The following is a 72089-nucleotide window of genomic DNA, read 5'->3' on the forward strand; positions in this document are numbered from 1 at the left end:
GAAAAGATGCCTTTAAAAAAAAAGCCGTAAGATTTGTGGTTAACTCACCAACACTTCACCAGAGCGTGCTACCCAGCTACTGAGGTAAAAATCAAAGTGAGATTTATTTCCAAGGAATAAAGACCAAAAGACTGCCTTCAAAGCTCTAAACCTAGTCACTTACTTTGGGTTTAACTCCAGAAAGGACCGGAGGACTAACACCTAAAACGCTGGAAACAAAGACACATACACTTCCAGGTGTGGATTTTTATTTTCACAAAGAGACAACAATGCCTTCCCACATACAAGTATTTACAAAACCCAACTGATTCACCAAGCTAGAACCTGGGTTTTTTCCAGTTCTCAACATAGTTGGGAACATGGAAACATTAGTACCCACACAATTCCCAGAGATGGAATTTATCCACCAAACAGTGTAGATTACCTAATGAAAGTGCACTTACCTGCACAACTCAGTCTAAAAACCTCTGTGATACAAACCTCATGGCCAAGGTTTCATTAATCTATTTGGTTTAATACCATGCAAACCCGAACAAGTGTGCTGCTACACTAACCTGAAAATCGGCTCTCATTTTACAATTAAAAAGGTTCTCAACGCTTTAGCAACTATACAGAATATGAAGGTTTATTTCAAAAAAGAGTACATTTTTTTTAAACCAGGATACACAGATGCACTTAATGTAACAGTACCTTCTGCAAAAATAGGTTACATAATACTCAGAAATGCAAGGAACAATCTTATTCTCTAAAAATTAGACAGCAGACTTTTTTTAAGCTTAGACAGCCTTCAAAATGGAGGCTGAAAACGCTTGGTGACAAGAAACTCTAGAGCCTGACACCACAGAGCTAATGCTGCAAATGAAACTACTACCACACAGCTGCAAACTACTCTTTATATTCACACAGCGTTAAACAAAATGGTTTTGATTTCATCTTTTCAAATGTGTCTCGGTGCTGCAAGAAAAAAAGTTGAATGATACACAAAACTATTAAAAGTTACAACGGAACTATTTAAACATCTTCTCCAAAATTGAGAAAAGCAATCATGTTAAATTTTAAAAAAAGAGAAAAAAAGAAAAGTCTGACAGAACTCTCAAGCAAGTCAGAGGTCCTCTTCATAAAGTAGTCAAGTAAAGTTTACAGGAGATTTCAATAAATTATCTTGAAACCATGGCAGAGAGCTAATTTTCAGAATCGTCGTGGAGGTCCACCCTTAAATGGCTTAAATCCGGAGCCACTTCCTCTTGGCATGGAATTGCCACTGATTTGTACAATTCTATTAATTGGGGATGCATTACTGAAAAAGGTTTAAAAGAAAAAATTGTCAAGAACAAAAGAATAAATTACAGCTACTACCTATTAAGCATTTATCATTTATCAGGCACTGTTCTTTGTACTTTACCCATATTAAATAACTGACTTTTTCCAACAGTTTTGTGAGGTATGGACCATTACTAACCCCACTTTCTTGATGAAGAAACTGGGATCTGGAGGTTAAGTAACTTGCCCAAGATCACGGCTAATAAATGGTGGAACAAGGATGTGAACTTGGGCACTCTCACTTCAAAGTCTCTGCCTCATAGTAAGCCAATTAATGGGATGCACATGAATGGATTGGAGCAGTGGCTCTGAGTGTGATCCCCAGATGAGCAGCATCGGCATCACCTAGGAACTTGAACCTCCGAGCTAGAGGACATCATCACAGAATTATCTGTGGATTTCTTTTAGAGGAGGATGGATTTTTTTTTTTATACGTGTAATGGCAATGTAGTGGGTACTAATGAGCGACACGGGAAAAAAGACCCACCAAAACACCCTACAACCAATTTGGGAGACAAAAACCCATGGTGAAACAGTTTAAGTAGAATAAGATCAGATTACATAAAGGTTCGAATGCCTGACTGAGGATGGCAGGTTAGATCTGTGACCAGAGAGGCGGCTCATGGCTTTGGAGCAAATAATGGTCTAACAAAACAGTTCTAAGAGTTAAATTTATAAATAGTGTGAGTAACAGAGAAGGTGAAAGACTAATCGGAGAAGCTGAAATGTGGAAGAAGGCATAGCTATTACAATTATTTTTTAAAAATGGAACCACATTTAGAAATTTATGCTAGGGGTGGAAGGAGATAAAAGATGAGGCCCAGTCTGGGTGAACAAGACGCACAGTGGCACTGGCAAACTGAAAGAAGCTGGAGGCAACACGTGGAACACGAAGGTTTGAAACGGGAGAGGAATGAGTTTGCCTGTGACCCTGAATTTATGGAGACGGCAAAACATTTACATAAAGATCCCAATATAGAGCTAAATATCAAGAGCAGTGTCTGAAGTTCAACCATCTGAAGGAGCCAGCAAAGGAAATCAAAAGGGCAGAAAGAAAAGTCAGACGCATTAGAAAACAGAGGAGTATTCCCCCCGAAAAAGAAAAGCCACAGTGAGCAATAGTGCTTAACCACCAAGGACACTGAGAGCTCAGAAAATAAAGGAATATAAATGTGGCTAGAAAAAAGGCATTGGTGACCTCTGAAACCAAAGGCTGAATGAGTGCCAAGGCGGTGCAGACACAGATACAGTAAACACTCGCTCACTCCAGTCTGATGGTGGGGCTGACCAGCGCAGCAGGGAGTGGGGTCAGCGGGCCCGCCCCCCCTCCAAGACAGGGGAATGGGAAAGAGAAAGGCATGGAACAGAGGGGGAGACCAGACCCGCCAGCTGAGGGGCCACGATGGACGCTGGTGCACAAGAGAAAGCTCGCCTCTGAGGATACGAACAGGCTCTGGGTTAGTTAAATGTCCAACAGTTTTGCTAGAGCTACTGGAAAAGGGAGGGAGCAGAACGTACTTTCAGTCTCCTCTTCCTTTCTAGGACTCCTTTCTAGGACTTTTAGGAGTGACAGGTGGTGAACAAGATGACGGTTCAGACATGAAGTTAGTGCTCCTTATCTACTGGATTATGACACACACACATACCTGTATCTCAGTCCATGTGGCAGAATGCCAATCAGTGAACTTACAATGAGGAGTATAAACTAACAAATTAACATCTGCTGCCCGGCGTATAATCTCCGGGAGATCTGGAGTTAACATGGGGAAATGTTTAGGCAAAGTTAGGACTGTGACCACTAGCTGCCATTCAATATCTCAGAAACTATACTGCCCTTCAAGGAAAGGACAAAGGTTTGGATGAATGCTGGCAGAAAAGTCTTAACCAAGTACTTACCTTGCGTGCTGGGTTATCATGCCTGCTCCTGTCCGGCCATCACCCATCCGCCTTGCATCATGATAGCCAGGCCCTTGAGAAGGTGGACCGTGCCACTCTTTCCGTGGTCCACTTGTGTCCCGTCCATGGCGTTCAACCACGTGTCGTTCCTCAGGGTAGTGCTAAAGAGTCACAGATTAAAAGAAAAGTCACAACACCTGCAGCCTCATGCCGATTCCCTTAGGCTGGTGTGCTCTGAAGTGTCCGAAACACATCAATAAGGTGTCTGAGAAGAAAAGGGGGTGAATAATAGCAGAGCACATGCAAAGAATTTCCAGCTATTTTGTACTGAGAAGCTGCTCAGGCTTCAGGGCAGGGTGTGGGGGCAATGTAATTTCTATTTCCGTAGCTTTCAGCACGCACATACTTTTTGACCCTCGGGTATTTCTAGATCCATATATGATGCATGGATGGACAGGTGTATAAGAAGGCAGAGTGAGGGGTCAAAACAGTACAATGAATCAGGGTAGGGGGTAGGATCAACAGGCAAACAGCACACAGACACGGTGGTTGTTGTCCTATTTCACACAGTACTCATTATTGCTATGATTCTTACAAGGTCTTACATACATGACTATGAAAAACAGAGTGAATGAACCTAAGGAAACAACCGCCATAGAACTAAAGATCCAAGGAAAGCAGAGTCAGAAGTGATGACACTTAGTCTACAGAAAATAAAGCTGAAGATACTATACAAAGATATAATATTGGCAAAACAATTTATATTAGGAAAAACAGCATTTTCAAGGGAGGAACAGGATCTCCTCCTGGGGATACCTTTTCTAAGTGGGTATCGGAATACGGGGGCCAGTCTAGGAGTTTTTACTCTAAGGCAGAATGTCTGGATTACAAACCCCATCTTAAAAGTTCTGCTCATGGGGCGCCTGGCTGGCTCAGATGGTTAAGCGTCTGCCTTCGGCTCAGGGCATGATCCCAGGGTCCTGGGATCGAGTCCTGCATTGGGCTCCCTGCTCCGCGGGAGCCTGCTTCTCTCTCTGCTTCTCTCTCTCTCCTCCTCTGTCTCTCATGAGTAAATAAAATCTTAAAAAAAAAAAAAAAGTTCTGCTCATGGGGGGGCGCCTGGGTGGCTCAGTCGTTGAGCGCTTGCCTTCAGCTCAGGTCATGATCCCGGGGTCCTGGGATCGAGCCCCGCATCGGGCTCCCTGCTCATGGCGAGCCTCCTTCTCCCTCTCCCACTCCCCCTGCTTGTGTTCCCTCTCTCACTGCATCTCTGTCAAGTAAGTAAATAAAATCTTAAAAAAAAAAAAAAATTTCAGGGCTAGCATCCTACTTCTTTCGACCATTAATGTTTTTGTTTTTAAGATTTATTTGTTTGTTTGACAGAGAGAGACACAGCGAGAGAGGGAACACAAGCAGGCTGAGTGGGAGAGGGAGAAGCAGGCTTCCTGCTGAGCAGGGAGCCTGATGCGGGGCTCGATCCCAGGACCCGGGGATCATGACCTGAGCCGAAGGCAGACGCTTAACGACTGAGCCACCCAGGCGCCCCTGGACTATTAATGCTCAATTGTTGACAGTAAAATATGAAAAACATTAAAATCTTTGATGAGAACCTCATCTCCCAATCGTTCCACTCTAACTAATCAAGGCCACATCAAAATGGCAAATCCTCGGAATTTATTCCCAAAGAGGTGACAATACATTCTCAAGCACTTACCTGTGTTCCACTTCCTCGGTCCGTGATCACACCTCTGTCTCCCTCTCTGTTCCCGTAGCCCGAAGCATTACTGCGACTGCCAGGGGGAGCCCCTCTCACGCTGTGTCCTGATACTTCCCTCCCAGATCGTTCCGGCCTTTCAACTCTGTTAAACAAAACCCAAAGACATCTATGATCAAAACTTTATTACACCTTTTTTTCCTTAAACCCAAATGAGTTCTATACCATTGGCTGGGCCCTGGCAACTACTCAAAATACCTTGTTTCCCGTTTGTCGGAGGACATGCTGCTGTCACTTTTCCAAGTGGTTGGTCTGGATGGATTGGGCCCTGCTTCCCGAGGATGTCTAGGGTGAGTGATATCAGGCCTGTCATGGATGATCACGGTTCTCCTCTCATCTCGTTCTCCCCGGACTTCTCGCCTGTCCGTTTCTCTAAGTTCATTTCTTGGTGGTGGAGGTTCATTTCTTCTGGAATCACTGAAATTTTTGGGATACCTTTCAAAACCCGGATCTTCTCTTCGTGCAGTAGGACGTGTTTTTTTCCCTTCACTTTGACCAACAAAGCGTTCTCGCCTATTGATTATTGAGAGCAAAGAACAGAGGTCCTGAAATGTACTTACTTGGCCTTATTCTTAATTGTATTTGCATAACTTACAAAAATCACAGCTTGTTTAAAAATTAACTTAAGGCAAAGCCACTAAAAAAGCCACAACTTTGATTATAACAACTTATACTCTAAATGTCTGGCATGAAGATTGTTGTTTAGCATCTGGGAGGAATTCACATCAAACACTCAAATGACTACCGACCTGAAGGATATTCTAGTGTTCTAAACAGTTGAAGCACATCCAAAGCTAACAGCATTGCTACCGAGTTTTAAACAAGGTTAAGAAGATAAAGCCAATCTACTTAACCTTGTTACGGTGGCCTATTAAACTAATTTTTTTCCAAAGTCTATTTACTTAAGCAATCTCTACACCTGACATGGGGCTCCAACTCATGACCCCAAAATTAAGAGTCTCATGCTCTACTGACTGAGCCAGCCAGGAGCCCCAAACTAATTTTGAATACTGAATCACATTTACATTAATAAAATCAAAAACCAAACATACGATTTGTTCTGAACAGTCAGATCTGAGCTGTAGTACTTAAGATTTTACTAGCGAACCAAAGTTATCATTAGCAAGGCTCATGTACCAAATATAACAACTTTTTTTTTAAAGATTTTATTTATTTGAGAGCGAGCGAGCAAGGGAGAGCATGAGCTGGGGGAGAGGCAGATGGAGAGGGAGAAACAGACTCCCGGCTGAGAAGGGAGCCCAACGTGGGGCTCGATCCCAAGACCCTGGGATCAGGACCTGAGCCAAAGGCAGATGCTTAACCTACTGAGCCACCCAGGCACTCCCCAAATACAACAACTTTCAAGGTATCTATCTACCTTTCAAAAGACGAAGACTGTACTGTTGAACTCTCAGGAAACCTGCCCCTCTCTCGGTGATCAAAGTCATTAAATCTGTTTTGCTGGCGAGAATAGTCAGATCCATGGCTGAATCGTGCATCTGTATCTAGAGACAACTTTTTATTCTCGCTCCAGTAAGGATCATCTCGCCTTGAAGAGAAATATTTGCTCATTTATATAAATTAGTTTTATAATACTCCAACAACACTTACTTGGAGTCATACATACCACATGCTAGGAACTGTGGATACTGAGGGCTAATAAACTCAAGACATAAAACATTCTGTTACAAGAACAAGCTAGCAAAGAATTAATTATCAGATTGCATAAAGTCATATAGTGTTAGAGGAATTTCACAGAGAGAAAATAGTTGAAAAATGGTCTGTTTTAAAATTCGTAAATGGAAAAGACAGCTACCATTTTATAATAAAATTCTAACAGTCCACAACTTTTTCAGTCACACTAACTTTGGAAAGGTTAGGTAAGTCCCAAGCACAATTCATTCATTCCATCTATTTCTCAACACAATCAACTAAATCTCACAGAACTTATATTAAGAAAATTAAATGACTGCATTTGGATATCTATTAAGCAGCATGAACACAAACACACAATGCACTCTTTCCAAGTCTGTCACTTCCAAGTTTATCTGCACTACCCTGTCAGAATTTTCACAATGGGTCTGAGTTTGAGAACCACCATGGGAGCCTACTATGGTGATGTATTTCCAGTCATAATGGAAAAACATTTGGCAACAGGAAGGGAAAGGGAAAAAAGAGCAGACTCTTCCTACTTGACAATGCACTGGATCCACTCCAGTCCTGCAATCATTCCCATCCCTACTGGATCATGACCTGTATTCCAGTGATGGTTGCCTGTACGTGCTAATCCTCCAATCAGTCTTAGTTTGAAAGGCATAAGATAGCAAGTGTTAACTGTTAAAGAAGAAAGCAGGCAACTACCTATGATCTACATCACGTGGGCGTTTCAAAGAATTCCTTTTCTCTTGTTCGTAACGAAGCTGTTGCTGTTGCCTTCTCAGCTCCTCTCGTTCTCGAGCAATACGTTCGGCTTCCTTACGGCGTTCCTTCAGACAACACAGAAGGAAGAACCAACCAATGCAAAATGAAAACACAAGGTAAGTACATGCACAACCTTGTTTCATCCTGTCATTAAGAAACCACCATAGGCAAGCACCGGGCAAAACACATACCTGGGACAAATATATAAACAAAATTGACTTCAGAAATCAGTAAGCTAGGCTACGGCTATTGTTCTGCAACATTAAAAATAACAAGAGAGTGGGTGGTGGAAGTTGGCAGGTAATTGGGAAGGTCAGATTTAGTTTCATCATTTGACTGAAACAAAAGCACCTAAAGGGAATTAGATATAAAGTTCTTAATATGTCTGCAAACTAAAGTGCCTTAAAACCCTGGATGCAATTCTGCAAAGAGAGGCATTATTTCCTTCCAGCCTTGGGAAATCATTCCCACTCTACTATGTAAGGAAATAAGTTATTATTTGCTGAGACTGGGATAGTGACAGAGCCTGGATTATAACTACTCTGGACTCATAGTCCTATGCTCAGACTATTAGGCTGCCATGATATTGCAGAGCTTGAGTTATTACCAATTGGCTAGAACAAAGTCACTACTAAATGTATTTTGAACTAGCACCTAAGTGATTGTTATCTTTCAGGGACACCTTAATAAATGCTCATTAGCTGAACTCATTCTATAGAAGCTTTACAGCAAGTAAAGCAAATTTTAGGGCAAAAATCACAGGGTTTGAAAAAGGTCAGTTATTTAAGATGAAAAGATTTTCTGACTGCACCTGTTCAATACGAATGCGTTCCCTTTCCAAGCGTTCGCGTTCCATTCTCTCTCTCTCTAGTTTTTGCCTTTCAATTTCTAGGCGCTCTCTCTCTCTCTGTAAGCGTTCCCGTTCTTCCCGTTCACGAATTATTCTAATGCGTTCTCGCTCTCGACGCTCTCTTTCTGCAATCTCTCTTCGTCTAACAAAAATCAGTATTTAGAAATACTTAAATTATGCTAGCACTGTGTGAAAGAGAATAGCTTTTGAGTTTGAATTTTTCCTTGAGGTTGGCAATTTTAAACTTCAACTCAACCTAAGTAGTTTTAATGTAATTGGAAAGAGAACTCAAAATAAAACTTTAAACAGATTCCAATGCTATCACTTATTTATTAAGACTGTCAACTGAGGAGCTGAATTTTATAGAGTAGTTGCCTCTTAGAGGATTCCTGTTTAAATAAAAATCCCATAATAATAGCCCATTAGTGAATCGACATTTTAAAAAGGAGATGTTCTACATATATGAATTTCCAAAACTACAACTTCTACTGTTTTTGAGAGGAAAATTTCCAGTATCTAGTATATGGTCTACCTCCTTAAGCAAGGTATACCTTATTTTGATGACTTGGGATCATACCCATCAACGTGAATTACAGCAAATGCTACATATAATAAAATGTGGCCTTACGTTAAGGGCCTTTTTGGTGTTCACTGGCCCATGCTTCTCTGAATCAGGACAGAGTTCAAACGTTTGCTGAACTGAATGAAGTTACTGTATTGGGATTTCTAATCACGTTTTTGTCATCCCCTCACTCTAAGGCCCTCCATGCACTCTATCACCATGTCTTCTAGCAACCCAGTGGTTCTCAGTGGCTCAGTGCTGCCCCCATGGAAATCTGAGGGCCATTTTAAATTATCGCAACGACCATGGGGGCTGTTAGCAGCATTTAGTGAGTGGGGACTACGGATTCTAAATATCTTATGATGCATGGAATAATCAGTATAGTTCTGCATAACAAAAAACTGTCCAACACTTACACCTTTCAAATGCCATAATGGACATTCATGTCATTAAAACAAACAAAATCACCTTAAAAAAAAATTGGAGCCTAGAACTTGACTCGCTTTTAATAAATGCTAGGTCGGTTTGTTTGCTTTGGCATGGTTTTATATACACTAAAATTTCTAGAAATGCAACTCCATGTAAATTAGAGGAAAAATGATACTTTCTTAAGACCTTCACCAAGAGCTGTTCACCATTTCAGAAATCATGTAGTAATGTCAACACCACTCCTGGTATTTGACTTACCAAAATGACACACCAATATCAGTCTGCATTTGTAGCTGTCACATTTTCATTGAGTCTAAAGAGGGTTGTAAACATCTGACTACTTCATTAGGTCTTCTAGAGTCGTGCCTAAACATTCATATCTGGAATATATGCTTCATTATAATTTACTTTTATTTCTTCTTTATATTAGAGTTAAGGCATTATATTGTTTTTTTGGAAATTATTTATATAGGCATATTATGCATTTGTAGGCCTATTATGCATCAATTACATTTCAGCAGAGTAAAGAGAATGCTGTGACTATGTGTGTGTGTGTGTGTGTGTGTGTGTGTGTGTGTATACACACACATACATAAAAAAAGGAGTGCTGGTCTGACAGACCTGAGAATCACTGCTCTAGTGGCTCCCACTCTCTCATTCTGATTTATCGTCTACATAGGAATCTCAGTATATTGGGACTTCATCAAAAAGAGGAAAAAAAATGGGTTCTGAGTAATGCAAGGATTATTTCCTTCTAATAAAGTATGTGACATACTACTATTTAAGTTGTCAAATGTGTCTGGTTGTTCCTAATACTCCTCTGAATGAATAGATGAAATCCCATGATAAAAGACCTCTCAATGAGATAGGTTAATATTTGGAAACTTATATTACAAAACATTTTCACGAGAATATTTTAAGTGGCATCAAAAACCTGACATAGGAAAGCAATGGTGGCATTCATGGTGAACTGCTGAGATATTGCCACTAAAAATAGAAATGTTTTGTTTTGTTCTCTATTTTAAAGAGAATGCTTGCTTCGAGATAGAGCTTCAACACAATAAGGTTCACAAGGCGAATCTTCCTTCACTTGGGCTCTAATCCAAAGTACAATCAATTTTTCCTAAAATGTCAACATGCTACTTGAACACTGTAGCTTACACTATCTTATCTCAACATCATTTTTTCCTTTAAAGTCACGTTTTTCATTGCGGCAGCTTTGGAGTAGAGGAAAGAGCATTGGACTTGGAGTCAGAAGACTTGGGTCTGAGTCCCGACTCTGCCACTCATTAGCCATGTGGCATTGGAAGAGTCATTTAGCCTCTCTGGGCCTCCATTTTTTCAATTAAGTAACGGGCGCACCTAATCTTACAGAACAGTTGAGACAGAGATAACAGATGGAAAGGTACTTTGTAAATTATGAAATGCTATGCAAACTTAAGAAATCATTAGGTCTTACTGCACTTCTTAAAAGTGGCCAATAGCTTTCTGTGGGAATACAATTTCCAGAAATCTGGTTTGTAACTGGCGTTAAAGATGTACGTCTAGTTAAAGACAGGTATAAAACAGACTCTTTTCCTACCTTCGAAGTTCCATTGCTCGTCGCAATCTTTCAAAGCGAACTAAATGCTCTCTTAGTCTTTGTTCCTTCATCTTTTCAAAAGGCAAGATGTCTTTCCTTCTATAGTCTTTGTCCCTTTTTTTATCTAGGCTAGCTCTCTCCTTTTCCTTGCTTCTCCCATGAATCTACAGAAAAAAAAAGTGGTAACAAGACTAGAAGTTAAAATAATTCGGGGTTTTGGTTTTCAAGTTCAGCTGGTCATTTAAAAAGGTTAAATGAGTAATGACATTCTATTTTTCTTAGATTTTCAAGCACAAAAGTATGCAAAAAATGGTTACAGAGATACTAAATTGTCTTCTTTTAGAAACAGGGAGAATAGGATACAGCATCCATCCAGAGACTTACTTTCTCATATCTTCCTCTTCTTGATGGCCTACAATGATCTCCTTTAGTTTGGTCTAGTATTACCATATGTCCTGGACTCTTGGAACCTAAGAGAAAAAAAAAGTAGATAAACAAATGCCTAAAAAACATTTCATTAAAAAAGACAATCAAGATAATGTAAAAATGCTGAATTCTCAAATAGCCAGATATTCAGAAACCAGTGCATGAAATAAAAAAAACCTACTTATTTTAGGAGAACTTAGTTGCACATAGTTTTTAAAAATAACTCAATCCACAAACATAAATACTTTCTGTGATACCAAAAGATCCCAACTCAGTTACACAACTACGAATCAATGGCCATTTACAGCCAGCCCAGGTCTTCCAGTAAAGGGGCTCAGCTGGAAGAACACCTTTGTTTCCCAAGAGTAGAAAAGACGACAACTAGTGCTACTGGACCTCCACCTCCCCTTCTACCACAGTGACATCTAACAAAATTTAAATATTTATCTGGACTGTAATCTCAGGTTTTCCCTTCCACTGTAAAAATGAAGTTGTAAAAAGCATTAGAAAAGGGATCAAGAAGAAAGATACATATAGCATACTTATTCGCTTCTTTTCTTCACTTTTTTTAATCGAGTCTGAAGTTTGGCCACTTGATCCATTATCATTCTTCTCGTCTTTACCTTCTATTTTCTTAGTCTCCTTGCCTTCCTTTTTTTCACACTTCTCAGACGACCTTTTCTCTTCTTTTTTGACAGAGGCTTGTGTCCTGACCATACCACCCAAGAAAACAACAAAATGAGAACTACCTCATCAATTTCCCAAAAGTCTATGTGCTTATCAAAAAAATAAATCCTTACTTGCTACTTCTATCACTCATATTTTTTTTGTCTCCAGAACTTCTTGAACTACTCTTTTCATCATTTTCTTTCTTCAGTTCTTTCTTAGAAGGATCACCTTTAACCTGAAAGGTTTAAATAGAAAAACAAAAGAAAACAAAAAAACTGTAAGTTACACTTATGATCATAACAAGTATGTTGCTGGGACAAAATCTGGAAAACAGGAAGTAAAAAATCTGGAAAATCTGGAAGTAAAAAACTAAAAATAAATACTTAAAAATTATACCAAATTCTACTCCCTACTGGTATAACATCTTTAAATTGAGCATTACTGGCCCTCAAAGTAACCTCCCTCTTATATACATTTAGGCAAGCTTACTTTTTCCACAGAAATCAGCTGTCCATGCAGCTCAGTGCGATGAAGATGGGCAATACATCTGGACACCTCTGTGCTTGAAGACATGGTTACAATGCCATAGCACTTTGCCCCAGGACTTCGAGCATTTGTAACTACCTTTGCACTCAGAACCTATAACATAAGATAACACTTTACAAAGTTTTGCAACTACATACATTTCTGAGTAAGTCAAACTTCACAAGTAAGACTATTCAAATAAAACGATATGTTCAGGATACAGAAATTCATGATGAAGGATAAATTTAGGATATATATTATTCTGTTTTATATTCTTGTGATCACTATCTACTTGGCTTGTAAGTACTTAGTAAATATTCAGGGGAACAATTTAAAGTGTCAAAAAGCAATTTAACCTACCTTTATTTTTTTCTTTTTTTTTTAAAGATTTAATTTATTTATTTGCAGAAAGAGACAAAGTGAGAGAAGGAACACAGGCAGGGGGAGTGGGAGAGGGAGAAGCAGGCCTCCCGCTGAGCAGAGAGCTCAATGCGGGGCTCGATCCCAGGACCCCGGGACCATGACCAGAGCTGAAGGCAGTTGCCCAACAACTGAGCCACCCAGGTGCCCCTATTTTTTTATTAATTTTTTTAAATATATAGCCAAAACACAGTCACATCAATGAAATAACGGCACAATTAATGAAAGCAAAGAAATAATATTCTCAGTTAGATTTGGGCCAAACTTCCCCTACCGTAAGTCCACCCTGACTCTCTTAGAGGGGGGAAAAAAAAAAAAAAAAAAAGGTAACTTTCTAGAAAGTTTCTAAATGAGTGTTAACAATTTTCTGTAACAAGTAACTACAAAAAATTTCAAAAAAATGAATAAAGAATCATCCACATATAAAAAAATCAGTCTTTAAAACACACCCTACAAAAATACACTCTAAAGAGACACACTTTCTGTTCTGTGCTTTTAAAATTTATACCAATATCAAAGTGACAAATAATTTCAACTCTATAAAATCGTTAAGAGAGACAAGGGATGGGTGAGTAAGAAGAAAAGTGAGAGAACAGTCTAGTGCTGAACAAAGAGAAAGACAGACATAATGCCATGAAAAGGTAAACAGGGAATTTAGGAGGCTGTGTGGTGTGAATGGCTGGAAACTATCAGCTTTTACCTCAACTCTGGGAAAGGCAGACTTGCCCCAACAGCAACTTGATTTTTAAGCCCAACATCTTGTTATAACGGTGTCCTTTATATAGTTTTAGTCCCAGGAAATGCCAGCATTAAAATATTGGTTTTGGATCTCTAACAATAAATTACCAAGGCTAGTCATGTGACTACAATTCTCAGTGTTCTGTATCTGACACCTACAAGAATCCTTAACACTCAGGAAACTCTCTATATTAAAAGGAAAAAAAAGACTCCTGAAAGCAACAGGATAGATTTTTGTAACATTCATTACTGGTTATTTACCGATACTAGTCATAAATAAATATTCCAAAGCCTACTGTGTGCACACAAAGTACAGCAGATAAAGTCTCTGGTTTCAAAGAGCTTACACTGGTGTAGATTACATACAATGTATTAATGAAAACCAAAAATATAAGGTAGAAAGTGGTGAGTACCTTAAGGGATACAGATCGACTATAATTCAATTCAACAACTATTAACTATTTAATTCATTTAATTATTCATTTAATTATTGACTATTCTTCTCTTCTATTAGGTCTTCCCCTTATATGCCAGGGAAACCTTTCCTGATGAACCAACTATAGTAAACCTTCCCCTTTTTGCTTTCTTAGCAACTCTTTCCATCATAGCACATATCACGACTTCTGATTAAGTATATTTTTACCAGTTTTACATTTTTCTCCACTACTGTACGAGAATCTGTATGATGACAGGGACATCAGCTCCCACCCCACCCCCAAACTCTATATCCCATCGTCTAATACTAGTCTACCTATATTTTCCAAATGACCAGATCAGCCTCAGATACTCTAGTTTCTAGAAAAATCATGACAAATGTGAAAAACAAAATGCAGTCCTTGGCTGAGATGGGCTCAAAATACGAGCTTTTAATAAAAAGATCCCCAGGGTTCAGGGTGAGATTTTATGTTGCAATTCACCAATACCACAGAACTCAATAATTATGCCTATACCAGTCCTAAGAAAAACAAGAAACTGGAAGGTTTTATGTAATACCGTTTTGAACATAATCCCCATTTCAAATGGAGATACCAGAAAGACAGATAAAAATTGTACCTTTCCATATTTGCCAAAGAGGTTCTTCAAGTCAGCAGCTTTGGTATTAGAAGAAAGTCCACTAACCCAGATATTTTTAGTTGAGCTTCCACTGCTACCACTAGTACTACTTGTACTTCCTAGAATAGATTTAACATCAGACATTTTAGTGTCTTAATTGGAAATTTTATTTTTTAACAAAATTATTGTCCATACGCTTTCAAAATTATAAAATCCTCCTTTAATTTAAATTATGGTAGTACAACCCTGCTGTATCCAAAGCCTATGAATCTGCTATTATTAAAATCAAACACAATAGACAATACAGCTAGTGAGGAAACAAATCTGAACATCTGTATACTTCCTACCACGTGAGTTTAAAATCAAAATGTGTGAAACATCAACCACAGGTCTTGGACTTTCACTGTTAAGTTTAATCATTTATACTGTACCACTGCACTTATAAACAACCAGAAAGCAGTCATCAACAAACATACAGACTGCTTAATTACCCTCATCTGTTTGGGCTTTAGATCCTGAGAAACTGGGAGTGCGAGAGGGAACAGTCAAAGCAAGGGATAAACTATTTCCAAGAATTTAAATGTTTAATAACAAAGACTAACCAACAGCTCATCTTCATTCTCTAGTAGAGAAAGAATAAAAAAGAAATTATACGCAGCTAGTTAACTCTGGATTTAATAAAAGACAATCTTCTAAGACAAATTAATTACAAGAATAAAATCAGAAACCTCAAAATCCTTTAGAATAGGTAAATATAATGTTATATGAATCATTTTTGCACTAATTTCAACACAAATTATGGTTTCATACACAGAGATGCCATTTCTTAGAATACAGGCCTACTCAGTCACCCTCCAGTGTTTTTCCTCAAACGTGCTGTACTAAAAGGGGAGCTTTCATTCATTTGACTTTACTTGGAAAACAATTCTTACCCCACTTTAAGAAAAACAGTAATAATTAAAAAGTAACAATTTTTGTAACTTCAGGTTGTTATATGTGGAAAGAGTAAAACTTTCAATGCTTTCGAATATTACATGCCACAAATTTTAGTTGAAAAATTACTGTCAGTGTAGACTTATACGAGGAGATAACATCTACCTGACTCAAATATTTTAAATATTAATGGTTGCTGCATTTCTACTCTTAAAAAATACATTTATCAAAGGATCGATTTTATTCTATGAAATGCTAACAAGAAGCGCATTTGTCTTTTTTATATTACCAGTAACATTTGGGCCCAGGTACTTCTCTTACAGAAAAAAAATTTTTAGTTAATAGAAAAAAGTTACCATTTAACCAAGACCACTAAGTTTCTAAATTTAAAGGATAACACTTAATAAAGTTATTGTATTTTGTCCATTAACCAAAACTGTAAGGGATCTAAGTATCGCAATTAATTGTCAATTAGTAAGTCAATCACTAAGATTTCCAGCAATAAAACATACCAACAAAGTAACACTAAATGCACCACAAAACAGATTAACATTCACTGAAGAGGCATTTTAGGACTCTACAGTACCTGAATGGTGTTATTTTTCTCTTAAAATGCTTTTTTTTAGAAAACAAGAAATGTTTTCAAGTAGATGGCATATGTACAAGAGGAGACCATAGTGCACAGCCATGAGATAACCAGACATCCCAACATCAAATATTGCATCTTTAAGCTTACAAGAATTTCAAATAAAACTAATTTCCAACACAAGACTCCCATCAACCCAAAATAAGTCAAATTAAGAAGTAAATCTTCAAGAATCAAACTATTATATATTGGCTTCGTTACTAGAAGTGTGCCCTGGCTTAAACAATGAAAGAAGTAAAACCAAATGTTAGAGACTGATTTTCTTTTAAATGCTAGACTCCACAAATAGAGGCAAATACTATTTACAGTACATTTCCTACTAGACAAGAACAGGGGAAAAGTTGTGCTGGTGCATAAGGGTTGCAAATGACTACAATTAAAGATAAAATACTTCTAAAATTATAATGTAAGAAAATGAAATATCCATTAACACTCAGTACAGCTGCATAGAACACAATGTGAAAAACACATACTTTTAGCATACTCAAACCAGTTTACAAATTAAGTAATTAAAGCGTAACGCTTCAATCACACCCAGAGTTTGTAGAAGTCTGTTTAACTCAATAGTCTACACCGAGGCCCACCCAACATTTTTAGTATGTCAATTTTTAATGACTAAAGGTCAAAGGAAACCCCAATTACTACTTTTTAACGGAAGTACGCCATTTACCACTGAAACAAACTGGAAAAAAATTCATTACCTTTGTCATCTTTGGATGATGTCTTGCTGTCCTTAGATTCCTTTGAAGAGCTAAAGAAGCAAATCACCAGAAGAAAATTGAAAACAAAAAAAAAAAAACAAAAGAAAACAAAAATCGAACAGCTTGATATTGACTATATTTCACACTAGTACTATTTGTACAAATTAACAATTCCAAAGGCCTAGATTAGGTTATTTGAGCAAATGATTCCCTTAGGATTCTTGCACTGATTTTCCCCAAGATGCCTGAAGAGCTAGATTTTCTGACAATTCTATTCAGTGGATATATGGCCATCTTCTCCAGATTTGAGGACTGGGACTTGACTTCACTTTGTGTTCTTAGGACTGATAGTTGTTCATTAACCATCATCACAAGGATTTTTAAAAATAAAACACAAAAAAATTGTCAATTTGAAAAAAAAACCAAAAAACAAAAAACAACCAAAAAAAAAACCAAATATATGCTGACAATGCAACAATGCAATCAGTAGGACACACTGCATATTACGAAGATCTTGAAATTTTTTTAAAAGTAACTTATGACGGTCAAAAATATTATAGGCAGGATCATAAGTACTAATTACTGTACATGGTCTTGAAGCCACCCCCTTAATGTAGAGTGATCTTATTGAATGCTGGAATTCAGTATCGTAAAGAACTGACATAGAAAAACAAACCTCTTTGCTTGACCAGAGGCCCCAGTAGACGAGGGCCCTTTCTTCAAAGTATCCTTTTCTTTGTCTCCAGATTCTGCTTTCTTAGAACTTTCTCTGGCTTCCTTCTCGACAGGATCACCCTTCACGCAGTCTTCCTTCTTACCATCTTTATGGTTCGCATTCATCTCATAATCCTTGCTTTCCTTCTCCGGGCTCTGTGCAATGGCGTCCTGCCCATCTTTTGGCTTACTTGCTTCAGAATCTGTAATTTTCACATTTTTACCTGTTTCTAGGAGGTCATCACCATCAAAATCCAGAGTGATGGCATCTTCAGCCTGGATTGTGACCGAGATGTTGTCATCCTCAGCTTCTTTCACAGGTGCATTAGCTTCCATCTCTTCGTGAGCTGTGTGATCAGCCTCAGCTAGGTTCCCTTCTGAAGGAAGAGGTTTAGATACTTCTTGTGTACCATCACCAGAACCTGCTATATCTAAGAGGATTTAACAGGAATAAATATGGCAAAACAAGAAGTTTAAACAATTTCATATTCATAAGCTAGAATAGGACCTAGAAAATATAAAGCCAGTTATTAGCACTGATGGAAGGTTAGGGGAAAAAAAAACACAAGGGTATTAACTAACATAAACAATCCTTTACCCAGGATCACTTATTCTTCATGGAAAAAATGATCTCTACATACAAATACCAAACAACAAAAGTGAGGAAGTGGTTCCATCCTGAGGATACCAGCTCTTCGTTTGTGGTTATAAGTTAATGGCAAATGGAAGATTTTGTTTCCCTCGATGAGATAGTGACAGATGTGCAGATTTGTTATTCAGTGTTCAAATCATCTTGGGTTTAACCCTTGTGACCTTCAGAACTCCCATGGTGACGTCTTGAAAGGTCACAGTCTGAGGATATCAATCAGTCTTCAAAGTTTTTCAGGGCCCCATCCTTTTCACTCTTCTGATTCAATTCTTGGGTAGTCCAGAATCGTATGGAAAACTGCTACAGAAGGCTCCAAAGATGTCCTGCTCCATAATGTTCAGGAAATTGGTTATTTCCAGTCTTCATCCTGTCCAGCCAGTCCCGAAATTACCATTTTCGAAGATGTCTTGCATTTCCCCAAAATGGAAAGGCTTCCGGCATGTGAGATTTTCAGTCAGTAGCTTTACTTCGTCATCGCTTTTGGGCTTTTTATTCTGCCTTGTCCTGCTCCATGTCCTTTCTAGTCCAAAGGAGGATCCTTTGACTTCCATCCAAGAACTCTTCCATAACCTCGTACTGATCAATGCATTACTACTGATGTCCCTGTAATTGTATTGAATGAGACAGTTCTCCTAAACTACGAAAACTGTCGGAAGACTGTATGAAAGTTTCTCTACGCAGCAAACAAAAAGTCAGTCTCCTGGTCACCCATTTTTAGGACTGGTTGTACAATTCATTATCTGTTACACTCTAGAACCCCAATAAGCACGTATGAGTTACTGCAGTGCCAGTCGTAAAGGACATTATCGACTTACCGTATGCTAGAAGTTATTTTAAAACATAAAATTAAAATTAGGTTAAATAAAATATGGCAATGTCCACTACAGTAACTGATATGTACCATTAAGTTAGAACATAGCTTAAACGTTAAAAAGAAAATTAAAACCAATTGAAAAATAAAATCAAGATGCTAACTTAATTCACTAAATTGATAAATTTGAAAATAAACTCATTTCAAAAATAAGATTTCAAATAAGGAATGTTTTATTTTCACATAATTTACTATTTTTCTAAATGTCAGCAATTTTTAAACTCTACTTGGCATCAAACATACCTTTCTCATTTTCTTCTTCCTCACCATCCTGAAATTCAAAGAATAATCAAATGTAAAATGAATTCACTTAAAACTAGATTTTAGTAATAGCACAAAAGCAGTGAGGTTAAACTAGTATATAATTTAATAATATTAATTAGGGACACCTATCACTAACAAATATAGGCTATTCCGATCAGAACCAGAGCCCATTTAGAGAAATGTGGCACATTATCTGGTGGATGTGGTCTCAGACAAAACAGATAAATCTATCAGTAATTATATCAACAATCAAATGGATTAGTTTCAGTATTCAAAACTAGTTTATAGAATCTGAATCCTACTCACATCAAAGAGTTGCCAAAAGACTGACCTGATTATCTTATGTGACTCAGGTCAAAAGCACTTTTAGGGCGTGCTATTCGAAACAGTATGAGAAAGTACACTGTGAAGACATACACTTTCAAGGGCTTAAATGCACATTAATAAAACAAACAAAAACCCTTTCCAGGCATCTCAGAAGTAAGAGGAGTGACTACAAGAGTAGTTATTTTCAAATTACTCATTCCTTTTTTCGGTTGAAAATGAATTCACAGTGGTCACATATACCCTGATGGTCAGACGCTTTAAAAATGGTATTTGCACTACAGGTAATCAAAATAGTAACTCACACTGTTTTAAAAATATGACTGATTTTAATTTTAAAATATGTGATCTCTCCGCTTAATCTAAAATTAAGCATGTGCTAGCCTGAAAACAGGAATACTGCAAAGGGATTTTCCCTTTTTCTCTACCCAGCAAATACTACAAAAAACCCCCGAAGGTAGTCAAAGTCACACCAAGAAAAAAAACCAACATTTTCCCCAAATTAAAGATCAGAACAAATAAGCAAATACCCATTTAATCTCGGGAAAGGGAAAAAAAACTTAAGGGATGTTTTAATTTATAACTTTTAAAATAAAAGCTGAGTTGAAGTAGATCATTTTCAGTCAAGGTGGTGTGAAGCTACCACATACAAAGCCTTAGAGTAGTGGGTCTCAAACTTTGAGTCTGTATCAGAATCCCCTGGAAGGCTTGTTAAAACAGTTTGCTGAGCACCAACCCAGAGTTTCTAATTCAGGTCTGGAGGCAGGACTTGAGAATCTGCATCTCTAACAAGTTTCCAGGTGATGCTGATGCTACTGGTCCAAGGACTACACTTTAAGAACTACCACCTTAAAGTGACAGCCTAGCAGTGAATGACGACTTTAAAAATTGAACTGTACACAAAACTTTAAATGGTGTATTTATCTTATAACACAATTTTAGATTCCAGAAAAGCATGCATTCCTTAAAAATGTCAAATATTTTACCGTATGCTCAAAATTACATCTGATAACCACCATTATTTCTAAGAAATCATTTTAAAGGATTTTTCGACTTTAAGCTAACATGTAAGTGCCCCCAAATTATGGAATGCCCAATTGCTTTACACACTAAACATGAAGGAAACTTAAAAACACTGAAACAACTAAGCCACAAGCTTAGGAAGTAAGAGTCCAAAAACAAGTAGATTATTGATTGATAGCAAAGTGAATTGTATTATCACATAAGTCCATTATATTACGCTCTAATAACCTCTTTACTGTCGTTCTGTTGAACCAGAATTTAGTTTTAGTCATTGTTTCTAATCTGCAACATCTGGAAAGGAAAGAAAAATGCTTTCACTTGGGTGGAGTGACAGGCAATGGCAGCAAAGAAAGGATGAACTGTTGATTTATCTTTTTCTTCCAGATTCTTTTAGCCCAGTAATTTGTTGTGGAGGGATAAACAAACTGGAATATCTTAACTTTTATTCAGGAGAACAAATGAACTTAAAGAATGCAACTTGCCGTTTCTTTATCTACCAACAGCACACCACTTCCCAGTTATTCTCTTAGAGTTGCGATATTGACAGATTCAAAAAAAATGCCCAAATTATCACGTTTTAAAAAGTAAAAAAATTTAAATACTGTAATGTAAAAAACAAAATCCTTTCTGCTGTAATTCTACCAATTAAAAATGTTATTTCTTGCTGCTAAAATAACTGGTAAGGTTTGCCTTACTTTGCTGAAGAGCTTTGAGATATTTATCCTAATTACTCAAAATGTCTTCTGAAGAGGCTCATAACATTAGTTTCTCAAATTAGAGGTAACACTAGCTTTACTACATATACTTAAATGCCCCTAGAAGAGTCTGACCCGGCTTCTAGAATACAAAACCGACTACAGTTGGGGGTGAAGCACAGAAACCACGAGGGTTAGTAGGAAAGACGAGCCACAGTTCAGTGCAGACTTTGCTGTGCAGTATGTGCAGTAAACAAAGCACTACTGAAGTCAAACCTTTGGCCCTATGTAAGCCTGAAGTCCTCATAATAAGGAAACAAAACAAGAAATGCAAGAAAGATAATGGGAAATTTTTCCTGTCTAAATGATACAAATGATAAATCATGCACCTTATCTGAAAATAATTTTCCTCCACTGAAAACAGGTTTTTTTCAAATGAAAAATATACTAAATCAGTAACAACAATGTAAAGCATCCTCTTACATTAACTACTTTTTGAGTTTATCTTGAAAACAATGTAACATTTCACATAAGAAAATGAAGCAAATGCCCCCTGTAAGATAGGAATTCGTGTTATCTTTGTAGCAGGACCTACAATCCTTAGTCAAATGCCAAAAGTCATATACGAAGCTTCTCTATTTTTATTTCATTCTAGGAGCAGCAATGATAAGAGACAAAGACAAGCGAAGGACTTATTTTTCAGTTAAGAAAGTGCTTATTACATATATAGTAAGGATACACATACTCACATGTGTATATATATGTATATACACACACTCATTCTACCTTCCCCCTAGCTTAATCTCGTGAGATGTGTAACATATAAGTGCTACGTAAGAAGACCTCTTCTGGAAAGTCTCCTTTCCCCTGACTTGTATATAAACAGTATATTCAGCCTGATTTAAAATAAACCTTCAAAATAACCTTAAACCACCAACTGCCTGCTATTAACCTTAAACCACCAAATGCCTGCTATCTATCTGGCAATATGCTAAAGGTCATAGGAAATACAAAATACCCCGCACATGGTAAGTACTCAATAAATATTTGTTGAATGATTTTACTGAATAAATGTGGTGTGAGACACTACTATTTTTAGATGGAAGGAATGAACTGCTCATTTCCATGTATGTAACGAGCTTAACTGCAGCACTGTGTAAGTACAATGAAATTCAGAAAACATTTACTAGTGTGCAGTTATTTAGTGAAAACAATACCAAACTAGACATCTTAAGACCTGGGTATTTATCCTATCTTTACCACTGAAACAGTTTTACTCTGTGGTACTGTTATCCACCTAGCTGAATTTACCCATAAAATAGAGATAACATATGACCTAAACAGAACACAAATAATTAAATAAGATAATGGATATAAAAAGTTCTCTGTAAACCGTAAACCACTACATAAGAGATATTAAAGAAAGTTTTATGGAGGAGATATAGATAAATCTGGCTTTTGAGGTACACAGGCTTCATATGACAAAAAAACGGTATTAAATTAGCGAAACATTAAGGGCAAGGGCAAATAGAAAAAGGAATATACATGGTGTGATCACAGAAGACTGAAGAGACTGAGGTTAGAGGAAATTTCTAAGAATTACAGCACTAGCAAACATAAACATTGAGAAAAATTTCCCCAAATTTCTCAAGTAACGGGTATCTTCAAGCTAATAAAACAGTATTACAACCAGACTGCACAGGTACTAAGTGCCAGGATCTATGATCAATCCTAACATCAATCCAGCAGGTAGGAATTACAATGTTCATTTTACAGACATAGAAACTGACTAACAGAATCTGCCCAAAGTCATAATATTATAGGTAACTAATAGAAGCACAATTTGAACCAAATTCTATGTAGTATAACAGAGGCTAACACTTAAAGGCCAAATATTTAAAATCCAAGTAAGCCTGAAAATTGGCTTGAGTGAAGGGACTGTTTTGAATGCATTTTTCTCATAGCTTTGATTTTGAAACCACGTAAATATTATAAATTATAAAATCAGATTAAATTTTCTCGCTATTTTGAATTATATACTCACAAGAAGTTACAGATTCAAATTTTTTAAAAGCAATACTTTAATTATTGAAAATAAAATAAAACACATCAACCTAAATCTGTATGAGCTGGGGTGATATAACCATATAGAGCAGAACTAGTCTAATATGCAGTAACTGTTCATTCCTAGAAGGGTACATCTTTAGGACAGATATAATGGGGAAAAAATCTTAAATTATTTTCAGTAATCTTTTTGATAGTGGTGTTGGGATTAAGTTTCTAAGACTGTTGTAGGCATACTGTAAGACAAAGAAAATGATTAACTTAGAAGTATCCCTATGACCTCAAAATCTATTTAACTTAAAAGCAAAAACAAACCAAAAAACCACACACATTCACTAGCACTGTACATTGAAAGAAAAGACCTAGAAAGCATGAAAACCCAGTAGCAATGAACACCCCTACCACCAAGACCAGGTTCTTGAAAACCACTTACCACCAAAAGGAAACAATGGCTAATTAAGGTCTAGAGAAGAAAAAGGAACATCATTACATACCAGAAAGCAATCAAAGACTACCAGGATCATGTTGAAAGGAAGAGGCTCTCACCAGCTACAGATGGGGCAATTTAACATTGAACAATGATAACTACAATGGACTTAAATACATTAAATATATTTAAACCCATGAATTCAAAATGAAACTAAGGGAGGAAAAATAAAAAACTCATTAGTCACTGTTAAAGATAGTAATGAACTGGCTCCTCATTCCAAAAATTGGTAAATAAAAGGAAAAGCATCAGAAATAAATACATATGCTGGCTTTCCTTTGTAAATGGTACCACTGAGTAACCAAATAGTAGGAGATATTTCTACTTCTAGGACCATTCCAGCTAATAAATAAGGAAGAAATGACAGAATTAGAGTATCACTACTTTGATCCAAGGGGTATGGATCAATGATTGGTACCATCATCGAGAAGATATAACCAGAAATTAGGTGCAGCCAAATGGAAGAACACACCACTATCTATGAAGTAGTTGGGTGTGTTGGGGTGGGGGTGGGGGTGGGGTGCCCTGAATTGGACAGCAAGCCTCTAGATCCCATAGCCAACTTACCAATTTACAAAGAATACAGTAAACAGAGAATCATGTTGAATGACTCCACAGAAATGTAATCAGCAATATCTAGACTCTGGAAACCCTACAAGCAGGGATTGGCAAACTATGCTAGATGCCTCTTTTTGTAAATATTTTTACTGAAACAGCCATATCCATTTATTTACCCACTGTCTATGGATGCTTTTACACAACAATGGCAGAGCTGAATAGTTATAACATAGATCGTATGGCCCACAACAGCTAAAATATTTTCTACCTAGTCCCATTAAGAAAAACTCTACCAACCACCTTTGCTCTACAGAATACACAACTCAATTTCTTCAGCAAATAAAATAGTGGAGGGGAAACCTTTAAGAGACCTAATAAACATTTCAATCAACCAGAACGGGAACATATTTGTACAAAACCTGTAAAAACAAAAAGCAAAACAAAAACAAAACAAAAACTATACACAATTGAACATTTGAATACTAATTGTATCTTTAATGATAATAAAAACACGATGAAACATAGATACATTTATATATGTCGCTAGATGTTCCACTGTACATTACTTAGAAGGAGAAAAAAGGTCATTTTACTTAAAGAAAACTTCTCTGAAGATGTAACCTCCCTATCTTTTGATACAATAAGGCAATACTTGCCCCTTGATGAGAAATAACTGTTCTTTCATTATCAGGATAGAAGGGGAGCAAGGCCCTCTCCAGGCCATATTGTGAAAATTAGAAAAAGGCATCCATTCCTTAAGATACTTTACTTCCATCTGTTAAATTTTTATAAAAAATATATAGTTTATTATGTGAATGGGGCCCCTTAGATACGATTGATGCCTTTACACAACTTACAACCTGCACAACTTCAGGAGTGGCCCTTAGTGGAAATGAACAAGCTAGCTGCTAAAGAATATGACGAGCTCAACTCTACCTTTTTGCAAATTAGTAATGTAAAAAAGGTACCCCGCCCAATTTGAAAGTTAATTTTCCTCAACTAATCTTTATCACTCAGAAAGGAACTTATTTATAGCTAGTACGGGGAACAAATCTACAGACTTTCTTTCGCAGTCCTAACATTTCCTTCCTGAATATTCTAAATTATCAGACCCATTTCTCCCAGAAATCCAGTTTCTCCCCCACTGCGATAAATGCAGAAAGCCAAGATACAACCTCCCCAGCATGTGTGGCTCACCATCATTTCAAAGGCAAGAGAGCTGCAGGAGAGAAGGTGTGTGTGACCAGAGGCAATCCGCTAAGCAGTGCATAAATATGAGCCCCACTACGTACTCTTCTGGCAAACATTAACTAAGGAAATAACAGACCTGAGCACTATTTTTTTCTAAATCTGGGAAACAGAGGAAAGTCCTATCTCTACTTCAAAGCATACCATTTAAAGAAGGTACATAAACAAGGCTTCTTGAATATAGGTATGGAAAAAAACAAAACAAAAAACAAAGGATAAAAAAGAAAACATTGTAGCAACTGAGTTATATAAATGTGTTTATAGCCCCTGTAAACCACGCTTTAAAGTGTACATTATATAAATCATATATACCAAAAAAACACAACACGCAATAGAAGAGCACTCATTTTCTACACACATACACACACACAAACACACACCTGAGTAAATCTCTAGAACAGAGATTTTTATCATTTTTACACTATGCCCACCCTAGGTGTGTTAAATTAACAAAATCTTAAATAAAGCTTCGGAAAGGATATTAGTACTTCTAAATGATTTACTTCTTAACAAAGTGACAGGAAAAAAAAATTCAAGGAGAGTGTAGACTTCTCAAAAGACTGGTAACCAGAGTTTTGTTTTGTTTTTTTTAACAGAAAGGATGGACTATTTTTATTTTTCTTCTGAAAAGGGTAGGAACCTTGTAATAATTCAATTACCCTTGTGGCAACAGAAATTTCAGCTGCCAATTTTAAGTATCTCGTATATACCACATAAATAATTCAGTATTAAGTTTAAGGCAGTTTTATGAATTAGAGGATTTTGAAGTCAAAATAAGATTCCTTTTCCAAGCCCTTCCACCCACAATATCATATTCATAGGACTAAATATAAACTTACTTGGGCTGTTAGAAAGGTATCATCTTCACCTTCTTGAGCTTCAATTTCCTAAGTAAAAGGGTATACAATAGCTTTGCTTTACAAAATATCTGGGTAACATGAGAATGCTTTTATGCTCTAATTATCACTTGCCTTGTGTTCTGTACAGTGTCTATGATACCATGGGTACTAAGTCAATGCTTAATAATGCAGACTATATTTTTTATGCCAACATAAAAGTAGTCACACTGATAGAGAATTAGAAAAATCTCTTGAGCCCTTCATTTATTAAGCTAGGTAGAATGAAAGTATTCTAAGCATGATCATTAACTGTACTGACTCCCTCCCTAATCCACTGGTTTTCTTAAGACATACTAACATATTTCAAAGCAGGACAAATGGTCTCTTTCAGTCAAAGAAAGTCTCTTTTAAATTATAGGTGTTTAAATTAAACTTTCCTAAGTAATTCCCCACCCTTGATAATAACCAAAGAAATACAAGTTAATCTTTTAGATCTACTAAAGTAGCAACAGATAAAAAGTTACCATCCAGTACTGTTGGCAAGATCAGAGTGAACTGATACACTCATCCATAGTGGAACAGAAAACAACTTCAACATAAATGTCCCAAATCAAAGGAGCTGCTATTCAGTCTATTAAGTTACAGTATAACACACGCATTATGAAGTTATCATGATAGGTTATATGAAAACATCATATAGAACAAACAGCAACTAAAGGCATGATAACTATTCTGTACAAATATATACAAATGTGGAAGATCATAAGCCAAAATTTAAAAGCTAGTAGGATTCCAGGTGACTTATAAATAAATTCAAAAATATATTTTCTGAAAATTCTGAGACTTCCACATTGAACTAGAAAAAACTTTTTATTATTTATTACTTAATTTATCTGTTCACATTTTTAAAAAACTGTCTAAAGACCTGACTTTCGATGTCCTCTTTTTCTATATCTTCTATTGCTTCTGCCTCTATTAATTCATGAGTTCTCTTGTTCTCTTCTGCAGAAAGTAACTCCTTGGAATGTACATTTTCTTCTTCATTTTCACCAAATTCTTCAGAGTCCTTTAGTTCATCATTTCCATCTTGTTCGTGTGCCTCTTGATTCTCCAATTCACAGTCCTTTTAATGGTAAGAAAATTTGGTACAACTAGAGGCAAAGTAGTATAGGCTATCCATCAAACGTTTTTTGGTAATTTACATGTCTACATGTTTTAAATTTTACCATATTTTGACATTATTCCCAAAGTCAAAGTCCAATCATTTGACCCTACATATTAACTGTGTCTTTAAAAATAGAGGGAGTCAAATCCCAAAGTCATTGAACCATGCATCTAAGTTCCCAATTCTCTCACAGAGATAAGCACTAACTAGATTGCTACTAGAGATGCTCTCAAGTTCCAGTTATTTAATATTTACCAAGTTACATCCCAGGAGCTGTCCTAGAAGATAAGGCTTCACAGAAATGACTTGATTTCTCCATGTGCCACTGTTTAACTTCAAAGACTCTGCAAGTCTTACATATTATAACAAAGTTTATTTCTAATTAATAATAAGGCACCCAAACTGTTACATTCTGTTCTTGAAAAAAATGCAAATAATTAAATGTATTTGTTTTAAAATCTATCACTGTGCCACAATCCCAGTTAGGCAGGGGAACATAGGTTGGGACTGTCTCGGTGAAGGAATTCTGTTTGCCCTTCAAAGTTTATGGACACACAGTACTTCAGTAGAAACAAAGAAAAGCAGCAATCTAGTTAGTTTCCTCTTTAACTGCAAAGAAAGGGCTGAAAGCAATGAACACTCTTCCCCCTTCCCTATTCTACAGTAAATATAACAGATTTAAGAAAAGCTTTCTGGGTTAAAAGTGGAAAAGGGTAGGGGCATGACTATTAATCATTCAGAGCTGAGCTACACATAGGAAAGAGAAATTTCTGGGGAGGCGAGGCAAAGAAAAGGAACAGGATTTATGGGAAGGTGGAGTGCTTGGGAGCAGGGCATCTCTGGGACAGTAGGTTTAACCAACTCATACACGTATGAGTAAGGGAACACTGGAGGTTGAAAATGGAGTAGGGGACTGTATAACAGTGTATAACTGTATTAACAGTCCCTACTTTTTGCATTTACTAATCCAAAAAAAAAAGCAGCCAAGGGAAATCACCGAGGGAACTGTATCTACTCTGAAGTGCCAACCCTGACCATTCTCCTCACCTATAAATGAAAGCAATTACTATACTATTCATGTCTAGGCAATAGGTGATATTCATTCACCACTACTGTATAAATTCAGAATTACCAAGTCTGAGAGATAAGTATATTCACTTATTTTCTATCAAATACATCACATATGCCAGTACCTCCCCAAAGTGAAAAAGGAAGTAGAAAGAAGAAACTGAAGATTTATTTAAATCAGATTTTTTTTTAAAAAGCTCTTTTGTTCTTCTAGACATTATGAACAGGCTCATTTAATAATCACACAAAGGTATCCTTTGCAGCACATACAAGAGACAGTACTATTATGCTAAATAGAAGTATATATCGCCTCCTAACATTTCAAATGAATGTAAGTATGAAGAGCTAAAAGTTAGACATTTGAAAATTAAAATGTCTTTACTAAGTCATAATGTTTTTCCAGCTTATGGATAATTTTTGCTTAATCATACACTCACTAGTGAAGACACCGGGAGAAAATAAGAGCGAAGGAATAAACCTAAAAGAAGATGTATCACAAAGATAACAGAATAGAGAGACTGGAGAGTTCTGAAAGGCTCAAACAAAAGCTGATTACAGGCATGCAATCATCAATTTTAATGGCTCCCTGGGCAAGGATTTCAGGGTTAAATCCTCAACCACACATTTCTTTCTCTCTGTGCGTATGTAACCTCAAAGTGCAACGTGTGAAGTGTGGGACATGTGGTACACTCTGTGGTCTGTGTGTGCATGTAACGTGGGGAGGGTAGAGAGCTAAGCAGTAGGAGAGATGGCCAGGTGAATGGACATGAGCTGACTTCATGGTAGGGCACACAGACATCCAGAGATGTTATGACCACATGGACTAACTGTACACAGAAAACAGAATATATGGGGTATAAATGTACATAATGTAGGAGGAACTGTGCTCATTAAATAATTCCTGCAAATGCCACACTACTTGAGACCTAATGATCAGTAAGGAGGAGATCGCATCAGTTAAAAAAAAAAAAAAAAAACCTGTGATTAAAAATAACTTATAGAACTGCCACAACTGCAGTTAAAACTGTACACATTATTTTTCTGGCTGGTCAGTTTTGAAATACATTCATTTTTAGCCAAAAAAGATCTGGCTTAAATTTATCTTTAAAGGGCAAAACAATTTCTTAATTTGCTCTTTACTAAGTAGCAACACACCAGCAATCTTCTCTCTCCATTTTAAGGACTACATTAATCTAAGTTCTGTATATTTTATAAAAAAGCTAAATGCAATGGGCAGATGAAAAATAAACTATCAATACCCTCATTGCAGTACCTTGTCTAGGAACTAACATATCATTTGTCTTGCAGCTGTTCCTCTGGCCCCTACGTCTGATTTTTACTTCAAGGCCTGGACAAATATTATTTTTAGCTCTATGTCTCATTTAACTAAAGACAAAGTCATTTATTATATTTCTCAACTATGATGAGATTGACAATACTACATTAAGTCTCTATCTTTATTTTACCTTCATACTTCAGGATCTATTATTCAAGTAAAATGCATGAATTCATCATGCAAAATAAACGTCTTAACCTGAGTAATTAACACTTTACCTTGACAAAAGCATCATCTTCCACAGAAGCATCTCCACTCAACTCATCTGCTTCCTGTTTTTTACCTGCGAAAGAAGGAAAATGGGCTAACAACCAATATTTTATTACTTTAAGAGCAAAAAACATTCAGAAGAGTTTACCCCACGGTATTGATCGCTCTCTACTCCCAAATCATCTGACAAAACTAATGCGAACTGCTTTGTAAACCACCTGCTCATAGCTGTCCCAAACAAAAACCTTTTTTAAGGACATCATGCTGCTTCACTAAAATAAACTGCACAAGTAATCTTAATACGAACCCAAAACTGACTTGATATATATAATACATTTTTCTTTATGCCATTCAAAATTCTCCTCTTCAATTCTCCCAGAAGTAGCAGCACCTTTCAATGGTGTTCTGAATCTATCACCAGATGTCTGATAGCTAAGTTCAAGACTCGTGTCCCCCACAAAGCTATCCCTAAGTACTACTCTTCAACAAGCTTTCTCTGAAATAAAATTCTCATGCTTTAATCTACACCTTACAAAAAAAAAAAATCTATACCTTACAGTCCATCAGTTGATTATATATTGCCCTGTATTCTCAAATACATCTTGCTTCACCATTTAGAAAAGAAAATTCCTTTAGTACAAGTGACTGCTTTTATGCTTATTTTGGTACTTCTCCAAAGGCCTAAATATAAATGGTGCTGGGCACTTAAAATGACTGATTTAACTGATTTAAGGCAAGGAGAAATGACTTCAGACGGAGAACTGTTAATAGCCTCCAGACTACAGGCCTCCCCCACCCAACTCGCATCTTCAAACTTTAAAAATCAGTAGTTGGGACTTTAAAAATGCTTTCCACAGTTAAAGAAATATGTATTTCCCACAGAGCCAATGCTAAAAGTTTATGTTTTCAGGCCACGTCACAGAAACCTACTAAATAAACCATGCATCAGAAATGATGTAAAAAACACAGCTGCTGAAACTTTAATATGTATTTTTTTTAATTCATTTTGAAATGTGAATGGATGTTCTCTCCTGAGGCCAACTAATCATCAACTTTTCCCTTTGTCTAAAACAGGGACTGCCATATACCTATCTCAAGCTTCTGTGACTCACGGTAGAGTTTAGGTTTAAGGTGGCTGTAAAAAAAAAAAAAGTCAGTGTAGCTTCCTTTCCCTAGTCTCAACAGCCTCTATCTTCCATGTACTCCTAATTCGAAACCCTTTCCTTGAAGGCGCGATAAAAAGGCAACAAGATTCTGATCCTTCCAGGTATGTGAAAAACAAGATCAAGAGTAAGAGTGGAGATTTTTTTTTTAACCCATTCAGGTAAAAGAGGGCTTGTCCCTGTTTCTTAAGGGCTTATGTGAATCAAAAGAGAAAGTGTGGAGCCCGTGTGGTATTCGTTTCCCATATGGAATGTTGGTGTGTGTGTTTTAAGGAAAATAGAAATTAGAAGTTACTACAGGGACAACTAGCAAAGTCTGCTGGTCAGAAAGCGTTTATTGCTATATTAAAAAAAAAAAAATGAAGATGTTCCTTCCCTGAAAACAGTATCAGATGAAAAAGAGCTCACTAAATTCTTCCATCATATTCAGAGGAAGTTCCATGGTATAAAACCTTTAAGACGCTTCTTTTTGGGAGAAATAAGCTTTTTAAAAATATAAGAGCCCCAAAACACACCACTAAGTAATCTATAGAGTAGAGCTTTGGGGGGAACTCCTTCAGAACATTTGCAAATAGTATTTACTCCTTACAGTTACAAACTGCCTTACAATTTGCAAAGCATTTTAAAAAAAAAAAGTTCAACTGATTTTCCCAAGCACCCTATGGTACTTGGGGCAGGTAATCACAATCTTGGGAAAGAGAAAATGAGCCTGAGAGGTTAAGTAGCTTGCCCAAAGCGAGTAAATGGCACTGTCAGAACTGGAAGCCAAGGCTTTTCCAGTCCTAAGTTCTTTCCACTACATCCTACTATGACCTACTTAAAAGACATTATCCTAGTAAGGCGTGGTTCATTAACTCAGTTTAAAGATACTATCTTTGAAATGGCAGCCTTCAGCATAATGACAAACTACATGTTTTGCAGACTCCGCGGTGAATTTCACTTGCTTTAGTTTACCTAAAGGAAAACCAAATTGCACCACGGCAACAAAAACAACACTGGCAGTCACAATCACTGCTTAAGTGGCTTCCATGGTCCAGGCACTAAGATAAATGTTTTATATACAGTAAAGTATTTATTTAGTTTATCCTCCTAACTACTCTGAAACTATTATCCCCAGTCTATAAAAAAGGAAACTGTTGCTCAAAAACTAATCAGATAACAAGCTAGTAAAGGCAGTGCTTCAATTTATTTATTTTTATTCTTTAAAGATTTTATTTATTTGTCAGAGAGAGCATGAGCACACAAGCAGAGGTAGTAGCAGCAGAGGGAGAGGGAGAAGCAGGCTTCCCGCTGAGCAGGGAGCCCGACTCCGGGACTCCATCCCAGGACCCTGGGATCATGACCTGAGCCGAAGGCAGATGCTTCACCGACTGAGCCACCCAGGCAGCCACCCAGGCATCCCAGCAGTGTTTCAATTTAAACCCAGGCCTATGCCTACCTCTCAAAACCCACAAAGCCATTAGATCTGTGAGTGGCTAGAATGTGCCAGTTGTTAATGCTATCTCTTTCAATGTAAACAGAGGCTCCAAAAGTCACATCTATAAAATGTTTACAGGTAAGCCTCCAAGATTATGTAACCTGCCCCATGACAAACAGGCCACAAGAGGCAGAAGTGCACAAAAAGGTGCAACTTTAGTATGCCTTACTGTTATAAGCAGCTGTATCACACGAAAGCACTGGACATTTAATATATCAGCTTGTAAACATAAAAACCATGAGGACAAGATTTTCAAACATACAGTGATGAAACTGCAGTAATAATTTGATAGGTACATAGTCTTTAAGAAAACTGAAATTTTACCCTCTTCGGAAACTGATCTTTAAATTTTGAGAGTATAAGAAAATTCTAGTTGGTGTCTCAGGAATGAGCTGACACCATATTTTATTCTGCATATTTAGAATGAAGTCATGAACAAACTTTATAAAGACGTCTTTGATCATTCCAAAAAACAAACAAAAAAACCCTGAAATTTTACACTCTAGCTTTTGACTGCTTTCATAATCTGTAACTTTGGGCTTACTCTACACCTGTTGAATTAGAACCTATGTTGTAATTTCTTCTTTTATGAAAAAAGTATCATCCTTCCCCCATATAAAACATAACTCACGTTTTAAAAAGTTCTGATGATCATCATCTAGCCCAGAACCTAGTACAGCGTTATATAATGAGCAGAGAGATTTCCTGACGATAATGGAGTAAGTCCTTAGGTTGGATATAACAAGGTCTGGATTTCTATTCAGCCCTCAATGGGACAAGCAGAGGTGACATGCCAGCCAAACTAGCACCATGTGCAGCCCCATCCTCTCAGTAAAGTCTGTAAACTCCCAACGTCAATGATGCTAGAGTACCTCCATGGATTCCTAACGTATGTCACAGATGAGAAATAACTTAAAAGAAAAACCAAATCCCCCTTAAACTCCAACAAACAACACCAACCACCTTTGGCTCTTTTTTGTACAGTCAGTAACCATTTCTATTTCCAGCTCCCATTTAAGCCTGTGCTATCAAAACTCCTATAGCAAACTAATCAACTAATCTTCAGTCCTTCAAGGACTCAGGCATGTGCCACAGAAATGTGAATTGGTGCAAAGGAAAGTGGTACAACCAGGATGAGGGCGCTAACTTAAAAGTTTAATGTAACCGAAGCTTTTTTTTTTTTAATTTTTAAGCAACATCTACATATGACATGGGGCTCGAACCCACAACACTGAGATCAAGAGTCGCACATTCCACCAACTGAACCAGCCAGTCACCCCTGAAGCCTAATTTTAATGCTTTGAGAAACAAAACTAGAAAATAAACTGAGCAGTAAAGATAGTCTGAATAACAAAATACAAATGGAAGCAAAACTAACTTATCACATTTTAAATTATCACAGTAGTAACACATGGCTATTTTTGAAATTACATAACTCCACATAAAAATACTGCAATACTCTTTGCGTGATTTTAGGGTCTAAAGTAAAATGGCAAAGCAAAAATGTATACACCTAAGGAAGATGATGCTAAAAACACTTCCTTATTTATGCAACATAAATGTGTACAGGTCCACAAGTATTTAATTTTTAGAATTAAAGATAATTCAGAATTTTCAGATTTTAGAAGAGTATGACAGTATATACACCATTTATTAATCTAAATTTCCCAGTGGCTTCTGGAACAGGGTCTCTCAATCACAGAAGTATTTGTGCAATGAAACATGCATATTCACGCCAAATGAGATAAATCAAGACTATAAATAAATCAAGACCATAAATAGCTTCACTTTTGCCAACAAACTTAAGAAAAAACTTTCAACTTTCAGAACTTTTGTATTTCAGAATTATGAATAAAGGATTCTAGGTCATAAACTGGTTTTCTCCTCCAAAGGCAAAAGGTCCTTCTAAGGATTTGCAATTTTCCTTTTCAAGTTCAGAAATACATCCAAAACAAAAACAAAACAAAAAACTCCACTCAAAAAGTAGATTTAAAGTAATTTTGCCCAAAAACTTTGTGACTTGATTAACTCTTTCCCATAAACGTTTACAAAGCTATAAAATGTAGAAAATGTTTAGTCATAAAATTGCTGTTTGACAAATAATACATTATATGTTAAAAAAAAAAGAAGATAGTAAGAAGGGAAAAATGAAGGGGAAATCGGAGGGGGAGACGAACCATGAGAGACTATGGATTCTGAGAAACAAACTGAGGGTTCTAGAGGGGAGAGGGTGGGGGGATGGGTTAGCCTGGTGATGGGTATTAAAGAGGGCATGTATTGAATGGAGCACTGGGTGTTATACACAAACAATGATTTATGGAACACTACATTAAAAACTAATGATGTAATGTATGGTGACATAATAAAATTAAATTAAAAAAATAGTAATAACAAAAAAAATTGCTGTTTGAGAAGGGGGGCGGGGGAGAGATTCAGAATATAAGCCAAATTGAACATGAATGTTTCCAGCAACAACCTCTCCCCAATTGCATGCAGTATCTTAAAATAATCAGACTATGCTTTGTGTTGTCTGCATACAACTGCATGTGGTTTTAGCATCTCTTCTATTAAACTGATGTTTTACTACTGAAATCTTTCTAAATGACCTTGTATGTTGTCTTAAACATTGCAATCATCCAATAGATCATTTTATTATTTTTTAAAATCTACTGCAGATAATTCACACTCATTATAGTAAATCTAGAAAATACCAACAGTATATATTTTTTTATTTTTTAAAGATTTTATTTATTTGACAGAGAGAGATACAGAGAGAGAGGGAACACAAGGAGAGGGAGTGGGAGAGGGAGAAGCAGGCTCCCCACTGAGCAGGGAGCCCGATGCGGGGCTCGATCCCAGGGCCCTGGGATCATGACCTGAGCTGAAGGCAGACACCTTTTTTTTATTTTAAGATTTTATTTATTTATTCATGAGAGAGAGAGAGAAGCAGAGGGAGAAGCAGGCTCCCAAGGAGCAGGGGAGCCCGATGCGAGACTCAATCCAAGGACTGTGGGATCACGTCCTGAGCCGAAGGCAGACGCTTAACCATCTGAGCCACCCAGGTGCCCTGAAGGCAAACGCTTAACGACTGAGCCACCCAGGCACCCCCCAAAAGTATATTTCAAAAAACCTGTTAACTTTGTTGTCTAAAGATAACCAAACCCAACAAAGACACACACACACAAAATACATGCACACGTGTACACACAAGATTTTAAAAGGCAGCAAAACTGTAACTCAGTTTTTAACAGGTTATTCTTCTATTCCATCAACAGAAAGAAAATACTACCAGCTGACCCTAAGCCTCATTGTCAGAATCAAATAAAGCAATGTGAAAGTTTTTTGGAAAACGTGAAGTATACGAAACAATTTGCAAACTGACAGGCAGAAAGAAATGAATGAAAATGATGCCAAGCTTCAAGCTCTAGTCTAGAGCGGTCAGTGGTTCTTAACTCTACCTGCGTGAGAATCACCTGGGGAACTGTTAGAAAATAATGAAGCCTGTGCCCCCAACAGAGCAGCCAAAACCAAACCTCTGGGGAGGCAGGAGCCTGGTACCTGTATTTTTAAGAACTCAAGTGACTCTACCATAGAGAATCACTAGGATGACTGAGCATAAATAACTAAGAGGCTAGAATGAAAAGAAAGTACAAGGAAGATTATTGTTTTCAGCTTCTCCAGACTAGAGAAAATTTCAATTCTGCCTTTAACAAAACACCATGTATGATGTGAACCTTGTTTTAGTTGTTGAAAAGGGAAAAAAAAATCCATAAACATAAATCTCCTGTGAGTACATGCACATGTACATATACAACTTAGATCAACAAATAACACGTGATAGATTCAGGGTGATGGAATTACAGGCAATTTTCGCCTTTTAGTGCCTTTCTGGATTATGAATTTTTTTAATGAACGTATTTCCCTTTTATAATCTGGAAACAACATTGTAAAGCCATCATGCAAACTACTATTCCAGGGTACCAGATCTGCTATGTAAGACCAACTCAGGCTGTGGAGTTCAGAATGTGACTAGTTAACTCCTAGAACTGCAGAACCTTGAGACCCTTTTATTAAATGACATATATGTGAGAACTATAGCATAGTTGATTAATTAACCAGTAAATTCCACTCTTATACCCTAAACCATTTTTCACCCTCTTCATTAAAGTCATTTCTGATGCCACCAACTAATATTTCTTTTTCCCCTAATTCCTGGACAATTCATACCTTATTTTGCATGAGTTTGTGAAAGAGGTGATAGTCTGAAGCCCTCTGCTCCTAATTCAGAAAGCCTAGAAGAGGACTAACTTGGGAGAAGCGCACTGTCTTAAAGTACTAGAAAATTTTCCCTACCCTGACACACACCACATTTGACACAATAAAACAGCTGAAAAAAGTACATGAGTGCTTTGATGATAAATATACTCCACCAGATAAACTGCAGAAAACAAGCTTCAGGTTTTAATAGCAGAGGTGAAAGGTCTGATTTGGTGATGTGAAAATGAGGCTGGATAATATTCCAGCAAAAGTTATGAGGATTTCCAACCCAGCAACAAAGTGGTAAGGAATAAAAGGATGTTGCAATGATTCACGTGTTCCGTGTTCTAAGAGTAAGGATGCTTTACACATCGGTGCCTAAGGAGGAGCCACAAGTGCCACTGAGAAAGGTACTCTAGAAGATAAGACTATTAATCTCTGATATACGAGCTTCCAACAAAGAAATAGGCAATTAAAATAAGCACCAAAAGATGTATTTTTAAAAGCAGTTAAGAAAGCCATCATATGGCCCTCAGGATTCATTCAACAAATATTTTCTGAGTACCTAATACATGCCCAGCACTGTGCTAAGCATTACAGAGACTAATGTAAACAAAAGACTATGTCCTTACCCTCACAAACTTTCTAGCCTAGTGGGTATCCAAAAATATTTATGACAATTCTGTCCCCAGAGCTCTTCTCAATGCCACAATTCTGATTAGTTTCCTTAACACCCAAACATACTGCAGTTAAAAAAAAAAAAAAGGCAAGAATTAAAGTCCACTAAAATAATGTATTATTATGTTAAATGCATTTTATGTGGTTTACTATATCCTTATCAGACACAAATTTTAGGAAGCTTTATACAGTAAATATACAATTAATTACATTGTCAGAGGTATTTTCCACATAAAATTAGGCGTTAGATATTTGGATAAACCTATAAACCCAAATTATACTTGTTCCTACAGGAGGAAAAAAATCAGATTTCATGTAGTGGTTTGACCCTTACTAAGCTTGCATGTATTGCACATTTCAACATCATTAAGTACTGCGTTACATGTAATTCCGAATACTATACTGATTAACCACATAAAATAACTTTTGCTGAAGTTTACAGGTGACTCTAAAGGTTGAAAATCAAAAGAATATGATATGCCATCATCAGGTAAAGCAAAAGAAATCTTAAATCTATAATCTCTAAAACAAGTTAATGAGGAGTTAGCTCTACCTGTTTAACTGCTTTCTTAACACACACCCAAAACAGTAAATCTTCCCGGTATAGCTTTCTTCTGTGTTACTTATTAAAAAGTTCACAGCAAAGAAAGTTGTAAAAAGACTCAGAAGAGACAACCAATATAAGCTACAAAGTGTTTCACCATATTAACCGCATGCAAACAGATTTTATAAACAATATTAGAACTATAACACTATCAACATTATAAGCACAAATTTGTTTTAAAAATATTCTAAAATATAGTTAAGAATACAGTTCCCTTTTCCTCTATTCTAAACACAAATACTGTAACATAAATTTTAAAGAAGTAGTGACCCTGCATTTGTAAGAGAATAAGCTTAATATTTCACCTAAGTAATTTATCCAGACCCATTAAGCTTCTCTCTTGCTTTCTTAACATCACGTAACTTTTACCTGATACCTTAAGATTACCATAAGAATTATTTATCTTCCTGACAAGCTATTATATGCCGTATCTTGCTGATGTCAACATGACTACCTCTAAGTAATCCCTTTCTTTGTTTTCCTTTTCTAATAATCTGTCCTAAAGAATATTTATACTGACTGAGCACCTATGAGTTTTACAGTTCCTTCCTTATACATCCATTTTAGTTGAACAGAAAGCATTTTTCTTCTGACTCCCGACCATATATAATCATTAAATTCCAGAACTAAGCGTCCTACAGATGATCCAGTAAAAATTCCAATTTTACAAAAAAAGGAAACAGACCACTGAAGGAAAGGTGGTATGACCAAGATGAAGTTATTTTCAAGGTCGATACTGTTGAGTAAAATAAGATTTGGAATGTAGTAATTCAGCAATTACACAAAAAAACTGACATCACATTAAAATAATATTTAATTTCTTGAATCCTTAATTTTAAAATTTATTATTTTTAAATTTCCATATTCAAATTTCATTTTTACTATTTTTATAATTTTTATTTTTTAACATTATTTTTAAACTTAATTTAAAATAATCTTACGTATAAGCATCTTTAATTGCATGTTAATTCAAACCAGGTTCTCAGTTTGGGATTTACAGCATGTTCTTTGTAATTCATAGAATTTTCAGAACAATGATAAATGGAATTTCAGGAGACAAGAGCTATTTATCGTGCATGTCCTAGAAGGAGTCTCATGAAGTACTCAATAGTAGTCTGCTACCGACAAATGATTAAATGTTACAACTTCTAACTAAAGACCACAAGACACCTTAGTATCAGTGTTATGGAAAAATTAAAGTTCAAGTATCCTAATAATCCATATAAAAGAAAAAAATTTAAAAACTGATTATATATATACACACACATTATATATAAAGAAAAGAACAACTTCTTAAAATTTTATGTTGCTGAAATTATTTCTAAGGGTAAGACAAATGAAGTTCCTAATAACTGAAAAAGAGACAGAGAAATTAAAAATAGGTGAGAGTGACTATATCAGATGAGGTTTACTTTCAATGCTAAAATCGATAATCAGCTTGAATAATCTGGAACTATGATTAATACACAGCATCTGTTAAACTATCTCAATGTGCTAAATAAATGACATGAATCAAAATCACTAGAAGAAATGGTTAATTTCTGATATATTTATTTCCAAAATTTCTATGCTTCATTTTGAAATAGCCTCTGGTTTGTCAGCATAGGCTTCTCAGCACAAGCTTCTCTCAACACAGGGAAATGTATCTCAAAGTGATACACTGAGTCAGAGTTACATTAAAAGACACAGATCTTCAAGGTAACTTTGTTTTTCCTCCAAACTCCATTTTCACCTCTGTCATTCCCATCCTACCCAGGAAATACTCCTTAGCCCTGTTCAATTTCCTTTGGCACAAAAGGCGGACTCTTGCAAACCTCTGAAGACTCAAATGGTGAAATGGCATCAAGATCTGCCTGGTCCTAATACCTACAGATTGCTTAGGATCAAATGTTAATAAATATTCCCATCTTTTCAAGGTTAATCCATTCAATCATTTTACCTAGTTACAGTCAATCTGGTCCACGGCAGACAGAGCAGTATTTGGATAATTAAAGTAGTAAGGAAAGTTAGATTTTTAAAAATTCTGCAGCTGTCCATGACACACTCTACATGGAACTTGTAAATGGGTACCAGGATCCAGATACCCACATCATGTCCACCCTCTGCCACTGTCCTTATGAGAGGGTGGGAAAAATTTATAATTATTCAAGTAAAGACTTCAATTACCAGAACATTTAAAAAAATATCTAAGTCCCATTTGTACTGTCAAAATGTTAATTTAAAACCATTTTTCCTTATTCATTAAATCACCATATCTTGGAAATATTTTTATTCTGGCCTAGTTTAAAAGTTATAAAATTAAAATCTTTAACATGTCCCTATAATTTTTTTAAAGCTAAATTAATCATGGATTTTCCCTACCTTGTTAGTATGATTGGTGAGGTCTTTTTGAATTTCACTGAAAATTAGAATGTATAATAGCATAAATGGAAATTAAGTTCACCAAGTCAAACAAAATACTAAACGTTTATAAAGGTTATAAAACTTTAATATACGAGAAAAAACAGCAGGAGCCAAGGTGAAAGATTTGGAAGGAATTCCATCAATACTCTGCCAATTGTGGGGCAAGGTAGACATGTATTAAACTGTATTTTATTCTTCAGGTCTTCACTCTATGAAGGAAGAAACATTATGAAACTGTACTTTGTGATTTTTTTGTAAGCAATAAAGAACTGGTCTCTTTCAGGTGAGCTTCAGCCAAATCTTAAGGGCTACAAGTTACCCAGAGCCTGGCAACAGTAACTTTTCTTCCTTGACCCAAGAAGGCAGAGTGCCAGAGGGAAATAGCAAAGAGTAGCACTATATAAACAGGGCAAGTGGCACAAGAGCAGAGGCAAGTTATATAACCAAAATATATTTTAAAATATGTTCATAACTCGTAACAACCTTTGCCTTTGGTTGGTTTCTTGTTTGGAGTATCAGTTGAAACAGTTAATTCAATATTATCTGGATCGCCTCCTTCCTCTTCAATAGCCTACATTAGAAAGAGAAGTTAATATGCTACACAATCTATCTAAACTTATTTTATAAAAACGAAAAAAAAATTAGCAAACCTCAAGCCTCGAGACATTAGAATTGCCAGTCATTTCATAAACCGACTTCAAAAAGAGCAATTAAACTACACGAGTGAGAGAAACTTTCACGGGGAAATATCATTAGGTATGAAAATCGCATGGAGTTTTAAATTCTACCGAGTCGAGATAATTAAATATCGCATAATATCATACCGAACAAAAGTAAATATTCTCAACTGCAGAAAAGTTGCTAGCTATGAAAGTAAATAAAGAGTTTTCCTGATTTCTAGAATGCAGACTTATTTCTTCTCTACTACAATTCCAACGCTCACTCAAATAAACCAGAAAGATAATCAGGGATGAAAAAGCAGATTACTGCTCTGATGCAAAAACGGAAAACAAACCCTCTCTCTTACCCACCCCTCAACTCCCACTACCAATTCCCCCCCAAGATGGGGAGGAAACGGTTGGGCACAATTAAACGGTAACTTCGCAGAAGTCACCAAAGTAACCAGTCCCTCCGAGGCCAAGAAATGCACGCGCTCACCACCGCTAAAGACTGGGGACCGAGCGCCTCCCGGGTCTCCACGATCGCCCTTGGGAGGCCGCGCCGGCCGTGGGCAGCCCTCGCAGCCTGGCGGGGACGTCCCGTGGGAGGCAGGGGCGCGCTCGGCTGCGACGGCCAGTCCCGGGCGGCTCGCGGGCCCCTCGCAGGCCCAGCTAGGCTCGCGGGGGCGGAGGCGCCGCGGGAGGGTCCCTCACCCTCCTCGCGCGCGGGGGCGCCGCCCGGGGCCTCCCCACCGCGCAGCCCCACGGGCCCTGGCCGCTGCGGGCGGCCGGGGGCTGCGGCGGAAGTGGGGGCTCCGAGGCGCGGCCTAAGCTCCCCTTCCCGGACCTCGCCGGGCCTCACCTGCTTGAGTCGGGAAACGAGCACAGTCTTCACTCCGGTGATGTCTAAGTTCCGCCGCTTCAGCTCGGACTTGAGATCGATGACCCGCAGATCAGTGATCTTTTTACCTTCCGCCTGACCCGAGGCGGCCGAGGGTGCCACAGCACCGGTAGCGGCAGCCATTTTAGAAGAGCAGCGCGCTGCCGAGGCAGCGAGTGGGCTGCAGGGCGGCGGCAGCAGCGCCAACTTCGACCCAGGCCTCGGCGGCCGCCGGCGCCGCGCAGCGCTGCGCACAATGAGCCGCTGGCCCCGCCCCCTGTCCGCCACCCCAGCGCAACCTGCAGCCGCAGCCAGCACCCGGATGACGGGCGCGCGTGCGCACTGGCGCGGGGGACGGCGCCCGGCGCGCTCCGCGGAGCCGGCCGTGGCCACCTGGGCGGCGCGACCCCTTGCGTGGGCTGGGAGGTCAGGCACGTCCAACCGCACCAACGTTCGCTGCGCCGCCGTTCTCCTGCTGCTTCGTTAGCCATTTCCTGGCAGTCTGGAGTCTTGAGCAACAACAGTGTCAGGCACTTCACGGCATAGATAGTTCGTGCATTGCTCAACACAAACCGAGGAGCGTGTGCGCGCCTTGAACCTCTTCCAGGGAGATATTTTATCAGTCCTGCTGAATAATCGAAAAAAATGTGGCCAGTGTGCACTAGCGAACTAGGTTCTCCGAGTTCCAATCAAAAGGCCAGAAAGAAACCGTAGGGCAGTTTTAGAAAATAAAGAATATAAAGGGCTCTAAGAGTTATAAGAATATAAAGGTCTGGCCTGGGTGATAGGTCCCACTAGCTGGCTCAGGGGAAAACATGCCTTCAGCCCAAAGAGGCTTAGTTTATCCCAGGGCTGTCCCCGCTCGCTGGAAAACCAGGACAACAACTTCCCCTCTGCGTTGGCCTCAGTTTGCCAACCCCTCCGGTGGACCTGGAGGCGCAACACGAAATTGATCGCTGAATGAGGAAGTTTCTAAGTACTTGTTACCATTTTCATACACTGTGTTCACTGTTTTGCCCCCGCAAAATTTGGGATCCCAAGAACAATCACCATCTTCTTAGGAAGGACCGGCCTGTACAAGTGAGTACCTATTCGTAACTTTAGTCAGCATTATTTACGAAGCACAAGCATTTATGGAATAAAACTATTCTAAAAATTCCATACACTGATTATGACGCACAATTAATTATACTGTCATTTTCTGGTTTAAAATTTAAATTGATGAGGTCTGTCTCCCTTTATGTCGTTTTTTCTGATTGACTAATTAGATCAAAAGAAGAAAAACTGGACATAATGAAATAATACTTGACATTCTGGTAGTTCTTTACAGTTTATAATGTGCTTTGACATGCAATAACCCTCTTAATCCTTCTGAACTCTGTGGGGTAAATCTATGCGAGGCTTAGAGAGATTAAATGGCTTGTGCATGTTCACATAGCTGGTATGTGGCAGAACCGGTGCTCAAATCCAGGTCTCCTGATTCCAAGTCCAGCTCTGTCTCTACTATAACTTCGTTCGCAGTCAATAGAATTTTAGAATTCAAAGGATCTTTAGAAATATGGCGCAGTCCTCTTATCTCTCTCTCTCAATGAAGATTTTTAGAAATTTATCTAGGGACCCACAACTAATTATTGGCCAAATTGACGCTGAACCTAAGATCTCATTCCAGTGTCTTTCCCACTACGCCACCTGCGTTGTGTCCACTAGTGCACACTGGCCCACCTTTGTGAATACGTGTGAATATTTGTAAAGAACAGTTGTACTAACCAAAAACTAATGTGATAGTTAAAGTGAATGAGTTTTTCTTTATCTTAAGAAAAAATTTGATAATGGAGTTATCTTTAAAAAGGAGATCTGTGCCTTCTGATCTGATGCACTTGAGAAGGACACATCACCTGCCAAAATGCCAAGAATATTTAACCCAAATCTCATCATGAGAAAACAATCAGACAATTGTAGGGCATTCAACAAAATAAAAGCTCTAGATTCTAGATTTATATAAAAGTAAAAGTAGTAGAGCGGTTCTGAAATAAAGATCACTAAAGGGATTGAAAACTAAATTTTGTGTGATTGTTGTTTGGATCCTGGATCCCAAAAAGCTACTAAATGAACAATTGGGAAATTTGACACAATTGGAAAATTTGACTGTAAATTAGATTGCATTATTGTACCGGTGTTAAATATCTGGAATGTTGTATCATGGTTACCTTGAATGTCTTGGTTCTTAGGACATACTTGCTGAGGTTCTTAAAAGTGAAGTATCTTTCTGTCTGCAATTTACTTTCAAATGGCTTGGATGGGGAGAACAAATGTGGCAATATGTTACAAATCACTAAAGTAAGTGTAGCAAAATATTAATAATTGAGGAAACAAATGTGGCAAAAATTTTAATAATTAGGAAATCTAGATGAAGGGCATAAGGTTGTTAATTGTATACTGTTTAAATTATTTTTATAAGTTTGAAGCTATACATAATACATAAATCTAATTTTTTGTGATAGAAAATAAAATGGAGGAAAAAATATTTTTTCACTTAACATCTAGAATATTTGATTTTGTCAGTTAACCTATGATTTTTGGTTTTTGAAATTACTTATCTAAGTAATTCACCTTTATTTTTTTTAAAGATTTTATTTATTTATTTATTTATTTTAAAGATTTTATTTATTAGAGAAAGAAAGAAGGCACAAGCGGGGGAGTGGGAGAGGGAGAGGGAAAAGCACACTTCCCGCTGAGCAGGGACCCCGATGTGGGGCTCGATCCCTAGATCCTGGGATCATGACCTGAGCCGAAAGCAGACACTTAACTGACTGAGCCACCCAGACACCCCAAAAGTATTTATTTATTTGACAGAGAGAGACACAGTGAGAGGGGGAACACAGGCAAGGGAAGTGGGAGAGGGAGTAGGCTTCCCGAGGAGCAGGGAGCCTGATGCGGGGCTCGATCCCAGGACCCTGAGATCATGACCTGAGCCAAAGGCAGACACTTAACCAACTGAGCCACTGAGGCACCCCAGTAATTCACCTTTAAACGGATGTTTCTTTAGTATGATATTTTTTCCTGTTTTCCTGCATCAAGAACACTACTTAAAAAGTAATAATAACCTGTGTTTTATTGTAGAAAGCCTCTTGCCATTTACTGAATACTTTTGCATTCATTATGGGCTTTGTTTTTGTTTTTATATAAGCTCATCGTTTAAGAAATATCTGTTGAATATTTAATATCTGCTAGGCTTGCCAGGTTCTAGGAAGATAATGATAAACCTGATCTATTTTGTTCACCATTGTGTGGGCTCCTAACACAATGTAGACTCTCAGTAATAAATTGCTTGAAGGAAAACAGACACAGTGTTCTGAGAGCCTATAATAGGAAAATTTAACCCTTATCGGGTTAGATAGAATGATCTTTATTTTATGGACAAGAAACCTGAGGTTCAAAATGTCAATAACTGGTCCAAGAGTATAGAGTTAGTAAAAGGAAGATCCAGGATGATTTCAAATCCATTGCATTTTTTTTGTTACAGTGTCTTGTTTTCCACCAAAGTTTATTTGCATTCCCAAAGAGAATTTTCTACCTTCCTCCTAATGCTAAGCCCCAATTTCTACTATTCACTCCGGTTCGGTTTTTTTTTTTTTTTTTTTGAGACCTTAGTCTCTGCTTACCATCTTCCTGTTCAATATCATTGTTCCCTACCCTCACTTTCTAATAGGCTTTAAAAACTTTCTCATCTTGAAATATCTTTGGTTGGCCCAGGTATTTACTATTGGCAGCCGTTGAGATGTCGCGTCCTTCCCCTAATGGAAAGTGTAGAGCTTGGTAATGACAGAAGAGGTAAATCAGATAAATGCCCCCTCTAAAAATAATAAAAATGCGGGCACCTGGGTGGCTCAGTTGGTTAAGCAACTGCCTTCAGCTCAGGTAATGATCCTGGAGTCCCGGGATCGAGTCCCACATCGGGCTCCCTGCTCGGCAGGGAGTCTGCTTCTCCCTCTGACCCTCTTCCCTCTCGTGCTCTCTCTCATTCTCTCTCTCTCAAATAAATAAATAAAATCTTTAAAAAATAAAAAAATAAAAAAATAAAAATAATAAAAATGCTTGACAAAATAGAAAGTTCATACCTTTCCTTACTTATTTTCTGTGTCTTGTTATATTAATTACTGTGAGAGATGTGTTAAGCATTTCGCAATAGGGGGAGATGAACCATGATGAACCATGAGTGACTATGGACTGAGAAACAAGCTGAAGGTTCTAGAGGGGAGGGGGGTGGGGGGATGGGTTAGCCTGGTGATGGGTATTAAGGAGGGCATGTACTGCATGGAGCACTGGGTGTCATATGCAAACAATGAATCATGAAACACTACATCGAAAACTAATGATGTAATGTATGGTGACATAACATAATATAATAAAATTTTAAAAAAATAAAAAAAATTTCTCAACAAGGGACGCCTGGGTGGCTGTCAGTTAAGTGTCTGCCTTTGGCTCAGGTCATGATCCTGGGGTCTTGGGATTGAGCCCCATGTCGGGCTCCCTGCTCAGTGGGGAGCCTGCTTCTCCCTCTCCCTCTGCCTGCCGCTCCCCCTGCTTGTGCTCTCCCTCTCTCTGTCTCTCTCTCTCTCTCTGTGACAAATAAATAAATAAAATCTTAAAAAAAAAAGAATTTCACAGCAAGAATGTGGATTTGTTTGTAGAACTGTCAAATGTTACCTCATGTATTTTAAGACTTTGTTATTAGATGTATACAAATATACAATTTCTACAGCTTCATAATTAATTGAGCCTTTTATCTTTAGTAGTTTTTATTTTGCTTAAATGCTACACCAGCTTTCTCTAGGCTAGTGTTTACAAAGTGTGTCTGTTTCCAAACTTTTGCCTTCAAGCTTTTTGCATGTTTTTTAAAAGATTTTATTTATTTATTTATTTATTTATTTGACAGAGAAAGAGAGCACAAGCAGGGGGAGCAGCAGGCAGAGGGAGAAACAGACCCCCGCTAAGCAAGGAGCCTGATGTGGGGCTTGATCCCAAGACTCTAGGATCATGACCTGAGCCAAAGGCAGACACTTAACCAACTGAGCCACCCAGGTGCCTTGTTTTTTGCAAGTTTTCAATTTTTTTTAAAGATTTTATTTATTTATTAGAGAGCGAGCGAGAGAGAAACAGCATGAGAGGGGAGAGAGTCAGAGGGAGAAGCAGGCTCCCCACTGAGCTGGGAGCCTGATGTGGGACTCGATCCCAGGACTCTGGGATCATGACCTGAGCCGAAGGCAGTCGTTTAACCAACTGAGGCACCCAGGCACGCCCTAATTTTTTTCTTTAAGTAGGCTCCATACCCAGTGTTGAGCCCAACATGAGCCCCAACATGGGGCTTGAATTCATGACCCTGAAATCAAGACCTGAGCTGAAATCAAGAGTCAGACGCTTAACTGACTGAACCACCCAGGTGCCCCCTTTTGCATGTTTTTAAGATATGCTTTTCTAAGTAACATACAGTTGTTGTTTTTAATCTAGACTGACAAGCATTTATCTGAAATATTTAATCCATTAACACAATGTTATTACTTTTAGGTTTAGATGTATTATGGTTCTCCAGAGAAAACTTGAACCAATAGGAGATATATTTGTGTGTGTGTGCATGCGTGCATGCACACATGTGCATGTGTGTGTGTGGAGAGAGAGAGATTGTACATATATATAATCTCACATAGTTATGGAGGCTAAGAAATCCCAAGATCTTCCATCTGCAATCTGAAGTTCTGTCCTGGTGTATGGTTTTAAAAAATGTATCCTACTTGGGTTTTGTCAGACTTCTTGAATCTACGGATCAAGATTTCCTGGTGCACCTGGGTGGCTCAGAAGTTAAGCATCCACCTCTTGATCTCAGCTCAGGTCCTGATCTCGGGGTCCTGAATTCAAGCCCTGGGTTGGACTCCATGCTGGATATGGAGGCTACTTAAAATAATAATAATTTTTTAAAAAAGAAGTAAAAGAAGATTTCCTGGCCTTATGCCCAGGAAAGTCAGTGGTATAATTCCAACCCAAGTCTAAAGGTCTGAGAACCAGGGGAGCCAATGGTGTAAATCCCAGCACCAGGGCAGAAGGTTAATGTCCCAGCTCAAGCAGGGAGGCTCGATGATTTGAGGGTCAGCCCTCAGGTTTGTCTCTCCTCAAAGATCATATTGGAAGAATATTGTTGGGTGCCTGGGTGGCTCAGTTGTTAAGCATCTGCCTTTGGCCCAGGTCATGGTCCCAGGGTCCTGGGATCGAGCCCCGCATGGGGCTCCCTGCTCAGCAGGAAGCCTACTTCTCCCTCTCCCACTCCCCCTGCTTGTGTTCTCTCTCTCTCGCTGTGTCTCTCTCTGTCAAATAAAATCTTTTTTTTTTAAAAAAAGAATATCATCATGACCTTGGATTAGGAAAAAAACTATAAGGATACAAAAGCACTGGGATGCCTGGGTGGCTCAGTCGTTAAGCGTCTGCCTTCGGCTCAGGTCATGATCCCAGGGTCCTGGGAACGAGCCCCGCATTGGGCTCCCTGCTCAGCGGAGAGCCTGCTTCTCCCTCTGCCTGCCGCTCCCCTTGCTTGTGCTCCCTCTGACAAATAAAGAAAATCTTTAAAAAAAAAAAAAGGATACAAAAGCACTGACTACAAAGGAAAAAAATGATGTATTTGGCTACATTAAAATTAAGAATTTCCACTCATCAGAAGCTACCATTAAGAGAATAGAAGGGAAGCCATGGAGTGAGAGATATTTGTAACACATATAACCAATGGTGGGTACATAACCATAATCTACAAAGAACTACAAATTAAGACGCCAATTCAGTGGGAAAAAAATGGTCAAGTCTTTTTTTTTTTTTAAGATTTTATTTATTGGTGGTGCGCCTGGGTGGCTCAGTCATTTAGCATCTGCCTCTGGCTCGGGTCATGATCCCAGGGTCCTGGGATCGAGTCCCGCATCGGGCTCCCCGCTCAGCAGGAAACCTGCTTCTCCCTCTCCCACTCCCCCTGCTTGTGTTCCCTCTCTCACTGTCTCTTTCTCTGTCAAAAAAGAAATGAAAATCTTAAAAAGATTTTATTTATTTGTTTGAGAGATAATGTTGGGGGAAAGAGCAGAGGGAGAGGGAGAGGCAGACTCTCCCCTGAGCAGAGAGCCTGACACAGGGCTCTATCTCAGAGCCCTGAGATCATCACCTGAGCTGAAGGCAGATGCTTAACTGACTGAGCCACCCAGGTGCCCCCAAAATGGCCAAGTCTAAAAACATATTTCACCAAAGAGAAAAGTCAGATGGCATGCACACACACACACACACACACACGTGTGTAAGTGATCAATCTCATTAGTAATCAGGAATTTATATATTAAAACTACAATGATACCACTTTATGCCCCAGCATAATGCCTAAATCAGAGAAACTAACAATACCAAGTGTTGGCAAAGATGTGGAGTAATTGGAACCGGGATTAAGTGGGATTAAAAATGGATACAACTACTTTAGAAAACAGTTTAGAATTATCTAATAAATTTACAGAACCACATATCTTTTGACCCAGAAATTCACTCTTAAGTATATAGTTTATGGGAAAACAAATAACACATAGCAGTAGTATTTGTAATAGGCCCAACCTAGAAACCCAACAAATGTCAGTTAATAGCAGAATGGGTAAGGGTGCCTAGGTGGCTCAGTGGGTTAAGCATCTGATTCTTGGTTTCAGTTCAGGAAATGATCTCTGGGTCAAGGGATCAAGCCCCACATAGGGCTCTGCAGTCAGGGCACAGTCTGCTTTTCTCTCTCCCTCTCTGTTCCTCCGCCTGCTCACACTCTCTCTCCTTCTCTCTCTCTCAAATAAATAAATAAATAAATAAAATCTTTAAATTAATAAATAGACCATAGTGCATATATACACCTATGCCTCCAGGAAGCCAGACACAAGCCTCCAGCCCAGACACTAGAAGGCAGAAGCATCCAACACACATGATCTCAGATAAACAACCCCCTACAGCTCAAGCTGAACTTAGACACCTGGGTATTTCCCCTGAGGGGCTGCACTGTTCCTGGAGGTACTGCAATACCAGGTCGATACGTGGAGTGGGCAGAGTAATTTCCTATTCCATCTCCCTGTTCCAAAAATCCATTTAATATGCTGTCCTCAGAGAACGTATCATATATTAAACTGAAAAGAGCAAATACTACATTTGATCTTAGCCAAAAGGCCGAGAAGTGATTGCTTAATTTTTTTTGTTTTAAAATAATTATAGATTCACAGGAAATTACAAAAATAGTACAGAGTGTTCCCATGACCCCTTCATCCAGTTTCTCCAAATGATTACACCTCTTGTACCTATACTACAATATCAAAATCAGGCATTAATATTGGTACAATGTGTGTATGTGTATTTCTATGCTATTTTTATCTCATACAAAGATTCTTGATACACTTCAGTGAAGACCCAGAACTATTCCATCACACAAATATCTCCCTGTGCCACTTCTTTATAGTCATACCCACTCCTTTCTCCCGCCCCCACAAGCCTAACCACTGGCAACTACTGATCTATCCTCCATCTCTATAATTTTTTCACTTGAAGAATGTTACACAAATGGAATCATAGAATATGGGACCCATTGAAATTATCTTTTTTTTTACTCAGCACAAGTCCCTAGAGATCCAAGTTCTTGCATATATTTATAATTTGTTCCTTTTTGTTGCTGAGTAGTTTTCCATCGTATGACCGTACCACAGTTTGGTTTTTGTGTGAACTCTAGTCATTTCTCTGGGACAAATTCCCAGGAGTGTGAATGGCATGTCAAAAACAAAAGCTTAGGGGCGCCTGGGTGGCTCAGATGGTTAAGTGTCTGCCTTTGGCTCAGGTCATGATCCCGGGGTCCTGGGATCAAGTCCCGCATCGGGTTCCTTGCTCAGCAGGGAGTCTGCTTCTCCCTCTCCCTCTGCCTCTCCCCCTGCTTGTTCTCTCTCTCTGTCTCTCTCGCAAATGAATAAATAAAATCTTTAAAAAAAAAAGCTTAGTATCCCTGATATAAAAAGAACTTCCAATAGTAGAGAACGAAAGGTCATGTTGTTTGTATGTTTCGTTTTTTAATAAACTTCCAAACTCTTCTGGTGTGGCTTTACCATTTTATATTTCCACCAGCAATTTATAAGACATCTAGGTTTTCCATATTCTTGCCAGTGTTTGGTATTTTCACTTTTTAAAATTTTAGCTGATTTATTAAGTATGTAATAATGTGTCATCAAAAGTTGGGACTTTTAATAACTAAAGGGAATCAATGTCTAATACCAGGATACATTCCAAATGGATTAGTATTTAAATATAAGAGATGAAATCATACAAGTCCTGGAAGAGAACACTGGTGAATTCCCAGGTCCTGGCAACCATTGATCTGATTTCTGTTACTATAGTTTGCCTTTTCCAGTTTACCATATAAATGGAATCATATAGTATGAAGCCAGTTGATGGGCTCAAATTTGAGTTGTTTTTAATTTTAATATTATGAATAAAGCAGCTGTAAACATTAACATACAGGTACTTGTGTAGACATTTGTTTTCATTTTGAGGTGGGGGTAGGTACCAAAAAGGGGTAGTATGGTAATTGTATGTTTAACATCAGGAGAAACTGCCAACCTGTTTTCTAGATATGCTATTTTGCATCCCCATCAGCAATATCTGAGGGTTTCAGTTGCTCTAAATCCTTATTAGGACTTAATATGAATACGGACAGTCTTTTTCATTTTAACCATTTTAGTAGGTATATAGTGTTATTGTTTTAATTTACATTTCTGTAATGACCAATAACTTTGAATATGTTTTCATGTGCTAATTTGCCATCAGTATGTGATGAAGTGTTCAAATCTTTTTGTTGTTGTTCATTTAAAATATTGGGTTGTCTCACTATTACTGGGTTTTAATGGGTTTTTTTTAATACTATGCATATAACTCCTTTTTTATATATGTGTCTTTTGAATATTTTCTCTTGGTTTCTAACTCATACCATCGTTTTATTAGGGATACTTTCAAATGTCAGGACTTTTATTTTTTTTATTTTTTTTAAAGATTTTATTTATTTGGGAGAGAGAATGAGAGAGAGAGAGAGAGAGAGAGAGAGAGAGCACATGAGAGGGGGGAGGGTCAGAGGGAGAAGCAGACTCCCCACCAAGCAGGGAGCCCGATGCGGGACTCGATCCAGGGACCCCAGGATCATGACCTGAGCCAAAGGCAGCCACTTAACTGACTGAGCCACCCAGGCGCCCTCAAATGTCAGGACTTTTAAACTTTAAGGATGTCCAGTCTGTCATTTTTTTTCATGATTCATGCTTTTTGCATCTTAGCTAAGAAACATTTGCCTAACCCAAGGTCGCAAAGATTTTGTCTGATGTCTTCTCCTGAAAGTGTTGTGTTTTTTTTAAGGTTTTATTTTTTTAAGTAATTTCTGCGCCCAATGTGGGGCTCAAACCTACAATCCTGAGATCAAGAGTCCCATGCTTCACCAACTGAGCCAGCCAGGCGCCCCCTCTTAAAGTATTAACTCTTAAGCCTCTGATCCATTTTGAGTTAATTTTTGTATATGGTGTGAGGTAACAGTCAAAATTCGTTTTAAATGTGGAAGTATAATTGTCTCATCACCATTTGTTGAAAAAACTATTCTTTCCTTGTTGAATTATCTTGGCAACATTGTTGAAACTCAGTTGATCTAGGATGCCTGGGTGGCTCAGTCAGTTAAACGTCTGCCTTCAGTCAGATCATGATCCAGGGGTCCTGGGATCTAGTCCCATGTTGGGCTCCTTGCTCAGCGGGGAGCCCGCTTCTCCCTCTGCCTGTCACTCCCCCTGCTTGTGCTCTGTCTCTCTGACAAATAAATCTTTTTTTCAAAGAAAGAAACTCAGTTGATCTATTTCTGGACACCATTGTGCTCCACTGAGCTACGTGTGTATCCTTACAGGATTACCACACTGTCTTGGTTATTGTAGCCTCATAATAACTCTTGAAATAAGATAGTGTGAGTCCCCAAATTTGTTCTCTTTTTTGAAAATCATTTTGCTCTTTGAGATCCTTGACAGAGAGAGCACAAGCAGGTGGAGAGGCAGAGGGAGAGGGAGAAACAAGCTCCCTGCTGAGCTGGGAGCCCGACATGGGGCTCAGTCCCAGGACCTGGAAATCATGACCTGAGCTGAATGCAGACACTTCACCATCTGAGTCACCCAGGAGCCCTGAATGTTGAATTTTGTTAAATAATTGTTCTGTGTCTATTGGATGATCATATGGTTTTTCTTCTTTAGTCTTTGATATGGTTAACTATATTGATTGGTTTTTGCATATTGAGTCAACCTTGCTCTTTTTTGGTAAACTCCAATTGGAAAATTAAAATTTTCCTAAAAATTATTTTTGTTCCGTAAATTATATATTATTCTTCTAAAGATTGCTGGATTATATTAATATTTTGTTAGGGTTTTTCTTTGAGTAAACTCTACCCACAATGTGGGGCTCAAACTCATGGCCCTGAGATTAGGGGTCTTGTGCTCTATCACTGAGCCAGCCAGGCACCCCATTGTTAGGGATTTTTTAATCTATTTTTATGGGATATGAAGTTTTCTTTCTTGTAATGTTTTTATCTGCTTTTGATGTCAAGGTAATGCTGGTCCCACAAAATGATTTGGGAAATGTTTCTTTATCTTGTATTTTTGCTAAAAGTATATATAGAATTAGTATCATGTTTTCCTTAAATGTTAGGCAGAGTTCCTCACTGAAGCCCTCCAAATCTAGAATTTCTTTTCTTTTTTTTTTTGTGGGAAGTTTTTAAGTACAAAATCAATTTTTCAAGATATATGACTCTTCAGGTAGTTTATTTCTACTTGAGTGAGCTTTGGTAATTTGTGTTTTTTGAGGAATTTGTCCCATTCACAAAGTTATCAAAGTTTCACATAAGGTTGTTCCAAGTGGAAAGAGAATTTCTGTTCTTCTAAGAGAAAAGCTAATGTATAATAAAGTGCCTTTTTTTTTTGTCATAACATTTTAGGTTGGCATGGAGATTAAAGGTTTGTTAACTTGTATTGTCAAAAATGTGTTGTCAATATCTCCTCATGCATTGCTGACTGGACTGTAAATTCACCTGTATGGAGATCAATTTGAAAACATATAACAAAATTACAATGCACGGACGCTTTGGCCCAGAAATTCTACTTATAGGTAATAATGCATTCTTGTAGGTAATAGCACACTTATATGAAGTAACATATGCACCAAGATATTTACTGTGGCATTATTTACAATAGCAAAATTGATGGAAATAATCTAAAAATTCATCAATGGTATGGTTATATAGCAGAATGCTCAGTACATATTCATAAGAATGATGGATCAATGCATATACTACTATGGAAAGATCTACAGGATCTATCTTAAAAATCAAACAGAACGAGACATTGGAAGATAGTTTGAATGGTATGCTATCATTTGTAAGGGAAAAATAATGTGTATAATTACGTATGTAAACATATAGACGTATCTGGAAGAATACACAAGAAATTGTTAATAGTTGCTTCATCGAGGTATAATTTTGTTTTAGTCCCTTTGGGCTGCTATAAGAAAACCACCATAGACTGAGTGGCTAAGAAAGAACAGAAATTTTTTTCTCACTGTTTTGGAGGCTCAGAAGTCCAAGATCAAGGGGCCAGCAGATTGAGTGTCTGGTGAGGTCAGAAAGGATGAAGAGAGCTTTCTGGAGCCTCTTTTATAAGAGCATTAATCCTATTCATGAGGACTCTGCTTACACATGAATGGGGGGGACACAAACATTCAATCTATAGCAAATTTGCATACCATTTAAACTATACAATTCAATGATTTTTTGTAAATTGATAAAAGTTGTACAACTGTCCTCATAATCCAGTTTTAGAACATTTCTATCACACCAAAATAATCCCTCATGCCCATTTGAAGTCACCCTTGTTCCCACATCCCAGCCCTAGGCAACCACTAATATACTTTACATTTCTATAGATTTGCCTTTTCTGGACATTTCATATGAATGAAATTATACAACGTGTGTTATGCATCTAGGTTCTTTGAGATTTATCCATTTTGTAGCCTGTATCAGTTGTTTGTTCCTTTATACTGCTGACAGTGATCCATTATATAGACATAACTACTACATTATGGTTGTCTCTATGCTAGTTGATAGACATCTGGATTGTTTCCACTTTGAACTATTATGAATAATGCTGCTGTGAACATTTGTGTACAAGTCTTTGTACTTGTTCTCATTTTCTTGGATAGACATCTAGGAGTGGAATTGCTGGGTTTTATTGTAAATTTATGTTTAATTTCTAAGAAACTGCCATAGTAGCTGTACCATGTATATACCCATCAGCAACATATGAGGGTTCTATTTCTCCATATCTTTTCCAACACTTGTTATTGTCTGTCTTTTTTTATTATAACCGTACTAGTGGTGTGAAGTGGTATTTTGTTGACATTTTAATTTGCATTTCCCTGATGATTAATATGTTGAGCATCATTGCATGTGCTTATTCCAGCCATTCATGTATCGTCTTTTGTAAAATATCTATTCAAATCTTTGTCCATTTATAATTGGGTTGTTTGGGGGTTTCTTGTAAATTTCTAATACTACTTTTTCTATTTATGGGATTTCTAATTGTATTTTGTATCCATCTATTCTTGTTTTAGTTCTGTTTTATAATTTCTTATTATTTTTAATAAACAAATGTTACTTCTTCATTGATCTCTTTGAGGATCTTCAACATAATTATATTTTCTTTATTTTTTTGGAAAATTTCAAACATAGACAAAAGTGGAAAAAGAGTATAGTGAACATTCATGAATTCATCATACAAATTAATATGTCTCCCATCTCTTTTGTAAGGTTGGTTCTTTAGAAAACCTTGCCTTTGGTTACTCAAGACATAACTGTTAAAACCCTTCTCACATGTAACAAGTTTCCCCGTGTACATGGTACTGTAGGAATAGTATTGCTTCTCTATGTCATGCAATAATTGATCTCTTTATGACTAGTAGCAGAGTGTTCTAAAATCCATGGTCTTTGTCTCACCCAGCCTTTGGATTTCAGATAAGCTATAAATACCCATAGTACAGGAGGGGATGATATTCAGGAGGTTTTACATAAAGAAGAACCCTCTTGCAAAGCTTGTGTCTTGACTTGGTGGGAGAGCACATGGTCCTAAACCTCCTAGATTTTTGTAGTAAGAGATTATGGGAGATTATTATTACCAGACTCACACTTTGGCTTCTATATCGGCCTCCCTTTCATATTGTTTACTTTTAGTTGAGCTCACCTCCTCTCTTTTTTAAAATTAATTAATTAATTTAAGTAATCTCTACATCCAATGTGGGGCTTGAACTCACAACCTTTTTTTTTTTAAGATTTTATTTATTTATTTGACAGAGAGAGAGCAGGAGAGCACAAGTAGTGGGAGCGGCAGAGGGAGAGGGAGAAGCAGGCCCCCTGCTCAGCAGGGAGCCCAATGCGGGGCTTGATCCCAGGACCCTGGGATCATGACCTGAGCCGAAGGCAGTCGCTTAACCAACTGGGCCACCCAGGAGCCCCTTGAACTCACAACCTTGAGATCAAGAGTCACAGGCTCTACCAACTGAGCCAGCAAGGCACCCCAAGCTCCCTCCCTCCCTTCCTTCCTTCCTTCCTTTCTTCTTTCCTTCCTTTCTTTTTAAGATTTATTTTAGAGAGAGAGAGAAAGAGAGCAGGGTGAGGAGCAGAGGGAGAGGGAGAGAAAACCTCAAGCAGACTCCCTGATGAGCGTGGAGCCTGACATAGGTCTCAATCTCAGGACCCTGAGATCATGACCTGAACCAAAACCAAGAGTCGGATGCTCAACCAACTGAGCCACCCAGGCACCCCTCCCCTCCTTTCTTAAAGAGTTATGGATCTCACTGTGCTATAGGTCACCCCAGCTTCCTTTCCTTCATGAAACTCACTATGGTAATTATTGTAGGGATGTTGTTAAGAATGATTATTGTCACACAGTGTCCCTTTAATGATAATATTTCTTTCAGGTTTCAATATAAGGAAAATTTCTGCTGCTTCTGAGACATATTACCATAATGACTCTTGTGAATCTTGTAACTGATTATGTTTACTTATTGGCTTTGACTGAAAGGAATCTAAAGCTAAACTTGTGGTTCACATCTAAAAATTGTCCAGGATTCTATGGTATGTTTCTTGTGTCATCTCATAATTGCTTCAGGCTGAATATTGCTATCCTCCCGTGTCATTGTTTTTCTAAAATGTTAATCGTTTTAAATTTCTACCCTGATATTATTTGTATTCATGTAAGCTATCACAAATACAATTAGAGAATAGGGATGGGAATGTTTGCACACACACAAGAGATGGTTTGTTTAAAGTGGCACTTGTAGCAAGGAATTAATGAGTACTTTACATCTTGATATATAGTCATAGTTTCAGATTCTTAGATTGCATCTCTAAGCTTATTTTCTTGTCGTTAAGACAGGTTTTTGTTGCACAGTCCAAAAATGGAGCAGTGGAAAATATTCATCCTACAACAACAAAAATATTTTTATTTTTATTTTTTTTAAGATTTTATTTATTTTTTGTCAGAGAGAGAGAGCACAAGCAGGGGGAGCGGCAGGCAGAGCAGGTAGAGGGAGAAGCAGGCTCTCTGCCAAGCAAGGAGCCCGATGTGGGACTCGATCCCAGGACCCTGGGATCATGACCTGAGCCAAAAGCAGCCGCTTAACCGACTGAGCCGCCCGGGCGTCCCACAAAAATATTTTTAATGTGAAACAACTTTTGTCTTTGTGTGCTCCTTGTTTTAACACATGATATTGACTCTGGGCAAGTAATGAAACTCCTATATAATTTTCTCACTTAAAATGTGAATAAAGCCTACTTTACTTACTGATCAATTCAAAGAGATGGTACCTTTTAGATGAAAAGACACAGTTGACTATTACTACCAACTAAGTTGCTATAGGATGTTGGACAAGTTATTTAATCTCTCTAGGGTTTACTTTCCTCTAGTGGGAAACAGGATGACTGAATTAGATGATCCTTAAGACCCATTACATCTCTTAAACATTCATACAGAGATGAGTAAAACAAAGGGCTTATCCTTTACAAGGTCACAGTAGAGTGAGAGACAGAAGGGTAAATGGATTAAATAAAATATCATAAGTGCTCTAATAGTGGTTATAAACATAAGTTTATTGATACAAAGGAGGGAAACATGGACTCTAATTGCAAAGCTAAAGGTAGATTCAGAGTTTATGACATTGACTTTGTTTTTGTGTTAGGGGAAAAAAGTGTTAGTCTTTTACTATTAACTTTGATATTAGCTGAAGGTTTTTTTAAAGATGCCTTGTTTTAAATGAATCATGGAACACTACATCAAAAACTAATGATGTAATATATGGTGATTAACATAACAATAAAAAATTTTAAAAAAGATGCCTTGTTTTAGAATGATTTAGAAATTTTTTTCCCATTCTTAGTTTGCTGTAAGTTATCATGAAAGGGTGTTGAATTTTGTCAAGTGATTTTTTTTAATCTTTAGAGATGATCACTTTTCTTTTTTTAGTGTGATAATATGATGAATTACATTAACTGATATTTTATTAAACCAACCATGTATTCCTGTGATAAAATACACTTGTTCATGATATATTATCCATTTTTATATATGGCTAGATTTGATCTACTAAAATTCTGTTAAAGATTTAGCCATCTATGTTCATGAGGGTTGTTGGTCTAAATTTTCTTTTAATATTTTTGCTCTTGGTTTTAGGGTAATACTGGCCCCATAAATGAGTTGAGATGTATTCACTTTTGTATTATCTACAAGAGTTTGTGTAGGATTGGTACTCTTTCTTCCTTAAGTATTTTATAGAATTCACCAGAGAAGTCATCTGGACCTCAAGTTTTCTTTAGGGAATTTTTAAGACCCAATGAAGTCCATGTATGGATCTGAAGTGATGTCCTTTTTCTCATTCCTGATGTTGGCAATTTATTTCTTCTTTCTTTTATTAATCCTTAAATAGTCTGGTTAGTGGTTTATCTGTATTACTGATTCTCTTAAAGAACCAGGTTCCACTGATTCCTATTACTTTTGTTTTCTCACTGATTTCTGCTATTTTTGTGGGTTTTGTTGTTTTGTGTATGTGTGTTTGTTTTATCTTTTGGCCCCTTTTCCCATTTCTGTCATCCTCCCAACCCCTGCCTTTGTTCTCTGTATCTATGAACTTGTTTTTGTTTGTTTGTTTCTTTAGATTACTCATGTAAGAGAGATTATATAGTATTCATCTTTCTCTGTCTGACTTATTTCACTTAGCATAATGCAGGCAAAGGTTCATCTGTTGTCACAAATGGCAAGATTTCCTTTTTTTGTATGTGCTAATAATATTCCATTGTGTATATATACCACAATGTCTTTATACATTCATCCATCAGTGGACATTTAAGTTGTTTCCACATCTTGGCTACTGTAAATAGTGCTGCAGTGAACACGAGGATACATATATCTTTTCAAGTTGTTGCTTTTATTTTCTTTGGATAAATACCCAGAGGTGGAGTTGCTCGATCATATATGTTAGTTCTATTGTTAATTTTCTTAGGAACCTCTGTACTGTTTTCCATAATGGCTGTACCAATTTATATTCCTACCCACAGTGTACAAGGGTTCCCATTTCTCCACATCCTCTCCTATACTTGTTATTTCTTGTCTTTTTATACTAGTCATTCTGACCGATGTGAGGTGATATCTTATTATGGTTTATTTGCATTTTCCTGATAAATTAGTGATGTTGAGCATCTTTGCGTGTGTCTGTTTGCCATCTGTATGTCTTCTTTGGAGAAATGTGTATTCAGGTCCTCTGTTCATTTTTTTCATTGCATTGCTTGGGGGTTTTTTGCTATCGAATTGTATGTGTATTTATATATTGTGGATATTAACTCCTTATCAGTATATACAATTTGCAAATATTTTCTCCCATTCAGTAGATTGATTTTTTATTTTTATTTATTTTTAAAGATTTTATTTATTTATTTGAGAGAGAGAGAGCGTGCATGAGTGCAGAGGCAGACGGGGAGGTAGAAAGAATCTGAAGCACACTCCACACTGAGCACAGAGCCCCAGGTGGGGCTCAATCCCACAACCGGGAGATCATGACCTGAGCTGAAACCAAGAGTTGGATACTTAACCAACTGTGCCACTGAGGCACCCCTTTTTATTTTGTTGATTGTTTTCTTTGCTGTTCAGAAGCTTTTTAGTTTTTATGTAATCTCACTTGTTTATTTTTGCTTTTACTTTCAGTGTCAGATTTTAAAAATCATCACCAAGACCTATAATAAGCTTACCACCAATGTTTTCTTTTTTATTATTGTTATGTTAATCACCATACATTACATCATTAGTTTTTGATATAGTGTTCCATGATTCCTTGTTTGCATATAACACCCAGTGCTCCATGCAGTACATGCCCTCTTTAATACCCATCACCAGGCTAACCCATCCCCCCACCCCCCTCCCCTCTAGAACCCTCAGTTTGTTTCTCAGAGTCCATAGTCTCTCATGGTTCATCTCCCCCTCTGATTCCCCCCCTTCATTTTTCCCTTCCTGCTATCTTCTTCTTTTTTTTTTTTTAACATATAATGTATTATTTGTTTCAGAGGTAGAGGTCTGCGATTCAACAGTCTTACACAATTCACAGCATTCACCATAGCATATACCCTCCCCAATGTCTATCACCCAGCCACCCCATCCCTCCCACCCCCCACCACTCCAGCAACCCTCAGTTTGTTTCCTGAGATTAAGAATTCCTCATATCAGTGAGGTCATATGATACATGTCTTTTTCTGATTGACTTATTTCACTCAGCATAATACCCTCCAGTTCCATCCACATCATTGCAAATGGCAAGATTTCATTCCTTTTGATACCACCAATGTTTTCTTGTAGGAGTTTTATGGTTTCAGGTCTTATGTTCAAATCTTTAATTCATTTTTAATTTATTTTATGTGTATGGTGTAAGATAGTGTTCTAGTTTTATTCTTTTGCATGTGGCTGTTCAGTTTTCCCAACACCATTTATGGAAGAGACTATCTTTTCCCCATTGTATATTCTTGACTCCTTTGTTCTAAATTAATTGACCATATATCTGTGGGCTTATTTCTGGGCTCTCTATTCTGTTCCATTGATCTATGTGTGTGTCTTTTTATGCCAATACCATACTGTTTTGATTACTATAGCTTTCTACGTTGACCCTTGAACATGAGTTTGAACTGCATGGATTCACTTATATGCAGTTTTTTCTATACAGTATAGTATTGTAAATGTATTTTCTCTTCCTCATGGTTTTCTTAATAACATTTTTTTCTCTAGCTTACTTTATTATAGTAGTACAGTTATATAATACATATAACATACACAATATGTGTTGTTTATATTTTCAGTAAGACTTCCTGTCAATAGTAGGCTATTAGTAGCTAAGTTTTGGGGAGTCCAAAGTTATACATGGATTTTTAACTGCCTGGGAATTGGTGCTCCTAACCCCTGTGTTGTTCAAGGAGCAACTGTAATAGAGTTTGAAATCAAGGAGCATGATGCCTCCGACTTTGTTCTTCATTCTCAAGATTGCTCTGGCTAGTCCAGATCTTTTGTGACTCCATACAAATTTTAGGATTGTGAAAAATGCCATTGGAATTTTTTCTTTTTTATTATTATTATGTTATGTTAATCACCATACATTACATCATTAGTTTTTGATGTAGCGTTCCATGATTCATTATTTGCGTATAACACCCAGTGCTCCATGCAGAACGTGCCCTTTTTAATACCCATCACCAGGCTAACCCATCCTCCCACCCGCCATTGGAATTTTGATCAGGATTTCATTGAATCTGTAGATTGCTTTGGGTAGTGGACATTTTAACAATACTAGTTCTTCCACTTCATGAGCATGGGATATCCTTCCATTTAAATTGTGTCCGCCTCAATTTTTTTCCTTAATCTCTTGTAGTTTCCATATAGAAGTCTTTCACCTCCTTGGTTAAATTTATTCCTAGGTATATTATTCTTTTTGATATAACTGTAAATTGGATTGTTTCTTCATTTCTTTTTCTGATAACTTGTAATTAGTGTAAAAAAATGCAACGGATTTTTATGTGTTGATTTTGTATCCTGCAACATTACTGAATTCTTTTATTCTAAGAGTTTTCTGGTAGAGTCTTTAGGATTTTCTATATACAATATCATGTCATCTGCAAAAAGTGACAGTTTTACTTCTTCTTATCAATTTAGATGCCTTGTGTTTATTTTTCTTGCCTAATTACTGTGACTAGGTCTTCTAATACAATGTTGAATAAAAGTGGTGGAGTGAACATCCTTGTGTTGTTCCTGAACCTAGAGCTTTTCCACTGAGTATGATGATCGCTGTAGGCTTGTTGTATATGGCCTTTATTATATTGAGGCACATTCCCTCTATACCCACTTTGTTTAGAGTTCTTTTTATCGTAAGTGGGTGTTGAATTTTATCAAATTCCTTTCCTGCATCTATTGAGATGATCATATCATTTTTCTCCTTCTTTTTGTTAATGTGGTATATCACATTGACAGATTTGCAGATGTTGAGCCATCCTTATATTGCTGAATAAATCCTGCTTGATCATGGCATATCATCCTTTTAATGTATTGTTGAATTTGATTTGCTAATATTTAATTGAGAGTTTTTGCTTCTATGTTCACCAAGGATAATGGCCTGTAATTTTCTCTTTTGTGGTATCCTTGTCTGGTTTTAGAATCAGGATAATGCTGGCCTCATAAGATGAATTTGGAAGAGTTCCCTCCTCATCTACTTTTGGAAGAGTTTGAGAAGAATTGGTATTACTCATCCTTTGACTATTTGGTAGAATTCACCCATGAAGCCATCTGGTCCTGGATTGTGTTTGTTGGAAGGTTTTTGCTTTATTGATTCTATTTACTTTTTAGTAATTGGTTTGTTCAGATTTTTTAATTTCATGATTCAGTCTTGGTAGGTTGTATGTTTCTAGGAATTTATCCATTTCTTCTAAATTGTCCATTTTTTTCTATTATTTTTGTTTTCCATTTCATTTCTGCTTTATTTTTCTTCTGTCTGAAATATTAAAAGTTTATTTTGTTTTCCAGAGTTTATATTATTTTTTAAAAGATTTTATTCATTTTAGAGAGAAAGAGAGAGAGAGAACACGAGCTGGGGGGGGGCAGAGGGAGAGGGAGAAGCAGAATCCCCACTGAGCAGGGAGCTTGATGCAGGGCTTGATCCCAGGATCCCTAGATTATGACCTGAGCTGAAGGTAGACACTTAACCATCTGAGCCACCCAGGCACCCCACCAGAGTTTATATTATGTATAAACATAAGGGCGCCTGGGTGGCTCAGCCGTTAAGCGTCTGCCTTCAGCTCATGTCCTGATCCCAGGGTCCTGGGATCGAGTCCTGCATCAGGCTCCCTGCTCCACTGGAAGCCTGCTTCTCCCTCTCCCACTCCCCCTGCTTGTGTTTCTGCTCTTGCTATCTCTCTCTCTCTGTCAAATAAATAAATAAAATCTTTTTAAAAAAACCGTAATAATATAGTACATAGACATAACAGATCTAAGATGATTTCTGTAAGTAAAATTTTAAGCACAATGTCCTGAACACAATCAAAGATGAAGAAGCGCATACACACACACACACACACACACACACACACACACACACACACACACACACACAAAAGATGAAGTACACAAAGAGACAAGGTGCTATGAGTTAAAATGAGCAGGAAAACCAAATGGAAGGAAACAATTCACAGGGACTCCAAAAATTGTAATTGTCAGGCACAGAGTTTGTAAGACAACTATGATTATTGACAAAAATCAAACTTGAGGACACCTGGATGGCTTAGTCAGTTAAGCATCCAACTCTTGATTTCAGTTCAGGTAGTGATCTTAGGGTTGTGAGATTGAGCCCCACATTGGGCTCTGTGCTGGGTGTGGAGCCTATTTAAGATTCTCTCTTTCCTTCTCCTTCTGTCCCTCCGTCTCTCTTAAGAAAAAAAAAAGTGATATAGCAGATGTGGGGAAAAAAATAGAAATTCCAGAAGTGAAGATATATAATACCAAATTTTAAGAAATGGTTTAGTGTATTAGTCACAATTGAAGAGAGAATTAGGTGATTAGAATAAATTTCAGAAGAAACTATCCAGAATGAAGCTGGGAGCAATTAGATATTGTGTAAATAATACATTGTTTCATTATTTATTTATTATATTATTTATTGCTAATAAATAATATATTATGTAAATAATACAATATAAAGAGCCAGAGACCTATCACCTGACTGCAGTGAGAGGATCTAACATATTTAGTTGGAGTCCCAGAAGAGAAAGAGAAGAAATGGGTCTGAGGCAATATTCTGAAGACATGATTGCTGATAATCCACTAATTCAAGAAGGCTTACAAAGCCGAAGCCGAATATATAAAGGTAAATCCTCATCTAAACACATAACAATGAAACTTTAGTAAATCAAGACAAAGAGAAAAATGTTGAAATAGCTAGAAAACAGACAGATTAGCTTTGAAGAATCTGTAATTAAACTCACCACTGACGTCTCAATGATGCAAGCTTCAAAAGACAGTGAAATGATATCTTCATGGTACTGTGGAAAGTAACTATCATCCTAGAAATACTTCAATAATGAAGGCAAAATTAATACATTTTAAAGGAAAGTAAGACATTGTCAATAGGAGATAAGCATTACAGAATATAAACTGCTCGTCATGCAGAAGGAAATCTTGAAAGATCAGATGCAGAAAGCAATGGTGACCAAAGAAAATGATAATTATGATGATAAATCTAAATCACACTGACTTTGAAAATAGGGGGTGTGAACCAATACTAATGTCTTATGGCATTTAAATGATACAGTTATAATACATAGTAAAACATATTGTAAATAACGTGTGTGCATGTGCCTGGGGGTGGTGTATGTGGTAAATGTTGTTAAACTATTTATGGATTCTTCCCCAGGAGGATAATAAAGGTAACAATATTAGGTTTTGTTAAATAGGGATTACTTTCTAAGGCAACCACTAAGAGAATGAAACAAGGTGTAACCACACTGAGATGCCACTACCCGCTTTCTACCCACTAGGATGACCATAATAAAAAAGACACATTAACAAGTTTGGCAAGGATATGGAGAAATGAAAACCCTCATATATTGTTGAAAGGAATGTAAAATTGTGCAGCCACTATGGAAAACAGCTTGATGGTGTTTCAAAAAGCTAATCATAAGGGCGCCTGGGTAGTTTAGTGGGTTAAGTGTCCAGCTCTTGATCTCAGTTCAGGGTTGTGAATTCAAGCCCCACATTGGGCTCCACACTGGGCCTGGAGCCTACTTAATAAAACAAAAACTGAGGGCACCTGGGTGGCTCAGTTGGTTAAGCAACTGCCTTCGGCTCAGGTCATGATCCTGGAGTCCCGGGATCGAGTCCCACATCGGGCTCCCTGCTCAGCAGGGAGTCTGCTTCTCCCTCTGACCCTCTTCCCTCTCATGCTCTCTATCTCTCATTCTCTCTCTCTCAAATAAATAAATAAAATCTTTAAAAAAAATAAAAATAAATAAAACAAAAACTGAAAAATAAACATTTGGAGCCCCTGGGTGTCTTGGTTGGTTAGGCATCTGGCTCTTGATTTCAGCTAAGGTCTCCATCTCAGGGTCAGGAGTTCAAGCACCGCATCGGGCTCCATGCTGGGCATGGAGCCTACATTAAAAAAAAAAAAAAAAAGAACAAAAAACCAAAAAGCTAATCATATAATTACTTATGACCCAGCAATTCTACTCTTAAGTATATACCCCACAGAACTGAAAATGGACTCAAAACAACTACATGTAAATGAATGTTCATACAGTGTTATCCACAATAGCTAGAAGGTGGAAATGATCTGGGTGTGCATCAGGAGATGAAAGAATAAACAATTTTAGAATTTTGTAACTCTTCTTCAGTTCTGGGGATTTCTAATCATTTCTTTCATAATTTCTTCTCTCTATATTCTTTGTTCTCCCTTCCTGGAACTTCTGTTAGATATTTTACTTCTAGGATTGGTCCACTATAACTCATCTTTTCTTTTTTGTTTCTTTTCCTTTTTGTCTTACATCCTGGAAGATTTTCTTGCCTTTATCTTTCAACTTTCCTATTGAATTTTAGTTTCGGAAACTATCATTTTAATTTCTAAGCATTCTTTCTTGCTTTTTCTTTATAGCATCCCTTTCTTCTTATAAGGATGCGGTATCATTTTCAATTTCTAAAGATATTAGCGGTTTAAAATATATTCCCCCTTATTTGTTAAATTATGTCTCCTCTCTATAGTCATTTTTAAAAATGTTCATCTTGGTCTCTTTTATGTTACAGGTTTTTCTCAAATATCTGGCATATCTTGGTTGTCAATAAATATTTTTAAATGAGGTAGTATATCAGAACTAATGTGAAGTCTGTGTAAAAGGGTGATGCCTACTGCCAGGCAGGTATGCGCAAGTGGGGCCTATAAGTATTTGAATGTGAAGTATTTAGTGTAGTTTGTCATACCAGCTGTTCTAGTTCTCAGCCAGCTCAATCTGTTTCTTTTCAGAAGTCCCTGTCCTTGTTTTTAATTTCAAAGCCTAGATGCCATATATTCTTTACATAGTGAAGAGAGGCATGGAAAGTTTTGCCATGCCACATGTAGACTTAATTAATCTCTCTTTCTCTCTCTTTTTAAAGATTTTAATTTTAAGTAATCTGTACATCCAACATGAGGCTTGAACTCACAACCCCTAGATCAAGAGTCTCATGTTCTACCGACTGAGCCAGCCAGGTGCCCCTGGTTAAATAAGTTTTTAAAGAAAATTTTCTGTTTGAAGATCATTTTAAATGTACATCTTTGAGAAAAAAAATTTTAGAACTTTAGGTGGTCTGAAAAATGAACTTAATGTTGAGATGTTTAAGAAATTTTTATTCAGCAGGTGGCACTATTTCCTAGTTTAACTCAATCCTGAATTACTGTTTGAAGTGTTTAGAGTAGAATGATTTTATTTATACTTATAATCCGAATAAATAAGGTTTCAGAGTTTGGTCATCATCAACTTTGACCAATTTATATTTTCAGAACTTATCTGAGCAAATTTCAAAATAAGATACTAAACTAAAATCTCTAAATAATCTTTCCAATGTTCTTAAACAGTAGTGTAATAATGACTTATGCTCTATCAAAATGTAAAAATTATTAAAATCTCACCAGAAGCACTGAGTACTAAAGTCATTCAGATTCAAGTTGTTAAATATTTTTTAAAATCTCCTGTCATTACATGGGCAGTTTCATTTAATTCCCTTCTTTTTTCTTCTATATACTTACTTCTGAATAGCCCCCCTTATATCAGTATTTCAAAGGTACTGTATATTCTATAAACTAATCAAAACACAGTTTCTGTTTGCAATCCCATAACCCAAAATTATAGTCAAGATATTCGTTAGGCAATTAAACAAATACTACTATGGTTTAAGGAAACATTTAATGTTTGGGGAAAACTTTACATGATCTATAAGTAGCAAGCAAGTACATAGAAACATCTTTACTTCCTGTTCTGAATTTGCAAATAATTTGCCAGTATGTAAATCACACTTGAAACTGTAATATTCACAAGGTTTGTATAAATCTTACTAGGTCTGAAGCAAACCGTAAAATGTTTGATGTTGATGTTGAGCTCTGATGTTGGAGATTATGTAACCTAGCTTTTTAATCATCAGAAACTTGCGGATTTTTTTATTGCTAACAGAAGTGAGTCCTTCAGAAATTATGGATTTTAAAAAAATGGCACTGCAGAAGCATTCCAAAAAGAGTTAAATATAAAATTTCAGCGGTAAACCTATCACCAACCTTGACTAAGAGTATAAAAATACTGGTAATTAACAGAGTAAACTATTTCTGAGAACGGTTGTTGATCAATCCAGACAACTCAGTTGTGACACTAGGGTTATATGACCATGGTGGGTGGTGGCTTTCTCTTTCATTTTCCTACAGTTTTGTTTGAAAATATACTTCATAGAACCAGATGGCCTCAAACATCTGGCCAGAATTTGGCCAGATAACCAGAAATATTTCAGGATACTTGAAGTTTAAAATGCTTGTCTACAAAATTCCAGGCATTCTCTGTCTCCTTGTTCGTCCATAATTTGTTACCCCACTGTTTTAGAAACTGAGCCACATGGATAGTATGAGTGCTTGATAATTCAAATGTATCTTGAAGGTTGCATTCCAAAAGCAGTCAGAGAAACTTTAAAAATTATAAGTAGTCATCAAAATTGTACTCTTTTGATGTTATCCTTTCACCAAATAACTCCTCAATTTTTCAGTCTATAATTCAAAATAGTTTCAATAGATTAAAAAATGACTTCAAAGTAGTTTATTAGTAGGAAAGAAGTGCTGTTTCTAATGATTCTTCTCTTTGTTTCTCTGTTTTTCTGCCTCTGTATGGATAATAAAGATTATAATCTTCAAACTAAACAGTCTGTGTTTGTAATTTTATCAGCTAAAATCAAATTTTATATATAATGTTTTAATGAGGTCCTGTACTGCCTCAACTAAATCAGCAGTGCTGTAGAAATCTATAAATTTTTTTCAGTTTCAAGTTTCAGTGATATCTTCATATATTAACTGGAGAGTAAAATGTTGTGGATCACTAAATGTTCTGACTAGTGCATCTCTTAGATCCTTTTAATTCTTCCCAGACCTTTTCATCTGAGGAAAGAGTTCAGTAAATATTTTCAGCAAGTTCCCAAGGTCTCCCTATCTCATTACATTAAATCTCCAAACTTTGCTTCATTTTCTTCCAAAGAGCTCACAGAGCTCAATCCACACAATCAGTTACTCTCACTTGCAAACTTGTATGTGATTGTGAAGTATGCAATGGTTGGTGGGTATACCAGTCTTTCCCTCTGACTTTGGTAATTTGTAGAATTTTTCCTTTTTCCATTTATTGCAGGTGACTCATTAATTCAGCTCATTATCTTCTTTTCTTCTCTTTTCATTTATTCTCTTGTCTTTTCTTTTTTCAGCTCTATTTCCATGTTTAGAGCAAGCTTCTCAAATTTCTGCCTACCAGATAGTTAGGCACTGCTGGCCCATATATGCAGGCTAATTTGGTAAACATTATTTTGCACAGTTTCAGGCAGGCAGAATTTGGTTAGGACTATGTGTTGGGTGGCAGGATCTTTCCACAGGGGAGTAAAATCAATTTTTGGAGGCATTCAAGTGATTTGATTAAGGATTTCTGGTTTCTTAGTGGGAAAACTGAGACTAGAACCCCAACCTAATCTCCTTATTCTGTAAATTCAGTAACTATTTATTGAGCGATATTTTTCCACTGAAGGGAGAAGGATGTTATTTTTTTTTTTTTAGCTTTTTGGAAAAGACAGTCAGTATAAATATAACACTTCGAATAGAAGCATACACAAAGATTGAAGAGAGTACAAAAGTGGGAGTGATTATTAGCTCTATGGTGAGAAGGAGGAAGCAAGGTAAGGAAATGCTTCATGGAAGAGGGCTTTGAGGAATAGATAAGAGTTTCCTAAACAGGTAAAGCAGGAGTGGGGGATATGGAGGAGAGGGGGAGGATATTTTGAGACAGAAGGAATAGTAGGTGCCAAGGCAGGTAGATCCTGGAACAGTATATTTTTTCTGGAGGTCTACAAGTAGTTTGAGAAGTTCTGTCAAGTGTAGGTAGGGGCAGGCAGTAGGATGGTGGGAATGGGTGGTGCGAAATGACTCTGGAGATTCTCAATTTTAAAGAGCTCTATTTGCCAAGCTAAGGACTTGGGAATTCATTGTGAAGATGTTGGAAGATCCTTGAAGGATTTTAAGCAACTTAGTGGCTCAATCAGTTTCTTTTCTTTTTGTTAAAGATTTTATTTATTTGATAGAGAGAGGCAGACAGAAGGAGAGGAAGAAGCAGACTCCCCACTGAGCAGAGAGCCTGATGCGGGGCTAGATGCCAGGACCCTGGAATCATGACCTGAGCTGAAGTCAGATGCTTAACTGACTGAGCCACCCAGGCACCCCTCAATCAGTTTCTACCGTACTCTGATAGTGGTTCAATGTTACACCGGATGGTTGGAGTAGAAGCATAGAAAGCAGGAAACTGTATGTAATTCAGGTGCGAGATCTCTCCTACCCCTATAATCTACCAGTGTTCCCATAAATACAACTTCATGGAACCTGTCCTCTCAGTCACACCCCTTTCTGCTCTGGGCTTCCTGCCTTTGATTTGTTGTCTGCCTACTGCCTGCCCTGCCATCATGATAGTGACTATTCTGATTTGTTTTTTAATCTCTCTCCTAATTACTCTCCACCCAACCATTTCCAAACCTGATATCTTAGTAGATGGCCTTACCTCATGTTTCCCAGAGAAATCAAGGTCGTTCAATGAGCAATCCCTTGACTTGCCCCCTGAAGCCAATAAATTTTGTTCATTTGTGAAATCCCTTCCTCCCTCTCCTCATTTGTTTCAGTGAAAGAAATAGCTCTTCTATCCAAGGCTAATTCTTCCATCTGAGCTTTGAATCCCATTTCCTCTGCCTCCATAGAGCATCCCTGTATTTCCATTATCTTTCATTTCTCTTTTTCTGCTGCTCTCTCCCCTTCAGCATACAGAAAGGATTCAAGTCTTCCCTTCCTTGACTCCATATCCTACTAAATATATGTCTATCTTTCTTTTTCTATTTACTACCATTTTCTTGAAAAAGTACCGGTCCTTGTCTAAGTACATTGTTCAATCCATTCTAAACCAGGACTTCCCAACTGGAATATTATTGGCATTTGGGGCCAGATAATTCTTTGTGGTAGGGGCTGTCCTGTGCATTACAGGATGGTTAGCAATGTCTGTGGCCTCTAAACATCAGATATCAGCAACATCTTCCCAGTTATAACAACCAAAAATATCGGGACATTGTTAAATAATCCCGGGGGGTCATAATCAACCCTGTTGAGAACCTCTGTTCTAAAATGTACAAGAGTTGCTGAAACTGCTCGTTTACAGATTTTCTTCTTGCCAAACTAGTGGACATTTCTTATGCTTGATCACCCACTTTATCACTGAAACTTTTTTCTCATTTGACCTGTTACCTATTTCTTTGGGTTTTTCTCCCTTTGCTCTGGCCCATCCTTATCCTTCTGTGACTTCTCTTCATTCTTCAACTCAAAATATCAGCCTTCCTCAGGTATCTGTCTCCTTTCATTTATATTCTGGGTGGCCTCATCAAAATTATTGCTTCAGCTATCACAAGTTAATCCCTGTCTTCACCCCAGACCTCCCCTGAGATCCAAACCCATTTATCCATCACCTTACTGAAATCTCCACTTCGGCTAAATGTTGGACACCTCAAACTCAACTTGCCCAATGAAGAAGTAATCATTTCCTTTCGACCTCCT

The 72089-nt window shown here is 37.4% G+C and overlaps 1 protein-coding gene and 1 non-coding gene across 11 annotated transcripts; both read right to left on the reverse strand.

Annotated features, from left to right (window-relative positions):
* Window positions 1–231: 231 nt before the first annotated feature.
* On the reverse strand, window positions 232–42823 carry SLTM (SAFB like transcription modulator). 10 transcript variants are annotated; one of them, XM_028100043.2, is made up of 21 exons: window positions 42564–42823; window positions 41526–41613; window positions 30469–30533; window positions 27607–27804; window positions 26682–26729; window positions 19423–19450; window positions 17622–18036; window positions 16946–16995; window positions 14666–14784; window positions 12419–12568; window positions 12061–12164; window positions 11803–11969; window positions 11219–11304; window positions 10835–10998; window positions 8223–8403; window positions 7352–7476; window positions 6369–6539; window positions 5189–5503; window positions 4931–5075; window positions 3217–3377; window positions 232–1297 (listed from the first exon to the last, which is right to left on the reverse strand). In XM_028100043.2, the coding sequence occupies exons 1-21, from the start codon at window positions 42723–42725 to the stop codon at window positions 1189–1191; spliced, it is 3051 nt and encodes a 1016-aa protein (XP_027955844.1). In that variant the 5' UTR covers window positions 42726–42823; the 3' UTR covers window positions 232–1188. The 10 variants fall into 10 exon arrangements, with proteins under 10 accessions (XP_027955844.1, XP_027955842.1, XP_087880938.1 ...); XM_028100041.2 differs by having other exon boundaries at window positions 17622–18090; XM_088024812.1 differs by having other exon boundaries at window positions 17622–17862; window positions 30469–30554.
* A 7797-nt stretch (window positions 42824–50620) lies between these two features.
* On the reverse strand, window positions 50621–50807 carry LOC114206587 (U2 spliceosomal RNA). The gene has a single exon (XR_003608675.1). It is a non-coding gene; the product is annotated as a U2 spliceosomal RNA (small nuclear RNA).
* Window positions 50808–72089: the final 21282 nt, after the last annotated feature.

This window comes from Eumetopias jubatus, unplaced genomic scaffold, assembly GCF_037043125.1.
Source record: "Eumetopias jubatus isolate StellerSeaLion01/CBP00866 unplaced genomic scaffold, mEumJub1_p1.0 scaffold_7, whole genome shotgun sequence".
NCBI lineage: Eukaryota > Metazoa > Chordata > Mammalia > Carnivora > Otariidae > Eumetopias > Eumetopias jubatus.

What these genes read in the sequence shown, in the direction of transcription:
- SLTM (XM_028100040.2), bottom strand. Translation starts at nt 42,725, where the DNA reads ATGGCTGCCGCTACCGGTGCTGTGGCACCCTCGGCCGCCTCGGGTCAG. An exon ending in ATGAGTGATAGAAGTAGCAA is followed by an intron (nt 11,970 to 12,060) that starts GTAAGGATTTAT and finishes TGGTATGGTCAG; the next exon opens with GACACAAGCCTCTGTCAAAA. An exon ending in TCCGACAAACGGGAAACAAG is followed by an intron (nt 5,076 to 5,188) that starts GTATTTTGAGTA and finishes TTTGTTTAACAG; the next exon opens with AGTTGAAAGGCCGGAACGAT.